This window comes from Gymnodraco acuticeps, unplaced genomic scaffold (genome assembly GCF_902827175.1).
Source record: "Gymnodraco acuticeps unplaced genomic scaffold, fGymAcu1.1, whole genome shotgun sequence".
NCBI lineage: Eukaryota > Metazoa > Chordata > Actinopteri > Perciformes > Bathydraconidae > Gymnodraco > Gymnodraco acuticeps.
Window position 1 is genome coordinate 1,967 of NW_022991428.1, and position 72,089 is coordinate 74,055.

General features: G+C 41.6%; 1 protein-coding gene across 1 annotated transcript; it reads right to left on the reverse strand.

Moving 5' to 3' along the window:
- Window positions 1-11,547: 11,547 nt before the first annotated feature.
- Window positions 11,548-51,787, reverse strand: LOC117532483 (carbonic anhydrase-related protein 10). The gene is made up of 6 exons (XM_034195832.1): window positions 51,602-51,787; window positions 42,761-42,856; window positions 23,575-23,647; window positions 16,458-16,612; window positions 15,693-15,867; window positions 11,548-12,520 (listed from the first exon to the last, which is right to left on the reverse strand). Exons 1-6 carry the CDS (start codon window positions 51,773-51,775, stop codon window positions 12,498-12,500), a joined length of 696 nt encoding a protein of 231 aa, XP_034051723.1. The 5' UTR covers window positions 51,776-51,787; the 3' UTR covers window positions 11,548-12,497.
- Between the last annotated feature and the right edge of the window lie 20,302 nt (window positions 51,788-72,089).

The window sequence follows — 72,089 nt, forward strand, 5'->3', positions numbered from 1 at the left end:
GAGGGCAGAGCCTGTAAGGTTCACTTGGAAATATATAAAGAGAGACTCTGCGTCTATAATCAGGAAATAAAAAAGGCACGACAATCGTTCTTCTCTGACATCATTACCAAAGATAAAAACAACACACGTGCCGTGTTTGCTACCGTCGACAGACTAACAAACCCCCCAGTGTCAGTAGCCTCTGAATTTCGCCACGTCGCCTCCACACACTGCCAGATGTCTGGCAAGGGGGGCGAAACGAAGGCCGGCGGCGTTGGACGAGCCGGCCGTAGAAGCGCTGACGGAGACGGCTCACTGGCCTCGGTGGCAGTGGTGGGGGGAGCGGTAAGCTTACACGCTCCGCCGCCATAGTCATCACCACTGGGAGGTCCTGCCGGGTAGACCTGTGCTGTGGACCCTCCTAGAGGCCGGGCCCAGAAGCATCAGACAACGAGGTGTCGTCGTCGTCCTCGACGAACGGGGCCGCCCGGCCCGCTGGCATGGCGAACACGAAGGGCACCCCGACATCCTGTTCCTCGAGGTCCCGGTCCTCCGCCTCTTCCGGCGAGACATACACTGGAAGTGCGCCAGGCGGCGGCGGCGGCTGAGCCGCAGGACCTGGGGCCTGACCATGCGGCGGCCGGCCTGATCCAGTCCCAGGCCTGCAACGCCTGCCGCCGCATGATCAGGCCCCAGGCACTCGAAGCAGTGGCGGTGGAGATTGGCACCTGCAATTAAGCCTGGGCACAAAGTGCAGGGTCGTTGCTCCAACAGTGGTGAGTCCATGATCTCAAACTTCTTCTTTCTGTATTTTCTCGTCTTAGCTCAGTTGTTTCCTTGCTCGCTGAAGAGAAAAGGATGACAGCCAGGAGGCGAGGCCGCCTTATATATGGTGGGCTTGCGCGCGCATTCAGGTAGGCCCACCCCAGGGGGCTGGCTACGGTTATAGACATCTCAGTTGATGAATGCTCGCATAGTATGGTTGAGAGGTAGTACCCATAGAGTCCAGTAGAGGGCGGAGCCTGTGTGAGATATAACTGGAATATCATCTTCTCGTTGATTGTTTCTAAACAACAGTGCCGTCTCAACAAGCCTTTTAGAAATATGGTTCTCCCAGCACAGAGTATATCACCTTGGTCTTGTTAAGTGTTGCTCTTATATAGCACTCGTGCATTTTGTAAAAGGACTGAAACATTTGCTTTTAAATTATGTTTACACTGAACCCAATCAATGTATCCTTTTTTATTCTTTATCTGTTAATCCTGTTACTATGGTTAGGCTCCTTTGTTTCCACCCATAATAGATGATGCTGATCCGTTATTGACATTTTTATGGAGCATGAGGACTGAGAGCCTTTGGTTGTACTGGTGAATGAGGGTTAGACAAAAGTCAGTGTAATGGATATAAGCCCCAACACTTCCAGGTATGGACTCCAGCATTCTCGTGATTAAATCAAAGAGGAAGTTTGACTCTGCAGCAGGGCGACTGAGAGCTCTGCTGAGACACATCTGGACAGGTGTCTCCAGAGTCCACACACACACACACACACACACACAGATGTGCACATTTTCGATTTGGCTCAGCAGCTGTTCAGCTCTACTCAACTCCCAGCGTACCATCGGTGTATCACGGCTTTTATGAGTATAATATTATTAAGTGTGCTGAACATCTGAGAGCAGCGTTTCATCCACACCTCATAACAACCATTCCTTTTGGCAGGGCCAGGGAGGGGCCGAGCCCGGAGAGATCTACAGCAGAGTCACAGGGGCCAAACTGATTATTTGTCGGGGTGAGATGATCATTGGAGTCGGTGGTTGGGGAGGGAGCATTGAATCATTTGTCGTTTATTTGTTCATCCACTAGCTATGGCACAATCCTGCCTCTCCTACTTCAGGTAGATTAATGGCCTCCGTAACCTTGGGCGCTGTAAACCCTCCCCTCAGCTCCCCCTTTTGCTATCTTTTCAATACAGATTGATAGAAAAAAAGGGCACAGATCAAATAGTAAACTGAAAATGTGAATGTGAACTCCCCCATGCTTTCATGCCGTATTTCTCTCAAAAGCAAAGTGAAGAGGCGTCCTGAATTCATTGGGAGATGAAGGAGTGCAGGGAGCGAGGGGTCGATCTGCCGAGCCAACACACAAGGCCAGACTGTGTATAAATCCATCAAGGTCTGGACGAGTTTTTGTGTTCATATGTTAGGCTTAACCGATGTAGTGAGCATTGTAATACAAGAAAGGCCACAAAGTCCAATAACTACTTCAGTATATTCTCCTCATACTTGGTCCATCCTATCAAAATACATTTACTGTACCATCTTGTAATGATACACTTTTCCAATCAAAAACAGAACAGTGAAGGGGCATTAAGCAGACCCTTATTATATGGAGGTTATTTGGCAGGTTAATTAGCTCCCAGCCATTTACAAATATTTTATACTTTATATTTTATTCCTGTAATACAAAATATTGCAATAGTAACACCTCTAGATACATCAGCTCCTTTGCACTATAACATTTAAGTATACTTACTATCATAAACGCCCACATTCATTTTTGGATGACAGAACTGTAACATTGAAATGGACCTCCAAACATCACACCATCATCACCACAGTGCAGTGGCGAGAAGTGACTTTTATCCCTAAGCCCTCTGACCCCCACCCCTTCCCTAAAAAAAAAAAAAAAAGAGTCATTACGTCATAGCGTATACTTCAGCGGAATATCAACAACGGCCCGGGGTGCAAAACGCATCAATGAAAGCGACCATCTACCACACAAAACAACACCTGTAAATAACCCAATTTGTATTCTTTGAAATTGAAAAGGATATTGCATTGTGTTTGTTACTTTTGTTGCAGTTGTTGCAGTTGTATGTCTTAAGTGTAATTTGGCATGCTTTTATTTTGAAGGCGAGTTTACGCTGGTGACAGGAAATTGTTGTTGCTATGGAAACAAGAAAAGCTTCACAGCGGGCAGAACTTGTCATAAAGTCCGCGATAATAAAACCCACCCATTTCGAGGGAAGATTTGATTGGTCAATTGTACTGTCATTTGACATTACTCTCTCGTTCAGTTACTGTAGCTGGCCCTCCGTGAATTTACAGCAGGACAACCAATCACCTCCTATCTTCAAAGTAACTCGCAGAGACGGGTAAAGGAGCTTCTTTCATTTAACCCTTCACATTCAAACAGAAACTGAATAGGCAGATTCGAAGGATTTATTTCTTTGGAAATGTTATTTTAAATACAATTAAATCAAGTTATTTTTGGTAAAACTAATGAAAAATATAACTAAAAAAATATATTTTTTAAATATATAAAAAAATATATATATTTTGTAATGTTTTTAAATATTATTTTGTAGAATATCTTAGGCCCTCAGAGAGGGCCTAGAGGGCCCTGACGGCTCGCCACTGCCACAGTGAAATCTGACACTCTAAAATCAACATGTGTTGTGGAATTTCCCTGCAAGGATTTTCTCCCATTCAGTTGTAAGATGTTTATTGAGGCCAGTGATGCTGGGCGAATAAGTATTCAGTATGTTTAAAAGGAAGTGTCTGAACAACTTTCTGAAAGTCAGACCAACGTGATGCAGCAATTTGCCACGTGTGCAGAGGGCCGAAAGTGTGGAGCTACTACTTTATCACTATTTGTGAGTTAATAATGGTAATAATAATGGTTCTTATAAAAAGCATTCAACCACCAAAACATGGGGTGGCCTTCTTTATTATGAAGCAGTTACAGTGAATGCAATATATTTATCACAACTGACATGTTCTTTCTTAAGTGTTTACCGCTAGAACAGTGCCATTATATGTATTATATATATATACAGTATATATATAACAACTTTACTCTAAGCCTCCAGCAGACATCCTGCTGAATAGAGTGGCAAAGTCCCTCCCTTTCCAGTGGAACTCCATGGGACCTTATTTCGGAAAATTATGTATGTCAATGGCGAGAGAAAAGTTATCATTCGATCCCGTTTGAATTGTGCCATGAATTACACATATGATGTTTGTCAATCTTAAAAAATAATTTCCAAGTAAAAAAAGTCACAGTTTGTCGTAAAACTGTAAAGTTACACTTATTTGTGTGTGAAATCGCTCAATTAACTACATCTCTGGTCTCGCACAATACAAGTCACGTTAGCTAGATGACATTAACGTTACACATTACACTAATTTAACACTCACCTCGGCTGTTACTCCCCTTTTGTATATATGCAGCTCTCAACACTCCCAGTCTTGTAGTGATTTTCTCCTCGTTTAATACTTTTCGCCGCATTGTGAAAGAAAGAGGTGAAACGTGCTAACGTGACGGCCGTCTTGGTGTTGGTGACGTGTATTTTGCAAGACCAGAGTTGTAGTTCATTGAGCGGTTTCAAACACAAAAAAGTGTTACTTCACAGTTTTACGACACATTTTAATTTTTTTGACTTGCACAATTATCTTTTAAATTGACAAACATCATATGCTATGTGTAATTTGTGGCACAATTCAAACGGGATCGAAAGATAATCTTTCTCTCGCCATTGACTTCAATAAATAATACAAGTCAAAAAAGTTTGTCGTAAAACTGCGAAGTAACACTTTATTTTGTGTGAAACCGCTCAATGAACTACATCTCTGGTCTCGCACAACACACGTCACCAACACCAAGATGGCCGTCACTACTACTACTTCACTACTGTCTTGCCAAAAAGGGATCGACTACCCTCACTATCACCAAAATGAAACACGTCCAGAAGAATGTCATGCAAAGCTGCCTGCCTGCCTTCGATTCTCCCTGAACTGCCTGATCTTTTTAATGTTCAATATTAACCATTTGTGCAGATAGCATGAAGTAGAAAAGATCGGCGATGCTAATGTAGCATTATTGTGTCGTCCTACGTGCACGTATCTCTTGTGCACTTTGACTGCCAGCTAAACACCTTCCACCATCAAGGACTAGAGACCGTAGATGTCGTTTAATCGCTTTTAATCTTGAAGAAAGGGTGAAACTAGGAAATAAACACAATACAAGAAGTACATAAATATGCGGAAGAATATTTACACACATTATACGTTGAATCAACACCAAAGAACATACACACACGTGGCTGTTGCTGTGTCTTGTAGATGGTACTTTCTTGAAGGACTGAGCCACGTGAACCAAACGAGCAATGGCGCAAATCAATGATTTCCAGCTGGAGAACCTCTCAAATCGCTGTGATCCAAGCTGTGGGTTTGAGGCAGTGGTGCTCAGTGTCGAGACTTGAGGCCGGACTTCTGGATCTAATCCTGGGTCAGCGATTTCAAACAAATCTTCACAATGAAGATTCTGCTCACGTTTTTTCAGAAATGTTGGCCCTGTCAGCCATGTTGTATCTTTGAGAAGAGCTGCAGGAACAGCTCTCGTCCCATGATCTGCAGGGTTGAGATGGGTAGGAACATAGTGCCACTGTTGAGGTTGTGATGATCTTCGAATGCGGTGAACTCTATTGCTGACGTGGACGTAGAACCGCCTAGTCTCGTTGTAGATGTAACCCAACACGACCTTGCTATCTGTATAGAAACTTGTAGTATTCAGCTCAACATCAATTTCTGATGTGACAAGCTCGGCTAACTCTACAGCCAGTACCGCAGCACACAGCTCCAATCTTGGTATTGTGTGTTCTGGTCGTGGTGCGAGTTTTGCCTTACCCAAAACAAAGCCTGTGTGTTGTTTTCCTTCGACATCAGTGACTTTGATATAGGCAACTGCAGCTATGGCTTTGGTTGATGCATCGCAGAAGATACAAAGCTCTCGTCGTTGAGCCCCAGAAGGAGACGCTGGTGCATATATTCAGGGGATTTGGAGGCTTTCGAGATCTTCCAGTGAGTCTCTCCATGCTGTCCAGAGTTTCATTTTGTCATGTGGTAGAGGAGATTCCCAGTCACCACTTTCCGTGGTGAGCTCACGGAGGATAGCTTTGCCCTGAATGGTAACAGGGGCTACGAATCCCAGAGGGTCGTATAAGCTGTTCACTGTAGATAGAACACCCCGACGTGTGAATGGTTTATCATCATCCGCAACCCGGAATGTGAACTTGTCCCTTTGCAGGTCCCAAATGATCCCGAGGCTACGTTGCATGGGCAACGTGTCTGTGCTGAGCTCTAGACCTTTTAGGTTGTTCGCATAGTCTTGTGAAGGGAAGGCTTTCATCACCTCACTGCAGTTCGAAGCAATATTGTGTAATCTGAGGTTTGAGCAGGCTAGAATGTCCTGTGTTCTTTTCAGTAAGCTGATGGCAGCTTCTTCGGAGGGCAGCGACTTCAAGCCGTCATCCACGTAGAAGTCTCGATCTATGAATTGCTTGACATCCGACTCGAAACCAGACTCGTCGTCCAGCGCTGAACGTTTAAGGCCGTAGATAGCAACAGCTGGAGACGGGCTGTTGCCGAAAACATGCACCTTCATACGGAACTCGATGATGTCCTTGTTAATGTCGATGTCCTTAAACCAAAGGAACCTCAAAAAGTTCCCGTCTTCCTCTCTGACCAGGAAAGAGTGGAACATTTGTTGAATGTCCGCTGTTATTGCGATGGCCTCTTTTCTGAAGCGAATCAGGACCCAGAGAAGGGTGTTGTTAAGGTCTGGGCCTGTTAGTAGAACATCATTAAGTGAAACTCCTTCGTACTGTGCGCTAGAGTCAAATACCACACGAATCTGTCCAGGTTTTTTCGGGTGGTACACACCAAAGGTAGGAAGGTAACAATGTTCTTCATTGTCCTTCAGAGGGGGAGCGATCTCTGCATGGTCATTTTCGAATATCTTTTACATGAAAAGGAAGAAATGGTCTCTCATCTCCGGTTTTCTGTCAAAGTTGCGTCTGAGTGCAGAGAGGCGTTTGATTGCCTGTGCTCGATTGTCTGGAAGACGTCGCCTCTGTGTCCTGAAGGGGAGAGGGGCAACCCAGTTGTTGGCGTCATCCTTTCGGAATCCTTGTTCCATGGTCTTTATGAACACCTTGTCTTCAATCGAGGGAGCTATTTTGTTATCTTCCTTAGTTCTTTGGAACACTGTACACCCAAGATGGTCTTCTCCTTTGTCACAGGCGGTCTCATCACTGAAGTAGCTCTTTGTGAGCTCAGTTGACCTAGAGTCGCTGTATCTTTCTTTGATGAGTAGGCGATTTGGACAAGGTTGAAACAGAGATGGACGACCGTTCTCTAGCATGTTTGTGAGGAAAATGTTCACGATGGATGGCTTGTGGACTTTTCCCAAACAGACCTCTCCCACAAGTACCCATCCGAGGTCGAGCCTCTGAGCATAAGGTGCATCGTGGGGACCATTAATCTGTTCCCGCACTTTGTGTAGTCTTATTATGTCTCTTCCAAGGAGAAGCAGTATTGGGGCTTGGTTGTCCATCTTAGGAATCTGAAGAGCTACAGATTTTAGGTGTGCATGGTGGAGAGCAGCTTCTGGAGTGGGAATTTCTGATCTGTTGTCAGGAATCTCGTTACACTCAATTAGCGTAGGGAGGGATACACGAACCTGTCCATCAAGAGATTCGATTTGGAAATCAGTCGCTCTTCTTCCAGCTGTCTCTACCACTCCTGCGCATGTCTTCAGTGAGTAAGGTGACTTGGGGCCTTGTATCTTGAAAAGATAAAAAAACTCTGGTCAAGCAAGTGACCTGTTACTTTGATCGTCGAGGATGGCATAAAGCTTTAGTGCTTTGTCTGGATAACTTGAATGGAAGACTTTGACGAGACAGATCTTGGAACATGACTTGCCGCTCAGGTCCCCACCGCAGACACTGGTACACAGGGCTGCAATGTTGGCAGGTGTACTTTCATCCTCCCCGCCATACTCTATGGCAGGGTCTGTGGCCTTCCAGGTTGGGGGTCCTGGATGTAGGGCTGTGTTGTGACTTTCACAATCTGACATAATCCTTGACGTTCCGTGCCTTTGGTCGCATTATTGTTTCACTGTGTCGTCCTACGTGCACGTATCTCTTGTGCACTTTGACTGCCAGCTAAACACCTTCCACCATCAAGGACTAGAGACCGTATATGTCGTTTAATCGCTTTTAATCTTGAAGAAAGGGTGAAACTAGGAAATAAACACAATACAAGAAGTACATAAATATGCGGAAGAATATTTACACACATTATACGTTGAATCAACACCAAAGAACATACACACACGTGGCTGTAGCACAAAATTATGGCTGTGGCTAACGGTAGTTCTACAGAGGAATTTACAACACACATTAACTATCATCTCAAACTATTCTCTATAAACATATTCATTGTAAATGAAAGAACACTACGTTTATATCAATTGTACATACCAATAATGCGACCAAAGGCACGGAACGTCAAGGATTAGGGCAGATTGTGGTCACCAAAAAAGCATGTGGCTGTCCTGTTCACATGCAGCTTCCTTATTCACTAGGTCACATGGTACATATTCTACACATTACGACTACCGCCAGCAGGGGGAGACAAATCCAACAAATGAACAACAATGTCCTGATGAGGACAGAACAATTATCGTTAGCATGTCTGCCCCGGGGACGGGGGCATCCAGGCTTAAATGGTGTATTACAGAATGATCACACCGGTGTGACAGTACTCTTCAAAGAGTTCACGAAATATTTCCCATCATGACTACTCTTACTGTTTAACATTTTGGGTTACTTAGTGTTTCTTCATGTTAAGGCTAACAAAAATGAAAAGGCTAAGGCTGTAATGCTAACTAACGGGCTTGCTACTAGCTAGGTAGCTAACTTGATCCAGCCACTCCTGGTCCTTTCATCAGACGGGAAGCGAAAGAACGAGCAAGACCCATTGCTGGTATGATTACAACCTGGTTCAAAGCACACAGGCATCTTGTTAAAGTTATCTTATTTGAGCTATCTCTTATATTTAGTGGAGCGAATAAATTATGACATCACTTACGCGACTCTTGGATTTGTAGTCTTTCTAGTTGCGTATTTTTCATAGTCTTATATTTCAACAGTTTTATGACAAACTGTGACTTTTTTTACATGGAAGTGATTTTTTAAGATTGACAAACATCATATGTGTAATTCGTGGCACAATTCAAACGGGATCGAAAGAGAATTTTTCTCTCGCCATTGACTTCAATACATAATTCTTCCGAAATAAGGTCCCATGGAATTCCACCAGAAAGGGAGGGACTTCGGCTCTCTATAAGTTGGGACGTGTCACGTGTGCCGGAGACGATAGGTTGGGACGTGTCACGTCGGCCGGATGTCGCAAATTCTGGATCTGCTTGTTAGACCCCCCCTTTTTCTTTTCTTTTTAGAGATGTGGGTACGGAGGAAAAGAGAAAGGGTTTTGTTTTCTGACACTTTGTGAGTTCCCTGACACACCGGGGACACATATTTATGTATAAAAGACATCAAAAAGTGCATTTTGCATGATAGGTCCCCTTTAAGATATTGTGAGGAGTAATTGAAAGAAATGTAGCTACAGTCAACTACAACTCTTAGTACTGTGCTGTTTCATGTACAATTACAATCATTTCAGGATGAAATCATATTGCAAGAGGTCCAGATGTTTGGCTCATAGACTGTGTATTATTCTATCAAATATATTTATTCATATACCGGACGTAGTCACCAATTGGTTTGTGGAATACAGTTTAGAAGCCATGAGTTTGGTTGTTGGCCATCACCATCTTTGGTGCCAGAAGAAACCATGTTTTGAGAGAGGATGGAGCTGGACAAAAGCAAAGTTAGCAGCCAATGCTAATGCTACCTAGCTCGCTTAGTTAACAAGGTGCATCCTAATTCACCTTTACTGTGAGAGTATTTGGCAGGTTAATTTTGGCTAGTGAAAATGGCTTGCTTTTTTTTATACGTACTTTCGAATAAAACTGAACAAAAGACACCTGTATTACTATGGTGAGTGCACACAAGGATACCTGTGACTGGACTCTTGTGGTTTTAATGAGCTCAATTATGGTCTCCATAGTCGCCATCTTATTGTAGTGACACCATATTTAAATACTTGACCTCATAATTAATAATTAATATAATAAAAATGTAATTAAAAATATTTAAAGCGTCTTTGGGTACAAGAAAAGCGCTATAGAAATAAAATGTATTATTATTATTATAATTGGAGAGACACAGCTGTAAGGGTGAGACAGAGGGGATGACATGCGTAAATGTTCCCTGGGTCAAAACAAACCCATGTGCTCCCAGTGGGGTCTGATCCAGTGATCGCTCCTCCAGCTCTACCAAAGTGAGCTACACAGCAGCCCACGTCCAGATACGAAATACGAAATATTGAAACATCATTTTTTGTATGATGTTCCTCAAGGTCTTGATGTCCTAGTGTTGTATGGTCCATCATTTTCGTAATGTCTATCTGCCTTTTATGACATCACCTCATATATTGGAATCATATTTGTTTATATATGTTAACATTTCTTTACAATCAACTGCTTTGTAAGAGTGCATGGGTTTCTTTAATATCCTTCTGTAAATCTTTTTAACCTGGAAAGCCCTTATTATTTTATTATTTATTATTATGGATAACTGTATTCCTTATTATAATTCAAACAGATGAGTAAAACTAAAAAAACATCCGGTTCACATAAACTACTCAAGATGAGCATTTAAACCTGGATGTGTTAGTGGGCATTGGAGGAAGTGCAGCTGTCATTGACCTGCTGAGAAAGTGAAAGATGTGTCTGGGGTTAACAATCCACATTCTACACAATCATTGATTTAATTTGATCTTTGATAACCACCTATCAAACCAGAAGTAGACTCCTGCCTGACTTCCTCTTCTTGTTGACAGTCAACATGGTACCTGTATTATAAAGCCTGCACCCTCATGAGCACAGCAGCGGAGGTTCCTCTCTTTTTGTCCCCCTAATGTGATTTGACAGATCTTCCTGTGCAGGCTGACAAGCTTCACCCGCGTCAGACCAACAATGGGAATAAAGGTGGACTGAGCTGCAGCAGTATGATCAGGAGACTCATGTCATTCACAAAGAGCTTCAGTGAGAAGATGCTGCCCTAATATATTCTATTTACCAGCTCATAGAGTCCTGTTGTGAACCCGGAAATGTTGAGTATACCCCAGAGTTTTATGATAGAAATGTTTAGTACGGGTCCCCAGCACATAGAAACTGCCGGATGCAGTTTCAAATGTGCACAGTTAGCGGTAAGTTGGGTTAGTTAGCATCAATTAGCATTGTAGCGTGGACAATAGTTAAAAAAAACATATTTTTGGATAATTTCTTCGTGGTTTTGAGGGTTATTAAGGATGCTGAATCTATATACAGTTTTAACCAGAAAGTGGAGGTTGGTGGACTGATTTTGATTAATGTCTTGATCATTTGAATTGTACAGAATGCTTATTTGAAAAAAATATGTAGAGGTAATAATTTCCATGTTGTGCTCTCTATCCAATGGTAGCAACACTGCTCGTGGTAATACTCAACATTTCTGGGTTCACAGTACTGACAACAGACTGATTGTGACCCCTCTGTAACCTTAGCGACGCTGGCTTGGTGAAGACAGTGTTATTGAGCATGCCTCTGAGGGAAACATTGACATATCAACACATTTAATATGGAACAGTACAAAACAGGTACAGGTACAATAAGTCAGATCCTCATATAGTGAAGCATTTTCCAAAGTGAACTGTCCAGACACATTTATTGGGCGGATAACATTACTCAAACACAGTGTATGACCATTGTAAACAATAAAACAGAAAAAGGCATCGGCTCGGGCTGAGAACTTCAGGAGGACTGCGCCAAGCTTTTTAAAATTCACAACTTTTTGTCTTTTTTTAAAATCCTCTTTATATATCTTTTGAATGTTAATTCATTACTTTTCTTTACATATTCATTTTTCTGAAGTATTGATAATAATAATATGTACAAACGAGGCAAAGACACCGGTTGTTCTGAGGCCGTAAGAAAGCCTGTAAATATTCGCTCGTCTCCATGACATGACTCTGGTTTTGGAAAATGGCAAGGTAAGGCTTGGTTCCCTCTGTTGGTTTTCTGATTGCATGCCTGGGTTGTGACTGTGATGCAGCAGCCGTGTGAGGCCGACCACTTCGGGGGGGAGGGGGGGGGGGGGGGGGGCAGTGACTTAGTCCTTGGATGTTCCCACTGATAGCAAAATGTTTATGTACAAAGGCTTTAAGTCCCATCATTCTCATATTAGTTGGGATGCTATCAATATTCTTTTTTGTTTCTTTCCAAGTGTCTTTTTTTTGGTTTTGTCCCAAAAAAGTATTGGTATCAAAATGTCTGTATAGATATAGTTGTACAGTGGGGACAGGGCTTGGTAACATGTGTTAGAGGGTTTAAACTGTTCAATGTGTGTCTTTTTGCTCGCAATACAAAGTTCCTTATAATGTCCTGTGCTGTTTGTCTTTATACAATGCCATGACATAATCTTAGATGAGATGCAGCACGGGCTCTTCCTCTCCTCCATCCTCTTCCTCTCTCCACGTCTGACACCCGTCTCCATGCTCAGCCAAGGGAGGCTACTTTAGCAACCACTCGTTCACTGGAAGAGAGGAGAAAGACAGGAGTTAGAATACTGATTTATATTTGCGAGCTCTCCACAGTTCAACTGTTCTCCGGCATTATTCTCCCTACACCATATTTCATCTTTAGCAATAGCATGTAGTTCAAAAGGAATGGCCCTGCAGTGGATGCCCTGGTGTGTGGGTGGAGTTGCAGCATTTAGTGAAATTCATATCCAAAACACAAGTAAACAAGGACATTTGATTGAAAAAGTGATTTTCTGAAACAAAGGAATTACAGGAGTGTTGTCATAATCTCAATTCCCTAAATCAGGTTTTAAACACACACCGTGCACACACACACACACACACACACACACACACACACACACACATACACAATCTCTCAACCATTGAATAAGCAGGTCTACTTTTGCATTTTTTTGGTTCCTCTCTGGTGTGTGCATTTGTTCCAAAACCAGAGCGATTTGAGGTGGATGGGGGGGGGGGGGGGTATCTCACCATAGTTGCTGCACAAAATAAAAATGTCCTTTATGGGGGTTCAGTGGGTCGAGTAGAGCATAACATTGAGAGAGAGAGAGATACGGACGGACAGAAAGACAATCATGACAATCACGATGTGTGTGTAGCAGCGACGTGCAGTCAGGGCAGGCAGGGGAGGCAGAGCCTCACCTGTCATACTCATAGACTGGCCATACTCCAATGTAACGGAAAAAACAACTAAAGAAAAACTAAATAGTAATAATAATAACATGTCTCCACTGATCTGTGTTGTAAATGTGATTTCTGTATGATTCCAATCGCTTTTTATAGTCAAAATCAGCAAATTGGCCGAGCTCCGCTACAACTACATGGGAGCGATGAGGAGTGAGGCAGGGACGAGCTCTGCCTCTCGTAAACCCACAGTAACTTGCTCGAGCGCGGGCACTAATGTAACGCGGGCACTTATTTTGTGAGCGCGCTCCAGCCAGTTACTGTGGGGTGAGGTGAGGCACAGATGAGCTCTGCCTCACCTCAAAATGCGTCACCTCACAGAAACTGGCTGGAAAAGCGGGCCCTAAGCGCATGCCTGCACCATCTCACTGTATGTCACCAATGTAATGTTTAGTAGATCCCTTTATTACATTTATCCTCGCCATCCATAGTCTCTAAATAACTTATTTCACGTATATATGATATTTAGGCTCGCTGGTCTCATCATACAACGACAATGAAAAAAGCACCAGGAGGAGGCAGCCATAACCTCTGCCGCACTGAAGGGGGCGCACAGTGAGCCCACAAGTTCTTGTTGCTACTGTTATTCTACGCAGAGACGGTAGCAAACAACAAACTAGACTTTTGAAACTAGAGGAAGATAAGGAGGACTTTTACAAAAAAGTAATGGAGATTGTTGTCCAGAAGGATAGCATGGACTTCATCTTCAAGTCAAGGTAAGACCACCATTGTAATGAAAATGGGATCTTACTAAGAAAGAACAATCCAATATTTAGATGTTGGGTATCCTTTTGTTGAACAGGTCTGTTTAAAATGAATCTGAAGCATCAGACTAAAAAAGCTTTTGAAAATAACCGAATATTTGATTAAGGTCAAAATATAATATTTGTAAATCTGACTCTGAAAGAGTCAGTGCCTCACCAGCCATGAACCTCACCGCACGTCACTGGTGTGTATGCGCGTGCATGTGTGTGTGTGTCAGCCACAGTACAGTAAATGTTGAACTTCAATGTAAAGACAATAATAAATAACACAGTGAATAGCAGGGACAGGGGCTACCTTTGGCCTTTAGTGTATCTATACTTCAGCAGTGAAATTCAACATGTGTTCAGCATTGCACAGTTGCCCAGATATATCGGCTGAAACAGAGGGGGGGGTTTGTCAAATAAGGTAAGTATTGTAGCGATCCTGATAGGCTACTCAGGGTGCCACTTAGGCATCCCCCGTCTCTCTGCCAATCATAGAGCTGCACCGTGATGGTGGCTGTGGTGTGGGCCTGTGGTTGGTGGGGGGGACGGGGAGTTGTGACGTAGACAGTGCTATATCTTGTGGTTGGTTTAGGAAATAAGTTAGTGTGCGGTAGAACCCACGAAGTGTACTTGACCTGTTATCATCTGTCTTCAAATACTAGTTATTAAAGCCTAATAACTACAAGCCTGTCTCCGACTCATCTTGGGAACGTTACAGTATGTATTGAAGTCAATGGAGAGAGAAAACTTATCTTTGGATCCCGTTTGAATTGTGCCACGAATTACACATATGATGTTTGTCAATCTTAAGAAATATTTTCCGTGTCAAAAAAGTCACAGTTTGTTGTAAAACTGTTGAAATATAAGACTATGAAAAATACGCAACTAGAAAGACTACAAATCCCAGAGTCCCGGTCCGCATGCTGGCTCTTACGGAACCGACTAACTCCCCTTGTGTGTATGTACAGCTCTCAACGTGCCCAGACTTGGAGTAATTTTTCACCTCTTAATACTTTCCGCCTCATTCTGAAAGAAAGAGGTGAAATGTGCTAACGTGACGGCCATCTTGGTGTTGGTGACGTATGTGAGACCAGAGATGTAGTTCATTGAGCGCTTCACACAAACAAATGTGTTACTTCACAGTTTTACGACACATTTGAAATGTTTTGACTTGCAAAATTATCTTTTAAATTGACAAATGTTTTGACCGGAAGGGGAGGGACTTTGCCTCTCTATTGAGCTTTGAGAGTTTTCATATGTCACTCAGAGCCAAACAGGTGTTCAGCGTCAGCATGCTTTATCCCAGACCTCAGCTCACACCAGCTCTTTACATGTCTTATTCATTCAGTACAATAGTGAGTGAAGTTCAAGCAATGATGTTTTGGAATCAATGTGAGTGTCAAATGTAAAATGACATCAGGAGCAATATTCCCCCTTAAAGATGATAGTATGTTGAGTTGTATTGATCGTGCTTATTTAACAGAAGATGAGGAAGTGAATATGTGATGTTAGCTGCCAGTATAGTTGATTTTCTGCATTTACACCTCTAAAAGAATAGAAGTGAGCTTCTTCATAGTCGCTTTTTGTTCTGAAAAAGTGTAGGTGTGCTAATGCTATGAACAGAGTGCACAGATGGGCCTGCATAATCAGCTGAGCGAGAGAAATAATGAAGACCAAAGGAATAGAGATGGTGCTGCATGGTGACAGGGGGACCTGATTGTGTTTGTACCTCGGTATTGGAGCTTCTGGGCCCGGTTGTTGGGGCAGTCTTTGCCCTGCATGCTGAAGTTGATGTTGGTGCGGATGCAGCGGTTGTTCAGCTCCTGGACCGGGCGCACATTGTCGCTCATGCTCAGGAAGATCTGAGACGGCTGGTTCTGGCTCAGCAGCCGCAAGGAGTGCATCTAACAGGGAGGGGAACGCACGTTAGAGAAAAAGGACAAGGCATCATTTGGGGGGAAGTGTCTTACTCAGGGACACAGTGACATGCTGACTGCAGTGGGGATGGAACCAGAGCTCTCCAGATCCCAAGTTAACCACGGCCCCTGGTAGAGCCCCCCACACACAACAACACAGACTATAACACCCCTTGTTGTTTAATACCAACTATGTGCAATATGTGCAATATATATATATATATATGCCGTTAATAACTACAATATATACCTGGCTGCTAAATCCTCACAACATTACAGGATGTGTATTTTATAAATTGTGTAATTTTTATCATAATTGTTTTATCTTTAATATTTTAATACTTGTTAGGTAACATTAAGCTGTCTGTGGCTCTTTTCTGCTGTAACAATGTACCTTTCCCCTCTGTGGGACTAATAAAGGTGTTCTGATTCTGAAGCTCAGCACACTAACCCACTGAGCCACAGCCTCATGTAAAATACTCCAAGTATGAAGGATTTGACAAAAGAAGCGTGTTGGAGTAAAAGCCTCACAGCGGTTAGCAGACAGAGAGAGATGTGTGTTTGCGGGGGGGGGTCACCTGCATGCGTGTGAGGTACACCGGCTTGTTCATCAACAGCCATGTGACGGTCTCAAAGCACGGAGGGGTGGTCATGGATCCATCGTAGGTGATGAAACTACTCGTCTCCGGGTAGATCTCCTCTATGTTCAGGCTGGTCAGTAGATACGCATCATCTGTGGGGAGAAAAGCTTTTAACGAGTCATCACAGGACAGTGCTGTGCTTTTACATTTTATGTGTATGTTCAAATAGAGCAACACAAAAAGAATCAAAATGGTGCCACCAGAGGACTCAAATCATTTCCCTCAACCAAATGTTCTATTTCCAAAGATTTCACAAGAATAATAAAACTGGTGAAAGTCAGAAAAGTGTTCTTGTTCTTCCTCTAATCATCTGCACCACTGCAGTAGAGGAGTGGTCCTGATCCGGTCTGTTGTCTCTGACGCAGATGGGGAATCGCTATGGGAACTGGAGGGTAACATCACTCATGTTCACAACTTAAAGGGATAGTGGAAATGGAACCTCAAATAGTTTCGTTTTAACTTATATACAAGCATAATTACGTACCAAAACAATCACACCTGATTAAAAAAATATAATAAATGCCTTACGCATGTTAGAAGCACTTTATTGGCAGCTTCCCCGAAGTTTTTTAGAAACGAAATGTTTCTCAGCCTAAACCGGAAGTGACGAAAACTCAGGAAGACGATACGATAACAAACCATGGCGTCTATGCAGAATGAACGTGGAAGGGCAAATATACCAGACAAAGAAGAAGGATTGTACGAGGTATCCAGTGATGATAGCGAGTCAGATACATCCTCTCGGCTTTCCTACGAAAATGTCGTTTTAGGAACTGAATCTGAATCCGGTTCAGTAAGCGACGATGGTGACAATATTGAGGCCAGACGATGAACCATTACGTCCTTATTTGTTCGAGCCCGAGCCCGAGGTGATGGTTCACGGCATGGGCAATGGCGAGGATGACCAGGACCAGGCGCCAGATGATGCACCCCCTACGCACAAATAATCTTGACTGGTAGGTCCCTAAGCATAGCTCACGCATCTTAAGATCACCTGTAGCCTTTACAAATATTAATCATTGTTAACCAGTTAGCCCGAAGGTCCCCCCAGTGGACCCCTCCCACAGTTTTTTTTCTCTCACATGTCTCAGGGCTCCTTAACATTTATGAAACTATTAATGTTTCATACCCTTTTAAAGGTAAGAAACTCCGCTAACTGACAATAAGAACAATTGTTAGCTAAAAAAAACACAAGAGTAATACCAAGCCTTTGAATTAGCATTGAGCGAAACAATGCTAACTAATGCTAACGCTTTTTTACACACAACACACGGTAGAAATGCCTTATTACTATCTTAACTGCACAAACAAGATATACGATTTAAAGCTGAGACTCCACAGATTCCACACATGTAATGTCATCACTGTAAGACCCTCGAATTCCTGGAGCTATCAGCCAGAAAAGAGAAAGTAAACAACATCCTAGGATAGCCAGGCTGCCTGTCAAGTGTAGGCTGTACTCACAGTACTGTTAGTCTATCATGTCTATATGATGACTGTAGTGTACACATTCGACACTGTGTACCGGATAAATGGCGTTGTACAAAATGGTACAGGCTAATGATGCATTAAATCAACAAGAAAACATAATAAAATACTCACTTCTTATGTATTCCACTTTCAATTTGAGCTAGAGACCGAGGAATCTCGAAACAATCGTCAGTAAAATGACGGGAGCACACGACTGCCGAATTACTCGTCAGCTTCGGCTCCGTGAAGTTTGCCTGTGTTATCTGAACAAATTTCACCCACTGACGACGAATGGCTGGGTTTCTTGGAAACGCATGCGTCGATACTGCCATTCTCTGCATTTGCTGTCGCACTACAGCCATACAAACACAATCTATTCACCATAATAAAGGTCGGCTATTCACATGCAAATGCTATTGAATGTCCGCCATTGTTTGTGCCCGTCTTCCTTTGCTCTCGTCATCACCCGAAGATTCCCGACGATTCCCGAAGTATTTCGTTTCATTGAGAGGGCGCAGTAAAATTGAAAATAAAATGAAACTAGGCGCATGAAATAAAAAAAATTGTTTATTATGCTTCTTTTTTATAAAAATACAAAAGTTAAACCCAAAATTCGCGGATTTCCACTATCCCTTTAAAGCACAGGAAGATACAAATATTAAATTAGCAAATGAACTCAAGCTGCCTGCAGATACACATTTAAGCTATTTCTACGGTACTTATTATGTTATATTTTTATATTCAAAAGTTGATGTTGATTGTGATGGCTGTAACTTCAAGCCTCCCAACCAACCACACATCCTAAAAGGTATGTTTATTTTTTGTTAAACATCACACATACACAGACACATTTTTAACCACCCTCTTTTACTTATTGAGTGCACGAGTGTGTTGTGTTAACCCCAGAGTCTTGCAGCCTGCAGGTTTGTGTTTATGAATGTATGCTGTAGAGTTTCAGCTGTTGCTATGCATAAAACTAAAATGTTATAGTCGTCCCGACATTTCTCTGTAAAAAAAAAAAGTATGAAGTGAAATGTTTTGATTCTGAAGGACACACAGTGTGTCTGTGTCTTCACTCACTTCCTGTTCCCTACACAATCAACTAGAAATACTAAGTGCCTAAAACTTGCGTAAAAAGTAGCAGAAAATGGAAATGCTCAAGTACAAATATCTAAAAATGGTACTTAAGTACCGTATTTGAGTAAATGTACTTAGTCACTTTGTTACTATCCTCCTCAGACAATAAGTCGTTTGGACATTATTCTCACGACTTCACTGAAAGGTTTATTAACATGTGGTTCATTTAGCAGGGAGCAGTGTGAGCTACTGTTGGTGCTATTGTTGGAAATGTATTAATACCACAGTTCTGCACACTCATCAGAACAGTGGAGTGCACTGTGTGTGGAACAGGGGGTGGGGGCTCTTGTTTTATGACAGTTCACCTCGTACCTCCTGCTCTGATGCGCGGGCTGTAGACCCCTCCCACTCATCAAACACTGAGCTCATCTTCCATTTCTCCTGCTTCTTCTTCCACCATCACTCAGTGTGCTGTGAATGACAGGCTGTTGGTGTTGCAGCACAGCCTCTTTTATCCAAAGTGTCTCCTCTGTCAGGACGCTAATTAGACAAACTGCACTTCCTCTTCACACTCCAGTGACACGCTCTCCATAACGTGTCATCTGCTGGGCCGCTGCTGACAAATGGACTGCCGGTTGTAATGAGGTTACTGCAGTACACCGCTGCAGCTTTAATGCTGATTTCACTTTGCTTCGCATGACTATTAAATACTGGGTCTTGTAAACAGAGCCCTGTGGTTCAAAATAAATGAATAACACAATAATAAGCACGATAGGGTTAATGTGAGAAAATCCTGGTGAAAATATGTTTCTGATCCTCTCTGCATGAGGAGAGGGATTTGATTTCACTATGCAGGCATTTCATTTGAACATTCTAGTCTATGTTATTCCTACTCTGTTTCTTCTTGCACTGGTTTATTGTTTTTTTATGTGGTGTATGTGTCAGTGGCCAGCCGTGACTTTTATACCTAGGCCCTCTGACCCCCCTTTCCTCGAGAAAAAAGAAGAGATATTACGTCCAGCCATAGACTGTATATGTCGGCAATCTGCAGAATCCTATGGTGACGTCACCGGACCCTACGTCCATTTATATACAGTCTATGGGGTGCAAAACGCATCAATGACAGCGAAGCGAACCCTCTAACCACACAGAACAACACCATTTATATAAAACACCTATCATGACAGGGCAACCCACAGACAAGTAGCAATTACAATGAATTAGTCGGCACGGCGGCCCTCCTGTCCTTTTGGATGAAGCACTTGATGGCGGGGTCATGCAGCTGATACGTTGCCACTCCAGTTTATCATTGTAAATCAATCTTGAAAAATGACTTCGTTAATAATTTCGCCAACGATGTCCTCACTATCACTGAAGTGAGCCATCATGAACGAACTTATGCTAATCTTAATCTATCGATCATAAATCTAATCGATAGATTTATGATTCGAAAATAATAAAAGTAGGATAGACATGTGGATATTATCCGACTGAACACAACGTGCATTTATCTAACAGGTTCGTTTTCCACACACCTTATTTCCAGCTATCTTCCAAAACCCTATGGAGAAATCCCATTGTTTTCTGTCGAGGGAATCCGAGTGAAGCTTACTTGCGTGTTTTAGGACGCGTCACTGCACCACTTGCATAGACCTCACAGCGGGCGGATCTTGTCATAAAGTCCGCGAAAATAAAGCCCGCCCATTTAGAGGGAAGATATGATTGGTCAATTGTACTGTCATTTGACATTACTCTCTCATTGAGTTACTATAGCTGGCCCTCTGTGAATGTAGAGAGGGACCAACAAGCTCCTCCCGTCTTCACATAACTCGCAGAGACGGCATTTAACCTTCACATTCCAATAGAAACTGAACAGGCAGATTCGAAGGATTTATTTCTTTGGAAATATTATTTGAAATACAATTAAATCAAGTTATTTTGGTAAAACTAATGAAAAATGTAACAACAAAAACATATAAAAAAAAATATTTTAAATTTTTAATGTTTTTTTTATGTTTTCAAATATTATTTCTTAGAATATCTTAGGCCCTCAGAGAGGGCCTAGAGGGCCCTGACGGCTCGCCACTGGTATGTGTTATATATTATAAATGTGCACTGTTGGAGGAGCCTGTGACTTCAGAGTTTCATTGAATCACCACACTGTAACGCCTTTGAACTTTGAACTCTGTTGCTGATCTTCCATCATGTGGCTGAAATATATTAGTCTCTCTGGAGTCACACACACACACACACACACACCACACACACACCAACACACACCACCCACACACACACACACACACACACACACACACACTCGTAAAAGTAGGGCTCCTGTGAGGCAAGCTGCTGTGTGGCGCTGCAAAGCCTCAGAGACAGAGGTAATAATGTGGCAGAGGTGGGTGCATATACATGCATATGTAGAGCGCAGATGTACCATCACAGTGTGTGTGTCTGTGTGTGTGTCTGTCTGTCTGTCTGTGTGTCTGTCTGTCTGTCTGTCTGTCTGTCTGTCTGTCTGTCTGTGTCTGTGCTGTGTGTGTGTGTGTGTGTGTGTGTGTGTGTGTGTGTGTGTGCGTGCGTGCGTGTGTGTGTTGTGTGGCACCCTCACTGGTGGAGGGTTATGCCTGTGGAGTCATAAGCGTGAGGGGGCGGTGTTGGACTGTATGTGTGTGTGAGACAGTGGTAATCGGAGGGAGTTTTGACAGCTGTCAGAGCCCCCCCCCCTGCCACAGCCTCCTGTCCCGCGTGGTGCCCTCAGAGACTCCTCCACCAGCCACCAGGGGTCAGTGTGTTTATCCCTCCTCTCTCTGCTCCCATTAATCCAATTACTTGTCTCTTTTTTTAAAGCTAGCCCCGGGCCATCTCCGTGCAGTGCTGCAGAGAGCAACCTCTGGAGAGCAGCTGTCGGCTTCTGCCTCACATGCTGCTTCACCCACAGTACACCCCCCCCCCCCCCCCAGCATAAGAGTTCCCATGCATCCCTATCCTGCAGCATCCTTCAACTGGCACTTTGACATTTCTGAGAGATCCGAAAGAAAAGCACTTATTAAGACAGATTTGATGAGAAACACAGATGTACCATAGGGAGTGGACACACACCGCTCCTCTGCAAGGGTCACTGTGGCTGCAGTTGCAAAGAAAATGAGTCTATTGTTCACAGTGTAAAAGCTCAACCGTTGACTTTAATTAAATGTATCATGTCAACAGATTTCACATAACTGTATTAGGTTAGTTGAAAGCAATAATATTAAGTTTGACCTAATAAACTTGATATTATTACTTTTTACTAATCTAATACATACAATACAATACATTTATAAATCTGTTGACATAATACATTTAATTAGAGTCAACGTTTCAGTTTGTTCAGTGCAGCTAGAGAAACACTGCAGAACGTTTTCTATGCACCAGGCGAGGAATACTGAACTGACTAGGCGCCATCTTTGCTCTGGTTTCCAGTTCTTATAATATATCAATTAGTGGTTCAAAGTAATTAAGTACATTTACTCAAGTATAGTACTTTGTTGAGGTTTTTGTACTTTACTTGAGTTGCTTCTTTATACTTCTACTTCTACACATACATACTTGTACTTTTACTAAGTACAATTTGGAAATCAGGACTTTTACTTGTAGTGGCGTATTTAAAGAGTATTTCTTCCAGCAGTGATACATATAGATCAGCAACCATGACCAGTCAAGGTCTCCACATGTTAAAGCAGATTGCCTGGCGTTTCAGTTAGAAATATACAAAGCCTATGAATCAAGAAAAGATATACCAGGGTGTCCGCGGGGTCTTAAAAAGTATTACAAGTTGATAAATCAATTTAGCGAAAATTAAGGCTATTAAAAGTATTAAACTGCATTTCCCAAGGTGTTACATGTTGTAGCTTGTTTTCAATAAGTATATAAATGGTCCAAAGAGATTGTATTCTACAGTGTGCCTGAATGTAATCATTGCGTAGGTGTGTAGTGTGATTCTGTGTACTTTATTTATGGCATCCCGTTGGATTGGACGTTATCTGAACAGGACATCGCGCGCTCACTGCTTGATAGCGCGAAGGTCAGTTTACGCCGGTTGTTAAACAACATCGTTATGGGGAAATGCAAGTCTGCGTCCAAATGGTTGGAAGATAAGGAGGAAGGACAATCAATACTGTATGTAGTCAATGTGAGGTAGAGTGTGTCGCCAAGGTAACCGGTTAGAACTCCAAGTGACGATGAGGTCTTAAAATGTACGGAAAGGGTCTTAAAAAAGGTCTTAAAAGGTCTTACTTTGACTTCAGGATTCCTGCATATACCCTGTATATATATGTGTATAAATAACCAGTACACTTGTAAAGATTTCTGGTCGCAATATTTGATAAAACAGAGTATTCTTCTTCCTAACGTAATCTACAATCTTTAGCATGTCTGTTTCAATAGCTCACCATCTGCAATAGTTAGCTAATTGGCTTTCATTAATAACAAATCTTAGGCATTGTAATGACTGCACACGGACACTTACTTTTATATGTTATTCTTGTGATGGTGTCTCTGTTCAGCATTCGATTTAGGAATGAGTTTGATGTCTCAGCAATCTGCAATAAAGGACAGACACAGGAAGAAGGGTGAGGTTACATTTTAGTCATAGCTTCATGTCATATCTATTCAGTAGTACAAACTATATAATAGTTGATTATACAAGTGTACTTTCTTTTATCTATCACCTTTAATGCCCATGAAATGTCAAAACCCACTGATGTATTTTGCACAGTCAGACTCATACACTGCTGCTTTGCCTTCTGGAGAAAAGGCTCCCACTGTGTTCAAGAAACCATTACAAAGTTTGACACAAACACCACGTTTTGCACCCATAGACTGTATATAAATGGACGTAGGGTCCGTGACGTCACCCATAGGATTCTGCAGAGTTGCCGACATATACAGTCTATGGCTGTGACGTAATATCTCTTCTTTTTTCTCGAGGAAAGGGGGGTCAGAGGGCCTAGGTATAAAAGTCACGGCTGGCCACTGACACATACACCACATAAAAAAACAATAAACACAGTGCAAGAAGAAGAAACAGAGTAGGAATAACATAGACTAGAATGTCAAATGAAATGCTGCATAGTGAAATCAAATCCCTCTCCTCATGCAGAGAGGATCAGAACATATTTTCACCAGGATTTTCTCACATTAACCCTATCGTGCTTATTATGTGTTATTCATTTATTTTGAACCACAGGGCTCTGTTTACAAGACCCAGTATTTAATAGTCATGCGAAGCAAAGTGAAATCAGCATTAAAGCTGCAGCGGTGTACTGCAGTAACCTCATTACAACCGGCAGTCCATTTGTCAACAGCGGCCCAGCAGATGACACGTGCATTTTTGCTTTATTGGGGGGGTCTGGGGGGGGTCCGAAAACCAGTCAGTATCTGGTGTGAGGGGTAGGGTTAGGGTTAGGGTAATGTTGTGAATCGAGTGGCCCATGGTGGTGGTGGGGTTATGGTATGGGCAGGCGTATGTTATGGACAACGAACACAGGCCACTCGATTCACAACATTACCCTAACCCTAATCCTACCCCTCACACCAGATACTGCCTGGTTTTCGGACCCCCCACAGACCCCCCCCCAATAAAGCAAAAATGCACGTTTCAGAGTGGCCTTTTATTGTGGCCAGCCTAAGGCACACCTGTGCAATAATCATGCTGTCTAATCAGCATCTTGATATGCCACACCTGTGAGGTGGGATGGATTATCTCGGCAAAGGAGAAGTGCTCACTATCACAGATTTTTTCAGATTTGTGAACAATATGAGAGAAATTGTTATTTTGTGTATAAAGAAAATGTTTTAGATCTTTGAGTTCATCTCATGAAAAATGGGAGCAAAAACAAAAGTGTTGCGTTTATATTTTTGTTCAGTGTATGTGTTCATAAAATAGTGTGTGTGAGCTTAACTGTGTGTATTAAACAAACAGAGCATTTCCTGTCAGCTTGTTTAAACTGTAGTATGTGCTCATGTGTTTCAGTGTTGGTGTACAGGCTGCTGCTGGATCTGCTGAGTGAAAGGCACCTTTTCCTAAAATCATTTCTGATGCTAAATATCCTGCTTTCTTCTTTCTAAGGTCACACTGTTCTGTTGTGTGACCTCATACACATCAGTAAAAACATCTTGTTGATATTTATTTTCTCTTGGATTTATTTGCATTGCATTTGACATTGAGGTAATCCAATAGTAATGGAAAGTAATCAGGTTACATTACTTTTATATTTTGATACTCTTATGTTACTGATTACTTGTTCTTGCACGTAACTAGATATTAAATGGGATCTATTTTTAAAGTGACGCTCCCAAATCTGCAGATATACATATTCTACAATTCCATAACACATAGCGAGTCAAACTGGTTTATTCCACTAATATAAACATCTTCCATGTGTTGGAGACGCCTGACCTGCCTCCTTTTCTCCTCTAGTCCATGCCTGTCCTGTGTTCCCGCCCACAGACACCAGCTGCTCTCTCTCCTACCAGATTGTTGCTGTTGTCCCACTGTCATTGTGCTCCAGCTGTTCCCTGTCTGTCCTCTGCTCTCTGTCCTGTATGCACACTGTTTTAGCCCACTCCTCCTCTGCAGACTACACAATGCTCAGTTGTACACTTGATTCTGACCCTAGGTAACAGGAAGTGAATGATCATCCCTCTGATTCCGTTCTTTCCTTTACCTCTGTCTCCTGGGAATGACATTTACATACTAAGTTTCTTCCCATCTTCTTCCGGCCTCATTAAGGCCCAGTGGGCCTTACAGGGCTAAGGCCCGGGACCCCCGCTGACAGTGACGATTATCCACCCCATTAATGAACATCATGGGAACAATCTCTTGTTCTTTTGAATACTGTAAATCCTGAACAACCCTTTGAACCATTGTTACACATTTCTGCTCCACACCTCTAAATCTGCACAGCTCTCCAATTTGAATATAGCATTTTATTTGACTGTACTCTGTGTAAATGTTTTCTTTCTTTATTATTTAAATGTCTTTAAAATAGTTTCTGAACTAGCTTTGATAATAGTGCTATTTTTGCTCATTTAACCCTTGTGCCCTCCTCGAATTTTCAACCTTTTGACCCCTTCGTGGCAAAAATGTACATGCCCATAATAACTGCTATTAAATCATACATCAATATTTTTTTCCACTTTTTTTTTCATGAATCACTTAAACAACTTCTAATGTACTCAAAACTACCAAACATTCAACAATGTTCTGGATTTTAACCCTTTAAATGCCTGTTTCATTATTTGAATGATTTCATTTCTCTCAAAAATGCCTCATTGACTTCCATTCAGACCACATTTTTTGATCTCACTGCCATTGCAGTATAAAACCATGCATTTTGTAATGTCAGCATTTCATTTAGAAGAAAAGTAGTGATATTTGATATTTCTACTCAGATTAAACCTGTAGGCCGATGCATGACATTCTTACATTTTTGCCAGTTATATTATGGAGCCGTGTGACTACCAGGGGGCCCAGAGAGTGGTGTGTGTGTGCGTGTGTGTGTGCGTGTGTGTGTGTGTGTGTGTGTGTGTGTGCGTCATTTCCAGCAGCAGACCAGCAGGTCCTGCAGCATGTAACCTGGCGCTCTCTCAGGTGATGGGACAACTATTTTTTAGGCCTGTGCACAACCAGCACACACCTCTCCTCCCTCTCCGTGTGTGAATTTGATTATACTTATTTAAATATAGGGAGGTGGATGGTGGGCCTAATGAATGGCTGGATTTCATTTGTATTACAGGAGTTTTGTTTGATGTGTCCTCTTTTGTGCGAGGCATGGTTCACATCTGGCAATGCTTCTTAAGAATAGCAAATTGAAAACTGGTGTGTATTTTTTATAGGGCAGGGCAGCTTTAACCAACACCTCCAATCTCGTCTCATTGATTGGACTCCAGGTTGGCTGACTGCTGACTCCAATTAGCTCTTGAAGAAGTCTTTAGCCTAGGGGTTCACATTCCACCCTGCACTGTGAATGTTTTCATGGTGTGTTCAATAAAAACATGAAAACATATCATTGTTTGTGTGGTATTTGTTTAAGCAGACTGTGTTTGTCTATTGTTGTGACTTAGATGAAGATCAGAACACATTTTATGACCAACTTATGCAGAAATCCAGGTCATTCCAAAGGGTTCACATACTTTTTCTTGCAACTGTAAGTTCCTACATTTTGACACACAGATACTCGCCACCCTAACTTGCACAGCTTACTACAGAAAGAACAAACTACTTCCTGTATTGGCCCTGAATGTGAATCATGAGCTGCATCCCAAGTCTCTTATGGCGCTTTTCCACTGCAGGACCTAGCACGGCTTAGTACGGGATGGTTAGGCCTTGGTAGGCCAGGCTCACTTGATGTAGTGTTTTCATTACAGTTTAGTAACAGGGGTAGTAACTATAGTAACGCAGTGTAGGCGGGGTGATCGGCTGTTTGGCAGGCGGAGAGATGCTGCATAAAACTGCAGTGACGTCATCTTCAATGCGAACCACAAAACCATAACATCAGCCGTTAGCTCTTAGCACTCAGAGCTCACAGCTCCTCATATCTGTTCAGAAACTAGACAAAAGTTAAACAAGTACAAACCACAGACTGTCTGTGTCATGGCGAATACAGTCGCTGGTTTATGTCTGTAGGCCGTTGTTGTGAGTGTGGACGGAGCATATACAACGTTAGCTTAGCCTGGTCGATCCGATCTCCATTCAGACAACACGCATTTTAAAAGGTTTTTCGCCTGCCGTCTTGTCTGCAGACCGGTATCAGTATGTTGTTACTTCGGCATCATTTTGAAACGTGTATTACAATTAAATCACGGTCAAATATGTTCATGTTGTTGTTGTTGTTGTAGCCCCCTTGCCAGCGATTCTCTCCACCATTCGGCAGTCGAGAGTATTTACGTCACTAGTTTAGCATATTCAGCCCGGTTGTTGGCCCGGTAAGAACCTCGATTTTGGAGGGCCAGAAAAAAGGTGAAAAGGTAGCCCTGGGCCGGAACTACTCCTAGTGGAAAAGCAAAAAAAAGCGTGCCTGGTTTGGCCCGGCATGCTTAAACCGTGCTACGTGCTGCAGTGGAAAAGCGCCATTAGATTACACCATGTTTCCCTCACTTGCTTCTTAGTTGTATGTTGTCAGTTTTGTATACTGACCACATACTTAGGAGTGATTCACCGGAGTGTAATCTGATGCATTGCACTGATGTTAAGTAGCATTAGTGACAGATACACATTAAGGGTGTGGTCGGCCGGCTGAGGTTTTTCCCCTAAGGATGGTCTGGTTTTTTCCTCGGTTATCAATCGAATCAAGATAGGAGCCAGGAAATGACAAATAAGAGACTTGGGATGCACCTGCTGTGTCTTCCAATATGGCCATAATTCCTAGGAGATCGGGTTGGAAGAAATACAGCAGACATTTCAAACCTTGCCACCACGACATTTTGTTGAAATGTCTGAAAAATCACATACTTTAGTGACAATGCTGGAAACGGATCACATTAACTTCCCCCATTAGCCGTTAGATCCTCACTCTCACTCTGCCTCACTGGCTCCTGTGTTCAGTTCTTCTCTCACTCGATACTGAGACATGCTTGCTAATAGCTATGGGAAGCACCACACCCTTGATGTCCTCCCCCGCGCTCCTCTCGGACTCCTCTCTGATTTCCTCTCCAGTCCGTCTATCCCTCACTCATGCACGGTGGACTCTACAGCACTAATTGTGGAGATGTCTTTGAGCGAAGTGATTAAAAAGAGATGTGCTTGTCCTCCCCCTTTTCTCACTGCAGCTGAAGTGACTTAGTGTCTGACCTGTTCCCTGTGCTTCTCATGCATGCATAATGCTTTTACCAGACACTCATGCTGCATTTCATTTCAACCATTTTCCTTGAAAAGCTCCTCAGGGAATTATTCATCTATGTCTTCTTTTCCAGGAATATCAATACAGTAGATGTAAGAAAAGTACAGGTTTAACACAAATACAGTTGATCGGAAACATGATAACCTCAATCAGAGGTGGGAAGTAACTAAGTACATTTGCTCAAGTACTGTACTTAAGTACAATTTTTAGATATTTGTACTTTACTTGAGTAATTCCATTTTCTGCTACTTTTTACTTCTACTCCACTACAATTCAGAGGTAAATTGTGTACTTTTACTCCATCTCTGAGGGCCTAAGATATTCTACAAAATAATATTTTAAAACATTGAAAAATATATTATATTTTTTAAATATTTCTTTAGTTATATTTTTCATTAGTTTTACCTAAATAACTTGATTTAATTGTATTTAAAATAACATTTCCAAAGAAATAAATCCTTCGAATCGGCCTGTTCAGTTTCTGTTGGAATGTGAAGGGTTAAATGAGCTTCAGGGTTAAGGAGCTGGATGAGCAGGAACCTCCTGAAGCTTAACGGTAGCAAAACTGAGGCCCTGCTCATCGGCTCCAAATCCACCCTCACCAATTCACATATCACCCCAGCATCAAACATCATCATCGACGGCTTCCCCATACCATTCGCTGCCCAAGTGAAAAGCCTCGGTGTCATTCTGGACGGCTCCCTCTCATTCGCACCACACATAAAAAACATCACCCGCACCGCCTTCTTTCATCTTCGGAACATCTCCAGACTCCGCTCATCTCTGTCCCAACCCAGCACTGAAATCCTGGTCCACTCATTCGTCACATCCCGGATTGATTACTGCAATGCACTTCTGACTGGCCTTCCCGTCAAGCTCCTCAATAGACTGCAAATAATCCAGAACTCTGCTGCCCGGATCATCACCCGCACGAACTCATCCGACCACATCACCCCCATTCTCACTCAGCTACACTGGCTTCCTGTACGCTACCGTATTGACTACAAAAACATTCTACTCATATACAAAGCTGTCCATAACCTTGCCCCCATCTACATCTCTGACCTCCTTCAGGAGTACACCCCCTCCCGCACCCTCCGCTCTTCGTCCGTAGGACTTCTCACCGTCCCAAGCTATCGCCTCAAAACCATGGGTGCTCGAGCTTTCAGCTGCTCCGCTCCCAGACTCTGGAACACCCTGCCACTACACATCCGACAGTCTGATTCCATAACAACATTCAAAACCCAACTCAAAACCCACCTGTTCAAACTGGCATTTTCTTTATAATCTGTACCCTGTGTCCCTTTGTGTCCTTTTGTTGTCAATTTCCTGTTGTTTGTCTTGTTTTACCCCGGCTGATACTTCACTAAATCCACTGTTTTAATTTGTAAGGTAAAATTGTAAATGTAAATTGTAAATCTGTAACCCTGTAAGGTGTCCTTGGGTGTTATGAAAGGCGCCCCCCCAAAATAAATGTATTATTATTATTATTATTAAATGAAAGAAGCTCGCGGATACAAGCGGCCGAGATGGGTTTTCTCCGCAGGGTGGCTGGTGTCTCCCTTAGGGATAAGGTGAGAAGTTCGGTCATCAGGGAGGGACTCGGAGTTGAGCCGCTCCTCCTTCGCGTCGAAAGGAGCCAGTTGAGGTGGTTCGGGCACCTAGTTAGGATGCCACCTGGGCGCCTCCCTAGGGAGGTGTTCCAGGCACGTCCAGCTGGGAAGAGACCAAGGGGTAGACCTAGGACCAGGTGGAGGGATTATATCTCTTCGCTGGCCTGGGAGCGCCTTGGGATCCCCCAGTCAGAGCTGGTTGATGTCGCCAGGGAAAAGAAAGTTTGGGGCTCTCTGCTGGAACTGCTACCCCCGCGACCCGACCACGGATAAGCGGGAGAAGATGGATGGAGAAGCTCCTTTGGCGGTCTCTGCGAGTTACAGTGAAGAGAGGAGCTGATTGGTGGTCCAGCTATAAATTCACAAAGGGCCAGCTATAGTAACTCAATGAGAGAGTAATGTCAAATGACAGTACAATTGACCAATCATATCTTCTCTCTAAATGGGTGGGTTTTATTATCGCAGACTTTATGACAAGTTCCGCCCGCTGTGAAGTTTATGCATTTGTTATAACAACGGCGGAAGTAGCTAATTAGCATACGTTCATTCATGATGGCTCACGTCAGTGATAGTGATGACATCGTTTTCGAAAATGTTAACCGAGTCATTTTCAAGATTGAGTTACAATGATAAACTGGAGTGGCAAAGGATCAGCTGCATGACCCTGCCATCAAGTGCTTCATCCAAAAGGACAGGAGGATGGACTTTGTGTTTGAGTGATTTGATCATCAAAGGTAGGCCTGAGTAATTTTCAATGCGGGCCGCCGTGCCGACTTAATTCATTTGCAATTGTTACTTGGCTGTGGGTGCCCTGTCATGATGGGTGTTTATATAAATCAGAATAATGGTCGAAGTCTTGACTGATGATATCCATGTATATCTTCGACCATTATTCGGAGGGAAATGCTACAGTAAGAGCTTGTGCCTCTTCGGGGGGTGCTAACACGTACACATAAACTTTATCCTTTACTTTCTCCGTCGTTATATGTAGATATTACTTTTCTCCGTCACGTTGTTTCCATAGCAACAGCAACTTCCTCTCAACAGCGTTAACTTGCCTTCAAAATAAAAGCATGTCCATACAAAATAGGAAGCCAAGCCAAATTACACTTAACTGCAACGAAAGTAACAAACACAATGCAATATCCTTTTCAATTTCAAAGAACACAAATTGGGTTATTTACAGGTGTTGCTTCGTGTGGTAGAGGGTCGCTGTCATTGATGCGTTTTGCACCCCGGTGTTGCAGTATAACTTGAGTCATGACAACTGGCGACATTCTATTATTTTCGTCATAGGAATCCGGGGCGTGTACATTGAGGACCCATTGTTGATTTACCATGTCGATCGCCTCGTTTGTCATTTACGTTAATCTTTTGCTATATCTGCCTTCCTAAGATCACTTTGATGCACATTCAGTACTCGTATGTGAGGTTGTGGGTGAGAGGTGGATATCGTGACGCTTACAGGGAGGTATCGAACATTACAAAGTAGGTGACTGTGTGGATGCCTGTTCAAAATATTGCAAACTTGAATAAATCATTTAAATTATATATTTGTGTCCGACTTTCATTTGTACATCGTTCTTAATGTGATGTATAGTAGCTCTGATAGCTGTCCATACCTTCAGACAGCCTAAAAGTAAAACACAAGTTGTTTATTCACAGCCCGAACGCTCATCGAGATGACTGGATCACTCATGACAAGTTGTGATCAGCTCCGATTAAATTGTGATATAAATCTTCCGTGGCTATACTGATATGTCACAGTAACGGTCAACCACAGAAACGTAAGTCCAGTGGGGCACACGTTGAATACATATATAACATTTGTACATTGTTCTTAATGTCACCTGTATAGTAGCTCTGATAGCTGTCCATACCTTCAGACAGCCTAAAAGTAAAACACAAGTTGTTTATTTACAGCCCGAAAGCAGCATCGAGATGACTGGATCATCTGCAGTGTTGGGCAAGTTACTCCCAAAATGTAATACAGTACATTACTTATTACTGTCTTTTTTAAGTAATAGGCTACGTTACATTACAATATTACTGTCTCTGAAATGTAATGAGTTACACTACTTTTATATTAGCCTACTTTTGATCACAAATACATGGATCCTGAGATTGAAGCTCAAGCCGGTGATCAGTGAGATTGTTCTAACAATTTCCAATAAATGTTATTCTGAAACATAACTATCACTGTTGTCTTTCCTTCTATAAATGAAGCCAAAAATATGTCAAGCTGGCGCTTAGCCCTCCAAAAAAGTGCATGGTTGCAACTTAGACAGTTAAGCATTTTATATCAGTGGGTCCTCATGGTGCAGACAGAATTGCTTAGACACAGGTGTCACATGAACTTTAAATGTTCTGGAAAGTTCCTTATACAGCTTTAGCCTTTTTTATCTCATGAAGTCCCTAAGTGACACACCCTGAACAGTCTGGTGGGTCATGGTCCTTGTCATTTGCTTTTGTGTTCCCATAACAACATGTCCAAGATGTCCATGTGCCAGGCTAACACATGTGACAGAACTAGCTACATTTGGAAAGGTTTTTTGTTGCTAAAGTTAACATTCAAGCCATTTAAGAATAACAATGCTTACATGACATGTCATTTGTTAAACATTAAGCTGTCTTCGGCTCTTTTCTGATTCTGATTACATATAACCTGTTGTAGAAACATTTATTGATGAAATTGATATGAAACAAATGCCATAAATATTGCTGTGACACTGATGTCACATCGGGACATCAACCCTAAACATTCACAGTAAACCCGGAGTGACATATATGCACAATTACAAATATGATTATGATCTGCTCAGTTAATTTAGCTGATTCAATTATATTTAGTTAACATATTCTTTATTATTCAATTCAAGTATGTTCAAACAAATGTAAACCAAAACATCATCCTCATTAATGAAGTTATAAATAAGAGTTACTTTACCATTAAAGCCCAATGTGACACATATGTCACATTTCAGATATTTGACACTAGGGGGGGTTACTTGTCAGAAATGTGGTCTATTTAGTCTAAATGACGTTCCCCTTAATTTCCCCAAAAGTAGAAATGGGTCCGGGTTCTTTTGGGTTAAACGTATAGGCTTAAAGGCATAATAGAACTACTGTATTATATGTATTCAACGTGTGCCCCGCTGGACTTACTTTTCTGTAGTTTACCGTTACTGTGACATATCAGTATAGCCACGGAAGATAGTTTGTGTGTTTCATTCCCATGCATCAAGGTTATTTTCATGTATGTAATTGTTTTTCCTGCACAGTGTAGAGTCTTGTTGTGATGAGAGGGATACAGGTATTTCATTAAAAAAACGTGCTCCCTGGAGAATAGTGTAGAGTTATATTTGTATTTATTCATGTTAGCAAACTATGGATAAGCTTAAAATGAGAATAATTTGGGTAAAACTGTGAGCTGCATTTGGGGCCTGTTGACATGTGTTTTTGAGGACAAAGGAAGATGGGGGAAGGGGGAGAGCATGTCCTGATTTGCATTCAACTTAGATCTAGCTGCAGTGTTTTGTGAGGTTAAGAGAGGTCCCTTGGGTTTCTCTGGTGGTTATCAATAGTAGCAGTTAAGTGAATACTGTTCAGACAATACCTGTGTTTGTGTTTTATATTGATTTCTCTGTTTTATCCTTTCATAAATGTAAGGACTACAAATGGCTATAAACATTCTGGGCTGGTTGGAGTAAACAGGGTTTTATGGCTCTGTGGGGGAGGTTGTAGGTATGCAGGCCTTGAGACCTTTTGTTGGAAAGTGAGCCTGTTTGGTTTCCTGCTGCGTTTCCTGCTGCGTGCGTCTCCCAATGAGATGACCTGAAAAGATGACCAGCTGACCTAACACCAACCCCTCCTTCATTACTCTGGTATATATCCGGTGGATCCCTGGCGTTCGGCCTCTTCTTCACATGCTGCCCTCGGGTGAAAGTAGCTCTGTAGTATGCGGACTAGAGCAGGAGTAAGCCGGCATTACTCCTTAAGCATTGCAATATAACTGTAATATATCATGTTGTATTGTAATGATTGTATTGCATTGTCATATTGCCATTAAAGTAGATTATTGTTAACGGTTACTTTGTAGCTATGGATTCCTTCCTGTATTATAACCAGCTTCATAGGAACGCGCGGAGATTTGAAAAGCGGACCAGTTATCCCTCCAAATCTCCAACAATAGCTACAGCATTTATATCACAATTTAATCGGAGCTGATCACAACTTGTCATGAGTGATCCAGTCATGACGATGAGCGTTCGGGCTGTGAATAAACAACTTGTGTTTTACTTTTAGGCTGTCTGAAGGTATGGACAGCTATCAGAGCTACTATACATCACATTAAGAACGATGTACAAATGAAAGTCGGACACAAATATATAATTTAAATGATTTATTCAAGTTTGCAATATTTTGAACAGGCATCCACACAGTCACCTACTTTGTAATGTTTGATACCTCCCTGTAAGCGTCACGATATCCACCTCTCACCCACAACCTCACATACGAGTACTGAATGTGCATCAAAGTGATCTTAGGAAGGCAGATATAGCAAAAGATGAACGTAAATGACAAACGAGGCGATCGACATGGTAAATCAACAATGGGTCCTCAATGTACACGCCCCGGATTCCTATGACGAAAATAATAGAATGTCGCCAGTTGTCATGACTCAAGTTATACTGCAACACCGGGCTAGTGTTGCATGGTGTACCGATACTTGAAAGGTACCGCGATACCCTGCCGTTAAAAACGTTACGATTCCTCCGTTTCATTAGTATCGGTACTTTAAGAATGACGGGGAAAAGTACTCCGGTGAGAAAGCGCCGTTTTAATAAGAGCCGTGTGTGTTCAGCGCTCTGCTTCCACTCCCTGCACTGCAGCCGTGCCTGCAGTCCCTCCCCTCTCAAGCACGCTCTAAGTGCCTCCCCTCTCTCGTGCACGCGCTAGCTGCCAGAGCATGTGAGAAAACGGGGAGCAAGTGGCTGCAAGTGGGAGTGCAAGTGGCTGCAAGTGGGAGTGCAACTGCCGCTGCGCCTCGGCTTGTTGACAAAAAAGACGGCAGAAGCGAAATGTGGAAGTATTTGAGCTATATCTCTGACAGTGAGGGCAAGCATACGGACACCACGAGGCCTGTCTGTAAGACATGTTTTAGATCCCTGCAAACCAAGGGAGCCAACACATCAGACTTGGCTAAGCACCTCGCCGACCGGCATCCAGAGCTGTTTAAAGAATTTAAAAACAGACAGGTTAGCGAATGTGATAGATAACATAATTACATCATGCTCAAGCCCATGACCTCAAATCTAAGTCAAACTAGTGTAATTTATTTTGTGACAAACGAACGTTTTAGTAGTTTGACGAGGCAATTAATGGCAATGATAACTGTCTAATATGGCTATCTTTTTAGCTAACCTAACAATGTGGCTAACATCTGCAATGTACATTTTGTCAATGATTATTTATATTACTGTAGCCTACTATTACATGTTAATAAAATATAAAGTTAACTATCAAAGAAATCACATAAACTCAAGTATAAAGAAGAGACCATGTTGTAAGAAAACACTTAACAGATAAACTACAATTTTATTGATCATGAAAATAATAAAAGAAAAGTATCGAAAAAGAATCGGAATCGCAATTCTTGACTTGGTGTCGAAACCAAAATGTTGGTATCGTGACAACTCTACTCCGGGCCGTTGTTTTGATATTCCGCTGAAGTATACGCTGTGACGTAATAACTCTTTCTTTTTCTTTTTTTATAGGGAAGGGGGGGTCAGAGGGCTTAGGTATACAAGTCACGGCTCGCCACTGTACTCCACTACATGTATTTAATCCCTTCAGTTACTTCACAGATGTGGATGAATGATGGTAAATCTAATCAAGTGTTAAATCAGACTTTAGTTCCACCTGGAGTAAATCCACAAGCTACCCTGCAGTATACAAAGTCATTCAGACTAGCTGCACCTTTACCAGCTCTGAGAACACTTTCATGATCAATCATTATAAAACATATCATATATATTATTCTGAAATGGACCAATCTGCACAACGACTACTTTTACTGTCGCTACTTTCACTATATTTTGATGAGAATACTTTTCTACTTTTACTTGAGTAACATTTTGAATGCAAGATGTTTTACTTGTAACAGAGTATTCCTACACTCTGGTACTTCTACTTTACTCAAGTAAACTTCTCTCACCTCTGACCACTCCTCTAGAAGATTCACATGTTCTTACTTTAAATGAATGCACTTTCTAATGAGTCAGTGAGTGGATTTGTCTTGAAAATTAAAAAAAGGCCTCTCCGTTGGCCCCACGTAGCTGCACCACCACTGCTGTCCTTAACGGTGTCTCACGACTCCACGCCCAGAACGGGCCCTTCCTGCACGGCTCTGAGTCAAAGCAGCGGCATCGGAAATCTGACTAGGCCTAAGAAAGCATGAGTCACTGAAAAGGGTGTGTGTGAACAACATTTTTTAACACGCTGGTTTTAACAAAAGTTTTCTTGCACTTCACTGCTTCTGGATGTGTTTTTTAGGAAGTGGTGCTGGAGTATTTAGCGAAAAGAACAAAAAGGATGTGTATTCAGTGGAAATTGTTTCAAACCCTTTTTAGTATAATGGAGAACTCTTACAAAGGTTTAATCTTAAAGCTGTGTTGGGTTCCTTTGCATGTCAGTGATCACATGCATTAGAACTGCTTAAACACAACTGTAGATCACACAGCATGATATGGGCTCTAAAACAGAGATGTATGTTATATTATACTTTGTATTAAGTAACTTGAACTAATGTTGACAGGTAAATGTAGTGGCATCAAAGTATACAGTTGCATTAAAATAAAGTAAAGTATCTCAAATGAGTCAATACTTCTGACTGTTGATACTACACTACATTTACATTTGTAAAAACAAGAAATATTTAGCTTGTATCCAGGGGCGCCTAACCCCTGTCAGTCACGGGCCCTTAGAGTCGTCCTAACTTTTCACCCCCTTACCCCCCTGCCTGTATCAGACGTTTATAAATAATATTTTGGATTTAGAAAATGTTGAGGATTAAAGCTTCTGTAGTAGAACTTTAAAAACAGATATTATGAATGTGACTATGTTGTATGTAGGGAGGCTCCGATCGCCAATTTCGGGGCCGATCGCCGATTGCCGATCGCCGGAATCAGTATCGGCCGATACCGATCGCCAATCCGATCGAGTGGGCGGGGCCTAAATGGAAGATTTAAACATCACTTTAAATCTTCCATTTAAAGTGATGTTTAAACTCAGTTAATGGGGCTTATTCACTGGAGCTTCCACAAACAACAATCAACTTAATTATTACATTCAAATGATGTACATTATTCAAGTTTACATTCACTTTGGATAATAACACGGTAGAAATTAGCGGAAGCGCTCTCTTTTCCTCTCTCCCTCTCTCTCTCCCCCCACTCTCTCTCTCCTGACAGCCTGTCAGTATCTCATGCAGCTCACTGATCCAGTAATAGTGACCCGACAATGAAGAATACATATATTTATAATAACTAGTTTAGCTTGTTCCAGAGGTAGATAAAATAGCTAAGGTGTAACTCTTACGGTACGTCCACACAGCAGCTTTTCAAAAATCTTGAAAATCTTGGAGCTGGGCGTGTCTGAAAGCTTGGGGATTTTTTGCGAGCAACGCGACCAACAACCAATCACATGAATCTCCCGCCCCCGACATACAAAGCAAAAAACCCCGGGGATTTTTTGCGAGCAATATATATATATATATAAATAAACTCCCCAAACAGGCGAAAACCTACCAGTTTCACCCACTGTCTCTGCCACCTCCCTCCATGCCTGCTTCCTCCGGTTTGTATCCCGTTAATAGTTCTGGTCGTAAAGAACCGGGTGATTTGCTACCGTAATTTCTCGTTTGGAATATGAGGAAATGAACTGCGGTCTGGTTCTCCCTGTGTGTGTGTTTCGCTGCGTTTACCGGTCCGGCGGGCGGAGCTGCAGGATTTCTGCTTCACACACGTTGCATACCGCTATTTTACTGTCTTTTTCGGACACCTTAAAATAATGCCAGACCGGAGAAGCCATTTTGGCGAGCTTGTTTTGCCGCACACAGAGAAAAGTGTCATGTATTTTACGTCATGCGATCGGCTTTCGCGATCGGCATGTTTAGAGAGCACCGATCGATCGGTAGAGAGTGAGTATCGGCCGATCTCGATCGGTAACCGATCGATCGGAGCATCCCTAGTTGTATGGATCCCCTGCTCTGGGCACCCCTCCTTTAGGACAGTGGTAGCAGCTTTTTGAGTCTCTGGTTCTGGAAGTACATTACATTCTGAATAGACAATGTAGGGTGGAGCTCTCTCTATACTCAACACCACATACTGTATAAACAGGCTTGTAAGATACAAGTGTCCATGAACACACCAGTTAAGGAGTTAACTATGGCTCGTGAGGTGCATGCTGCTACAGAACATCCAATCACTGAGCTCAACATGTACAGCTTCCCACTAAATGGATCCATGAATCTGACTTCCTTTATTTGGCAGCAAAGTCTTTATAGTCATCTGCATAGCCAAAAAAGATCATACTTTCTCCAAAATAAATCTGTAATCAGAACTGTTATACATTCTTTTAATACAATTAATAATGTAACGTTTCTGGACATAGAGGCTATCAGCAAAAGGAATCTTTGGTCAAGGACAGGAAGTTATTTACAGGGGAAATGCTTTAGGATTCTACAACACGCTGCTCGTTCCTCACATTATTTTCACAACATAATATTTTCTTTTAGGGAGAACCTCAATGTTCCAACATGGAACACTGGAATCTCTAACTGCTTTCAGATAGTTCAAATGATTTCGACAGCAGTTGTTGTGAGTTGTAATTGAATTCTCTCCATGAAGGCTTTTCACTGGCTTTTACCTTTGGATTTTTATCAAACAACCAGAAAAGTTCAGTTTCTAATTTTCTGTTGTGATGATTCAGTATGAGTTTAACCTGTTAACCCCTGAGCCTGTTTTTCAGGCCTCAGGCTCGAAAGTGACATTCCCAGAACAAAAGACCATAACTTCTAAAAGTGTTAAATTAATAATCTTTTTTCTCAAAGCAATGATAAACCTGTGAGTTGGATGTAAAGAAGTCAGAATCAATATAGATGCTTTTTATTTGAAAGTAAATGCAGATTGAACATGGTAAAATGTAAATTATGGTGTCCGTCCAAAAATAAAACATTACTTACAGTGCAAACCACCCTTGAATGATGGGATAGTAAACTAAAAGCTTTAGGAATCCAAAGTACAACATATAATAAGTACCCTGTATCAAGATTGATGCAAAACAAGTGACATTTGACCTTTTTAGAGAGATTTAGAAAAAAGAAAAACACTTCTGGGGTCATTTGGGTGGATTTTCCATATCTCTGGAACCCATCAGTCGATTTTGATGATTGACGTCTCTTTTTAACCGTTAGAGCCAATATAATCGAGGGGAAGTTCCTAAATCCATCTAAACATTACCCATTGGTGAATAGAGTGATGCGCAGCCAGAATGCCCAAAACCGGAAGCTCTCATAATAGCTTTATATGAAAACTCAGTGTTTGCCATAAATATGACGATGGATTATCAGTAATCCTTTCAAAGTGACACAGACACATTGGATTAACCAACTTTTGATCAGAACAACAGCAAAGATAAGACAATGTCCCGTTTTTGCTCCGTAAAACTACGTCGTGTGATGTCTGTGTTTGTTTTGATCGCACAGTGATGATAGTAATACCCCTAGAATCTGTGGAATCTCAGCTATATAGCTGATATCTTGTTTGTGCTGATCCGATAAGTAATAAAGTATTTCTACCGTGAGTTCTGTGCTAAGTGCGTTAGAATTGTTCCGCTCAGGACTCATTTAGATGCTTCTTGTGAGACTTGTGTTTTGTTTCGGTAAAAATGGTGCGTATCGTCAGGTAGCTGAGTTTCTTCCCGTTAAGTGGGTTTGACACAATAATAGGTTTTTAAATGTTAAGAAGCCCTGAGACCTGTCTCAGGCGGGGGCTGCCGGGCTTAACAGGTGCATGTCTGGTAAAGACTTCCAACTGTCCAAAAATGAATGACTTTCTCCAACAACAGACACTGAAATTAACTGACTTCACTTCTCCATTGTGCTCATTGATGGAAATACTTGGTTAGTGTTGTAATATTAAAATGATGTCTTTGCAAGCAGAGTAACTACTTATTCAGGCTGTTAATTCACCAACCACACCTACAGCTCTTCACACACCTCCCACACACTCCTGCTGCTGGGGGGGGTTGACCCAGGTCAGCCTTTTCTGTCTCTACGATATGATGGTCCCATTGACATTGGAGAGCTAATTAGCAGTTAGCAGCTGAACTTGGCACTCAGAGCGCTGAGGATGTCGGCTGCTTCTCTGATCCCTGAGCCTCTCACTGAAGATGGAGACCTCTCACACACAACAAAGAGGGTGGGGGCACTGCCACCGCTGACAAGGAGCCAAGCACATTGTTTGGCTCTGCAGGATAATTGGAATATTAATTGTTTGGGATTTGTGGGTTCTTGAGTTTAACATTTAGAAGATTTCATGTGAAGACACCCAGGGAGCGGGAGAGTGAGGAGGAGGGGGGGGACTGCAGGGATTATAGTTGATTCCTGACGGGCAAACACTACCTTGTCTCTTAGAGGTAAACAGAGATCGTACAAAGTATTATCAACTAAAACCCAACATGAACTAGAACACTGGTTGATACTTGAAATCCTGAACAAATATTCAAAATCACCACTAAATCTATACAGGACATCATAGGACATAGGATGGAACTTCTGGGTTTTATTCAAAGAAATCCCTCCACAACGTTCAAAGTGTTTCTGCCTGCTTGTTGTAGGACTAGGTGGATTATTATTGGATTGAGCAAATACACGGAAAAAACTGAAACGTTGACTTTGATTAAATATGTCAACAGATTTCACATAACTGTATTAGGTTAGTTGAAAGCAATAATATTAAGTTAAAATAAAATATATTAGGTTCAACTTAATACTATTGCTTTCAACAACAAAAAAACAGTTATGTGACATGCGTTGACATAATACATTTAATGAAAGTAAATGTTTCAGTGTAGCGGCTTTGCATTTTAGTGATCCTGTGGGCTATTTGTTTTCAAATGAATCAACCCCAGTCCTCGTCTCAGCCAACCCAGTCTCACAACAAAATGTGAAATAGCTACGTTGGTCCACAGGGCAAAACGTAGTATATTCACAAATAACCCTCTCAAGAAGAAGAAATGTGTCTCTCAGAATCGAAACGGTAAAACACAAAAGCATTGTACACAATTTAAAACAATTAATGTTGTGTAATTAACAAGGACAAACTGGTGTTTTTTCGTTGATCAGTACTGCAGATCAGGGTTTCCGTTGGCCGGTTTTTAGCTGGTAAAATTGATTAAAAACCGATAAATTAAAAACCTGCCGGTCAAAATGTCCGGTGACAAAAAACATTCTTACGCTTGTAAAGTTTACAATCACGTGACATGGACACTGATCATTAGAAATGAACAGGAAAACATATTGTATCCATTTCACGTCTTGAGAGGGTTATTTGTGAACATACTTGTTGCCCTGTGGACCAACGTAGCTATTTCACATTTCTTTGTGAGACTTGTCTCAGCACCAAGCACAAGAAGCTCCACATGCTCTTAGTGATCTCAAAGCCAAAACAAATAACATATTGTTTTAAAACAACTAAGCTGAAACGTACTAGTTTCTTTTATGATTAATGTTAAAAAGCAAAAAGTTAAAGTAACCTAAAAAGACTCAATCAATCAATCAGAGCTCTATGATTGATTGTCTGACACCCCATGAATTAGTTTGGTTACATACATGTACTGATGTGTGAAGCACCTGCACTATTGTGAAATGTGTAACTTCTCCGTCAGAAATATTTTTGACATGTTACAGTAGGAAAAAACGATTTATGTAAATAATAAAACAAGGATTTCTGAACTCGAATAGGATAATAGCCTAATCATGGAAAGAGGCATTTCATTAGTAACGCTAAGAAATATTTTCCACCACTTAATTAGGTCAGCGAGTGTTGAAAACTCCAAGCTCAAATCCATTGCAAATGATGGGTCATGACATGTCAAAAGAGAAAATGAAAGGCAGCTGTAAACACATGAGACTTACCTTCATGAATATTGACACGATGACCAGTCCATTGGGGCTTTTAGCAGCTTCTGTGTAATTTGTGTACAGCTCATGGTTGTAGTGGATCAGTTGAACCTGGAACATGAGGAAAGTCAAATCATCAACAACATTTTGATGGTGGGCACAAGTTGACCCCCACAGTGAGTACAGAATAGTGGAAACCTTGGAGTTCTATGTAGGGAATCTATATTATCTCATTCACATAATCTTTCCCCTCTGCGACATCATGTCAGATGATTTAAAAGGAAAAATCAATACAGGATCAGAAGTCTCCTGTGGATTCACGGAGACACTAATGGAAGGAGGTGGTGAGCCGAACATTTGTGTACTCGGAGCAGATGTGGACAGAAATAATAAGAGGGACATAAAGAAGCGAGGATACTTTCATCGGTGGATCCAAGGCCAGCCTGCTCTCACAGCATGAGCAACATGTCTCACTGAGGCAGATTCATCCTCCGCTGTAACACTCAGCCTTTCATGACGCTGGAAACGGCTGAAAGAGGAACCTAGCTTTTAAAGGCTGTTTTGACAAAGAGTACATGTAGCTCAAAGCCAGCAAGAGGAATCTGTACATATGCATTTTTGAAGTATTTTATATTTGTGTGGACATTTGACACCTGGAATAGTAGATCAACAGGAAAGGGAGGAAGATTTAACACATTTAACGTGACACAACATTCACAACCGATCGTGACCGAGGAATGCATATCATGAAAGTTACGGTGCTTATTAAGCATTTTGGAACTTATGTGGTAACTTGCCAAAGTGCTTTGTTTTGTACGTTCATCAGTATAATAATCAAAAGTAGAAATATGAACGTTACTTATCAAATAAAGTCTCACAGTGTTTCTTAAACTTTGAATGGTGATATACACATGATAGTTTAAGGCCTCACAAGTTTATAATAAAGACATTTGTATTTATTTTAAACTCTTTTCATACAATCATACTAGAGATGTTAAGATTCACCGATTCGCATCGGTGCACCGGCATAAACGTTCAAGATGCGAGTGCACCGGTTGAAAGAGTGCACATCGGCTACAGTTTGGGTTGAACCGGGTTGAACTCGCGATGCATCGATTGCGTAGCGTCTTTGCATCGGTAAAAAACCGATTCATTCATATAAAATCCCCTCATCTTGTCAACGCTCAGCAGAGACGATCTTTGATATTTGCTTTGCCACTACGGAGGCCGAGAGTCTCAGTTATCAACACACACGGAAGTTGAGGAGAAAGAGAAACACAGCGCACCGAAAATACCTACAAATCAAACGTTTGGCAACACTTCGGATTGTTCAAGAAAGACGGTGTAATAGTCCTTTATGCTATATAGTTGACCGCAGGTCATGGAGAGTAATAAGGTATCCGTAGACCTTTGTATGAGGTATCTTTATTACTTAACAGGTCTACAGCCATGATACATAGATCCGTCCTAGATGCGGGCTTGCATACACACAGTATCACTCCGCAGCCGCACCCCATCAGTAACGTCCTGATGGTATATGTGCGCGGCACTATATACTACAGACGGTCAACTTGAAAAATCGCTCGCAAATTGTTAACGATGCCGAGCCGCTTTAAAGTACACAAGTAGTACGAGGAACTTAGCGACGCACATAAAGAGTCGACATGGGGTCTGCGGCTGAAAAGAGAAACATGAAAGTTAGACATACGAGTTAAATCACTCAGTGAGGTGTTCTGTCAGAGAGAGTGGTGTTTAGTTTACAGCAGCCTGTGACGGCCAATAATAGTTTAAATGTATTCCTCACTGTAAGCAGTTATGAAATACCTGTTTGTGAAAGGTTATTTGTATTCTTTATTGTTCATATAGAACCCACTGCTTTCTGCTCACTGGTGAGTTAGCCTATGAATGAGTGTTAAGCACATCAGGCTGGCAGCTGTATGGGCATTGCACTATGGTAGCTGTTATTTGCACATTGTTAATCATGAGCAATGCATCCTTACATTGTTTAACTGTGAGGTGTTATACAATTGTACTCTGGAGAGCTTTTAAAGGTAAAAAAAATAAACGGCATGATGGGATGTGCGGTACCAAATATGTAAAGCACTTTTTTGTTAATGTATGATTTGCTGCATATAAGGAATAAAACAAAAATCCTCTGTCATACCATATTGAAGTATCATTGTTTTTGCATCGTGTTGAATCGCATCGTATCGCACCAAATCACATAATGTTGAATCAAATCGTATCGAACTGTATCGCAACAGGGGTGAATCGCATCGTATCGCATCGCCTGGTGTTTCAAATGTATCGTTAATGTATCGTATCGTGGCAACGTATCGAGATGCGCATCGCATCGGCCTCAGTGATGGAGATGCACATCCCTAAATCATACGGATCATGTGGATTAATATGTGCGGACCGGTGGGGGGGGGGACATTTTATTTCAATCCCAACCATGGTCATGAAGAATATATGTGTTCCCTCCAGAGGGAGGTTCTTTAAAACAAACATGATTATAGTTTAAGGTTATTGTCATATAACATGTTTTGATAACCCATGCTGTCGACACTGACTGAATATGAAGGCAGTAAATACTGTACTTCAAGCACAAAGGGCTGGTAATGATTTCAGATGTTTCCCAAAGGCTCTCACGCTTTCTCTCCCTGCATCCATAAGTGCCTCATCTTCACTCATCGGCAAAGGGCTTGGCATGCACTGTACTGAAGGATATACATAAACAAATGTAAGAGGAGAGTAATTATGAAAAGCTCGATTGGGGAAGCACAGAGCGACAGAACGTCTATAAATGCAATCAAGGCGAGAGAGGAAGTGATTAGAGCCCCGCGCTGATCTGATTAGATTTTTAGGTGAGAGCGTCAGAGGCAGCCAATGTAACTCATCCACACTCCCTCTATGACACATTGCACAAAGTTAGCTGCTAGTGGGCAATACAAGGCTAGAGTGGGCCATAATAAAATGAGTGTCTGCCAAATGGAGAAGAAAGAAGGACGAGATGCAGAACAGAAGATGGAGAAAATAGAGGTGGTAATTAGCTCCAGGAAGAGATGAAACAGAGGCCTGCAGCAGCACATCGTTCATCACACACACACACACACACACACACACACACACACACACACACACACACACACACACACACACACACACACACACACACACACACACACACACACACACACACACACACACACACACACACCTCCACCCATCTGAGGCTACACTAACACTCTGAGCAGACTGCATGAAGACAGAGATACAGTTATATAATAGGGTGTGACAGATATTACAGTTACTACAAATTAGGGTCTGGGTCCAATCGCACTTCATCTAATCAGAATGCTCTGTAGAATCTACTTATCACATCCAATGGCAGGCTGCGGCAGTAGCTGGATCAGCAGTGCATAACTGGGATAGAACATATATATACAGTTAAAGGGACTCACTGACAAAACTAAATAACGTTTGCAATAACTAGGCTAAACGTACTAACTGCTCTTAAGATTCATTTGATGAAAACCATGTAAAAGCTTCCATCTGTTTATTTAAGAGAACATTTAATGCTTATTTATAAGTATCCTAAAAAGACTCGAGTAATATATCGCTCAGAGCTCCACGACTCATTGTGAGACATGCCTTTATCTATATGCAGTGTCTGATGCTCCATGAATGGCTTTGGTTAAATAAATGAACCGATGTGTAAAACACCTGCATTTTGTGACATTTTCACAAATATTTTGACATGTTACTGTAGGAAAAAACCATTTATGTATACAATAAAATAATGATGTCTGAACTCTGCTCCAGTAGATAGACAGAGCCATACATTTGATTATTAATGTTACCAAATGTATTTGTTCCTACTTGCCATTGGAATGAATATGATCTGCTGCATACCAATCATACTTTGGGTCATGTTAGCACGGGCTAGCTAAGTTCCAAACCTTAGCTCCACTTTTTATTTGTATTTCCCTCCTAAGCTGTGTGAAAGAAGGACGAGATGCAGAACAGTGGAAGGAGAAACCACTGATGGAATGCTCTTCAGAGTTTGCTTATCAAATCTAATGAAGGCTGCACTTCGGGATCAGCAGTACGTAGAACACAAAGAAACGATTCAACAAAAGGCAGACTCATTTAGCAGATAACAGCTGTCCATCAGGAAAGGGTTTCAAAATCCACTTCTTTTCCAACCAGGGATCCAAAATGCTTTTTCAAACTGGAGTGTGCTCATGTGTTTCAGCGTTGGTGTAAACATTGCTCTTGTAACGTATAAAGGCCTGTATTATGTAAGACTTCTTTATTTTTAAGTCTTACATAATACACTGAAGTAAACAATATTTTATTGCTAATTAATTTTCTCTTTTAGTTATTTGCATTGACTTTGATATTTAGGTGATTCAAAATTAAGGAAAGTGATCAGGTTACATTACTGATTATTGATTTTGATAGGTTTAAGTAATTGTACCAGAATACATTTTTAAGGTAACCATCCCAACCCTGATGTCTATTCATTTGACTTCAGATATATCTGAAGTCAAATGAATAGACATCATTATGGTCAATTAGGTTAGTTGAACGCAGTAATATTAAGTTGAACCTAATATTTTTTATTTAAACTTAATATTATTGCTTTCAACTAACCTAACACAGCTTTGTGACATCTGTTGATAAAGTACAAGTCAAAGTTTGAGTTTCCAGTGACGTGAGGTGGAGGTCTAAAGCCACACTAATGGCTCTTCACTGTGATGCTGATCTTTGGGCAGCACCACGTTTCTCACACTGGCTTTAGGACAACACTGCATGGGATAAGAAAGGGTCACTTTTCTCACTCTGGACTGTGTGTGTGGGAGGGGGGGGGGTCATGACAGCCTCTTTATGGCATGATGGCTGGCCTGGCCCGGGTGGGCAGGGAAATAGGAAGACAGCAAGTCGATAGCGTTCAGCGCTAACGGGGAGAGGGGCTTTAAATGCGCTGGGCTGGAAATGATGCTCTTCATCTCCACCCCCCCCTTCAGATGAACTGGAGCGTAGATCCATAAACAAACGGGCCAGGCCTGCTCCCCCCCACACCACACTGTGATAGAGACACCTGGCTCTTTATGTGTTGCTGGTCAGAGCTCTGTGCTAATGCTCAGACATGTTACATTTGGAATGATCATAATCAGAACACGAGTTCTTCATTCGTTTATTCCAGCATGTTTGTTCACTCCAGGACGTACAGAGATGTTCTGATGTGATTTCAACCGTGCCACAATTAGCACTCGACATCGCTTTGAAAAAACGTGCACTTTATTAAAGATGAATGGTAATTATGGGAAACAAAACACATCTAAAGCTCTGTGACCAATATTCTGTGATATTAGCTTTCCTTGTTTGAATAGGGATTCATGTGATTGGTGGGATTTGAAATGTGTGGAAATCTGTCTAATGTGTGAATCTTTTCACACTATATCATTTGTATTTTATTTGTATTGCATCATTTACATGTATTTTTGTCCATAATCATGTGGTTTCATCATGATGAGCTCTAAATGTGGCTCAGGGAGAACAACGTGTTGATTATCTACGTGTTGAAGTCAGCTTACTGTGATGTCCTTTAATGAACCAAAATTAAAATAAAACACGTTGGTGTTAGAAGTTGATCAGATTGTATAGGGGTCGGAGGATCAGACTGTATAATCAGAGGATAACTCGATGTGGTTTTATCAGTGCATAAAAACAACCCGCTGAAGGAGTGAATAAGGAATAAGGAATGATATCTGGAATATTTTAGCACTTATTAGAAGACCAAGGTGTTTCATTTTCAGATTAGACTGAGAAGTAGCTGCAGCTCTATTTACTGCTTCACTGCCAGGTCTCCTGCCTCCCCACAGTGGGGGGGGGGCTTTGCTTTGGGTCCGCTCTCTGCATTTAGTGACTTGTCCATTTGGTTAGCTTAACAGCGGCTTTTTGCAGCCTGTGCACATTTTGTTTGGTTTGTTTCACAAATTCTTTGAAGGAAAATGTCCGTATTTTTTCTACGTCGTGGAATTAATTGTGGCAACCTTACCTTGAATTACTATAAAGCATTGCTTTGACCATATGTGTTCCTTTACATATAAAGGGTGATTCTTATTCAGGATTCATTCAAAGTGGGTCGTTAGTTTGGCCGTGATTCCGATCAGCAATCATTAGCCACATTTCAAACTGATCTGAGAAGTGAAAGGCGTCAGCTTGGACACACAGCGGGAGAGAGAGAGGAGAGTTGTGATGATCACTGATCATGAGGATGAGTTAATACCTCTAAATGTTAAACATATATCACAGACTTCCTTCAACTGCATACGCTCAACTGATAAGAACATCCGTCTGTTCCATGTGCCTGTGTAGAGATCTCATGTTGCCATGACGATGTGATTGTGTGAGCACTTCTACCTATATGTCAGGGACGGATAATAAATCATATGAATACCAATGGAGGTGTGTATTGGATAACATCAATGCACTGCTTCATCCAACAAAGTCTGTTTTGATGCTGACTTATTATTCTTCCCCTGAGGCGCGCTTAATGTGATATGTGTGCATGTGATATGTGTGCATGTGATATGTGTGCATGTGATATGTCTGCATGTGTGTGTGTTTGTAATGTCAATGTGTGTGATTTATTTAGTTTGATGGCTGTATTTTAAAATATGCATTTTGATCTGTTACTATGGTGGCAAGGGGAGTGACACACACACACACACCCACCCACACCCACACACACACACACACACACCCACCCACGCACACGCACACCCACACACACACACACACACACACACACACACACACACACACACACACACACACACACACACCACAGCATGACACAAGATGTAGGAAAGGGTGAATTGAAGATGTGCGCGTTGGAGAGCTAATCCCCCCCCCCCCCTCCCCCCACAGGCTGCTGTTTCATCAGGATACTTTGCTTACAAAAGTTGTAATATGTTTCTCTTTGTTCACGTTTCAAGGACAGGCAGAGCCACCGCTCATCAGCAGGCGGGGGCGGAGGAAGAGGGAGATATTCAGCCTTTTCATTATGAAGCATCTTATTGGACCTTGAAGCCTCAGAGAGGTGGGGGAGGGCTATCGGGGGAGTCGGCGGGGGAGGAGGGGGATGTTTTCTCGTTGCCGTTTCACTCAGAAACAGTGGTTTCAGTGAGGAGGAACAGGCAGAAGGGAATTGGATGTTAAAAAGAACAGCGTGTCCCACCTTTCAGCCTTTCCTGAGGCTCATCAGCTCAGAGACTCACCTGTCTGTGGAGACAGTGTTTCCTCTAAAGGTAAGGTAAGATGAGATAAGATAAGATGGTACTTTATTGATCCCAATTTGGGAAATAGTTTTTGTTGCAGCAGCATAAAAGACAAGGCATTTTACAATAAAGAAAGCAAATACTGTCAGTCCATCAATTTATAATTGTGCGGAAACCGAACATAATACATTGTGTCAGTCTTTGCCATATTATTATTATACTCCAATAATTGATACAGAATGTTGGTGCATCTATGGATATTTAATTGTAAACTAAAAAATATAAAAAATAAACTATAAAGACTGCAACGTTTTTTTTATTTGATTAGAAATGGAAATGAAGAAAATGTATTGGCATTAGGTCATTTCAATATGGCAAATAGTTACCTGTAAATGGACATATTTATTTCAGGAGTTTTCCTAAACACTTTGACCAAAGAGATTTCGGTCAGGCTGCGGTCAGGCTGTAACAGCCTGAGAGGCCGAACCCAGGGCAAAGTACCTATATAAAGATGTCCTGTCTTCTGTTTTTTGTCTTATATATATTAAATAAATAAAAAATACACCCTAAAACGAAATACAATAAAGTAAATTAGAAAATCACTTAACTGTTTGAAGCTTCCAATGAATAATCTCTCAATTGATTCATTGAATGTTCTCGTAAGATAAAAAATATCAGACATCACCTCTTGTGTTTCTATGCAAAACAATACATTTATAAAGTAACTGAAGCTGCAAAACAAAAGGAGCCAAGTACCTCAAGTATCACGTAAGTACAACCATTGAGTAAATGTACTTCATTATATTCCCCGCCTGGATTTAAGTTTTCAGTCTACAGTTAAAGACATACACCCCCCCTGTGGAAATGACTCCACGACCTTTCCCTCCTGCTGCCTGAGGGATGCAGAGTGCAATGCAGCAACAGTGTGACATCACATTTCCAATCTCAGCTGCTAATCTTCAGAGCTCCTCTGCTCCAACACAGGGTTAACCTGCAAACAGCACATCCGTGAAGGCAAGGGAGGAATACAAAATAAAACCCCTGAGGGAGCCTCAACACACTGGAGTGTGTGTGTGTGTGTGTGTCTTGCAGGCTTGTGTTACAGCTCTATTCACCCCAAAGCACAGTAAACATTTGTTTTATTATGATATGAATATCAGCTCTCAGACCGAGGGGGAATAAATGATTAGCATTAATTATAATACATTTGCCTGTCAAGACTGCAATTACTTTGTTGACACACAAATTGGTTATTCATGTAATGGTGACTCATGATTCTGTTGGAACAATCAAAGCCGGGGAAGCTAATTGTTCTACTCGTCAACATTTAAAATGGCAGAGTGTGTGTTCAGCCACCATCATGTGTGTGTGTGTGTGAGAGTTGAATGTTTAACTGTCATCTCCAAGACAAGTTAGTTCCTGCTGAAAGCGCTGATGCAGATCTTGTGAAAACTCCTTCAGAGCGTCACATGGTTCTCTGCAGATCTCATAAGGAGTCAAATGTTCCATCAAAGGATCCATGAGGTCTGACCACAGTGTGTGTTACTGCAGGTGTGAGGCTCACCTCTCCGGAGAAGCCCTGTCCGTTCAGCAGGTGTTCAGAACCCTGGCCGTCCTCGCTGCCAAAGTGTAGCCGGATCTCTTCCAGACGATGGCTGTACGTCATCGGGCCCCCGGAGATGTTCACCAGATGCTCCTTGTCCAATCGCAGAGAGACGTGGCGGCCCGTGTTGTACATCGTCCCTCCCACCTGCACAAGAAGAGAGGAGGAGACATTGATCATACGAGAATATACACATATTTAATCAGAATCAGGAGAAACACATATGAACAAACACTTCTTTATAAAACCTTACAGTCCAAGACAAATATTTATGAAAGAGCAAACATGAGGCCATGTGACAGGAAACGCAGCACATTCACAGGAAGGTACGTTAACTCACTGTGTTTGTTTAACTCAAGTAGCACACAGACTGCTACCGGGTCTCACATGATGTTTTACTGACCAACAGACAGAGAGTTAAGGGTAACTGTACAGTCTGTGTAACAGTGGCCGAGTTGAGTCAGTCATTTTGTTTCAAACTGACTCTAGTCCGTCTGTAACACAGTATTCTTTAAAGGCTCTAGCATATGTTGAGTGTGCTACACTTAAATAGGATCCCTTATATTGCTCATTCATCGGTTTTTTCTCCAGTTTTTAACAGAATGGACTTTTGATTTCTTCTTCCAGATTTCATCTCCAGGTTAATGATGAGTCTGAAGTTGGACTCTCCCACAAGCACAAACATATGCAGCATAATAGTTACCAATACTTCATGACAAAAAAGTAAAGAAAAATATAATAAAATGAAGCTCTGCCAGCTTAATCAACTCTTCCTTTTTTATACTTAAAGCTTTCAATGCAATAAAGCATGAGGTCCGTCTCTACGGGGGCCGACAGGTGCAAACGCTCTACAACGGTTCAAAACATTCCCATTAGGACAAACGCTCTGCAGTTACAAAAAGGATGCAAATATAAAAACTCAAATGTGCAAAAACACATGAAAATGAAGAAACTTCTCCACAACCTGACAACACATGCAGCTTTTGGAAAACATTCACCAACTTGAAGAAACATGCGCAGAGTTTAATGAAAGCTGCAGAAACCAAACGCTGCAAGACATTCAAAACACAATGGAGACCAGGGGACACTAAAGAGTGACGCACACAGCTGGGAGACCAGGGGACACTAAACAGTGACGCACACAGCTGGGAGACCAGGGGACACTAAAGAGTGACGCACACAGCTGGGAGACCAGGGGACACTAAACGGTGACGCACACAGCTGGGAGACCAGGGGACACTAAAAGTGATGCACACAGCTGGGAGACCAGGGGACACTAAAGAGTGACGCACACAGCTGGGAGACCAGGGGACACTAAAGAGTGACGCACACAGCTGGGAGACCAGGGGACACTAAACAGTGACGCACACAGCTGGGAGACCAGGGGACACTAAAAAGTGACGCACACAGCTGGGAGACCAGGGGACACTAAACAGTGACGCACACAGCTGGGAGACCAGGGGACACTAAAGAGTGACGCACACAGCTGGGAGACCAGGGGACACTAAAAAGTGACGCACACAGCTGGGAGACCAGGGGACACTAAACAGTGACGCACACAGCTGGGAGACCAGGGGACACTAAAAAGTGACGCACACAGCTGGGAGACCAGGGGACACTAAACAGTGACACACACAGCTGGGAGACCAGGGGACACTAAAAAGTGACGCACACAGCTGGGAGACCAGGGGACACTAAAAAGTGACGCACACAGCTGGGAGACCAGGGGACACTAAAAAGTGACGCACACAGCTGGGACCAGAGCGCTTTGTGGGATAATGTGGTTGGCCTACTGTCAATGTTGTTGGAAACTTTCCTAAAATGTATGTTTTATTGGGTTATTTTAACAATGTTCTGCTCTAAGCTAGCTAGCTAACGTAGCTAACCAATACACTGATAAACACTTACAGTTATGAGACACACTAACTCAACAACAAACACAGCTTTATGATACTGGACGAACAGAACTGCAGCCTGAAAATCACCATAACATTTTAAACCATGCCTAAGTCGCAATGATTTGATATTTTAAAAAACAATAATAATAATTGTTTGGGGTTTTTATTTTCCTTTCTATGTTTTGTTATTATAGACACACGCATTTCCAAACATTTGATCTATCTCTTCAATTTACACACGGCATCTATTGCACGTCTGTCCGTCCTGGGAGAGGGATCCCTCCTCTGTTGCTCTCCCTGAGGTTTCTCCCATTTTTCCCTTTAAACTGTGGGTTTTCTCTGGAAGTGTTTCCTTGTACGATGTGAGGGTCTAAGGACAGAGGGTGTCGTATTGTCATACTGATATTCTGTACACACTGTGAAGTCCACTGAGACAAATGTAACATTTGTGATATTGGGCTATATAAATAAACATTGATTGATTGATGTTTCTTTTCATGGCTCTGTTGTTTAAGTTATCTTGATAAGCATTTTTTGGTTTTGCCTGTGTGGGCATGTGCGGGTGGAGGGAGGGAGTGGGGAGCGTAGAGAGTGTACTGTGATATTACAATGTAAATGAAATGGCATCGATTATTGTACACTATCATTAAATAAAAAGACTGAAAACAAAAAACAAAAACAATAATAACCAAACTTTCTACCTGTTAATAATTTGTTGGTAAACGGGTTTGTTGGAACACAAACAAATTGCTCAGACATTTTTACTGTAGGCTTATTTCTTGTCAAAAACAAGATCTCACACAAATGTTTGCCACATAAAAGGATGTTTACTATTTTGTGAAATATTGAACAACTATGATTTAAAACGTTTCGGAACCAATATTAATGAATGCTATTGGAGTATCTCTGTCATCAGTTTTCAGGTTGATGGAGCAGTGAATCATATGGTAGTAAGAGCTTTAAAACCAAGTGAGGAAGTCTCTTCAGCTACATGAGCGTTGGTTTAAATAATAAGGAGATGCTGCTGTCTCACAGTTTTGACAGATTCAGAATATGAGTTTTTGCTAAAGCTCGTGTAATCACAGAACTCCTACAGGAACAGTCCTTGGGGTTTTATTTAATTAGGCAGCAATCTGCGCAGGAAGAAGAAAAGTGTAACAACTCTTCATCAGACAGAGAGGAAACAGAGAGGACAGGTAGGATGAGAAGGTGTTGGAATCATCAGAATCATCTGACAATCGATATGTTGTGAGTGTTTAGGGGAAAGGCGGTTTTACAAAATCCTTGAATAACGATCTTTATCTGAAGCTCGGTTTGTTTATTTATGATGTGGAGTTGTTTCAAAGGAAGTATTGATATTCATGCCACGACTGGACTGGACTTCCATTGCTCTTATCTGACTCTGTCTCTCCTCTCCTCTCACACTCCCTTAGCTTTCCCTCCTCTCCCACTCCTATTCATTTCACCACACGCTCTCACAATGATCACCCCCACCCACCCCCTCCTCTAAATTCCCACAGAGAGAAGTCTGCCCACACATTGTAAATATTTTATAGAAGCTCTGAAAAATCAATGATTTCAAAGGAGAAATAGAGTTAAAAAGAGCGATGGAAAAAAGAGATAAGTATGTGGAGCAGAGGGAGAGACGTGTCGAAAGAGGAAAGGTAAAGAGGGAAAGGAGGTCGACAGTGAGGAGAGAACCCTGGAAAGGCCAGTTTCTCCCCCAAGACCCCGGCTATTATTCATGAGGTAGAAGTGAGGAGAAACATTAGAAAATGAGGAATGTTCAGCAATAAAAAACACATACAAGCCATAATATGCAGCAGTGCAAAGACACCAACAAATGAATATTCGAGAAGTTTACACGTATTTTTTAGTTTCCAGAAAAGCGCTCTATAAATAAAACACATTATTATTATTATTATATTTATTAAATCATGCAGTCCTCAGTCGTCAATTGGCATAACCAGTATAACCTCACCTGGTTTAAATCTCTCCAACTGTCATCAATTCATCTCCACCAACAACTGCAAATCCATAGCCTTCACGTATGGTGTCCCCCAGAGCTCTGTACTTGGTCCTCTGTTCTTCATCACCTACATTGTCTCACTTGGATCCTCAACCCCCATGACCTCCGGTTTCACTTTTACGCTGAAGTACTCTACTAAAACTATTTCTGCAGCCACACAATGCCAGCTCTCTCACAACCTTCAAAAAAAGCCCTACAAACTCACCTGTTCTCTCTTGTTTTCAATTTATAATCCTCAACCCCACCCCCTTCTTCTACTTAGCTCAGGACTGTTTTATTATATATTTGATTTCCTTATATTTTCTTGTAATGCATCTTTGAGCTCTGGGAAAAGCACATCTCCAGAATGTCGGAAATAACATAACGCTACAACAGTACTCTAAACCTCCAAATTGCACACTAAACAAACCATATGAGCCACATGTGATTGGTCAAGGTGAATGAGTGGGTGGAGACTAAAGCAGAGCTAGAAGCAGAGTGCATCATGTGGACAGAAGGATAACTCACTGTGAAGTGAAGAGTGTTGCTCTCTCTTCTGGCTCTTTAAACAGGACACATGGTTGATAGAACAACTTCATATGTCAGACTGTGTGACCTTTAGAAATAAATATGAATTATTAATGCAGCTTTAAGGTTAGGAAATCATTGTGCTTGGTTAGCAGTCATCTCCCAATGCAGTCTCCAAGTCACTTTGTTATCCCATCCACCTGACCTCCACCATGAGACAGTTTGCTGTACGGAAATATAATATTACATATATAAGGGCTGTCTACACTTTAACGGCCCGTCCACACAGCGGCGTGCGTTGAAAGCTTCACCATTCACTTTGAATGGGGTGACGTCACTTTTCGCCGAACTGCATTGTGTGAAGCGACGCGGAGCTTTGCTGGCGTGGCTCGCTGCAAAAGTTGAGCAATGTTCAACTTTTGACGCCTCGGCAGAAGCGTCAGCCAATCGAATCATATGCCAGTACAAATTCTAGCCAATCAAACCACTGCTTGTTTGTCAGGGGCGGGAGATTCATGTGATTGGTTGTTGGTCGAGTTTCAGACACACCCGCCGGCAAGCTTCAACGCACGCCACTGTGTGGACGGGCCGTAACACTTTAATCTGGAAACTTTGACCAGCCACAACCAAATGAGACCCACACTTCCTCCTGTCATTTCATGGTGTTTACCATGTTTTGCATGGCAGTGGTAAGGCAGAGAAAGTGGTAAGTAAATAAAGTATTCACTGACTGGAGACCACTGGACATCAGTGAGACACATCACTACTTGAAAAACCCCCTTGAAAACAAGATGGTGCATCTCAAGGGGTTTATCCCAATGAATGAAATGTCTATATATATAGTTCACTGTAACGGCACACATGCAATTTAAGTGTCCATAGAGGAAAGTGAATTGTCCAACTTCATGCCAATAATTCAGAAATCAGGTTATAATAAAGTAAAATCCCTCTGATTTATTTACCAGTTTGACTTGTCTCATGCACTTATGTAATGCTCTGTCACACATGGATTTGGTAAAAGACAATAAAGAAACCACTGTTTATGAACCACTGTGAAAGATTGATGGACAGCGATTCCCCAGTGAGAACTGAGGAAGGCTTTTGGATGAGAGATACATCCAGATACACTTTTAGGTCAAATAACATCACACTACTTCCTCTGTGTTTCTCACAGACTTGTCAGGTAAACTTGGATACACTGTAGGTTGTGTTAGACATGTGAAAGAATGTTTTGAGATCACGGTCTCTACTGTCTTTCAGGCTTCCTGCAGGGATTTGCTCGTATCTATAGCATCAGTGAGGTCCAGCACGATGATTCAAAGATTCAAAAGTTTTATTGTCATATGCACAATAGCAACAGTGTAGATATGGAAACAAGACTCTGAAGTCCCAGGCTTCTCCAACAATGCAACATCAAAACAATAAAAAGGTAGGATCAAATAGTGCAGATTATGTTGGAAGACCATGAGCAAGATGCGGATGAAGTGAACTATATACATGTCAAATAAAACACAATAAGCTAAATGTTGCAGAGAATGTTGTCAGTGACCAAGTAAATGCAGGATTCTATACATGTAAAATAGAATAAGATAAACAAGAACAGAATTTTAAATGTAATACTGTACAGTGAAACATGATCTATCCCCATCGTTGTTCTAGACAACAGGTAGGGGCCTCGTTTGGATCAAAACAGAGCAAATACAACAGTTTGGAAAATAGTTCCACTTATGCCATGCAGCACAATTATGAAGCTCTGAAAAGAGAAGATCAGCTCCACTGGCTGCTGCAGCCAATATCTGCCGTTTCAGGGTAAATGGCTGGAGGCGAGGGGGGTTGGGTGGCACTTGTTTGAATGACAGAGGAGAGGGGAGTAATGGTGTTCGTCTTACAGTGAAAGCTAGACACAGAGGTCATGTCCAGTAAAGAGCAGCTCTTTCTTTGATCTCCCAGGATGGATACGTGAAGTGATGTTCTCCCAACAACAACAGGATGAACATCAGGGAGGAGACTCTGCTGAGATACAGGGCGACAATAACGAGCTGCATGTATTTAGCCTTAGATCAAAACTTCAAAATATGGTAAAACAACACTTCAAAGCTCTGCAGGAGCACAGGATCTCTGACTGATGAGAATGGAAAGGTTAGAATGATTCATATTTTAAGTGAATGTACAAGGTGGGGTTGAAAGAGATTACATTAAACCCTGTTCAGCCAGCAGGGGGGAGTCAGACTTGAAGAATACATAAATACAACAATTACCAGACGAGTCAGTGCACTGGAGAGGCTGTAACATAAGCAAAGGCACTATACTCCAATCTGCATCCTCATTACTCTGCAATCTGCACTGAAGTCATTATTACAGCCAGTGTGTATTTACATCTTCAGCGCTGAGTGTACTTCTCCCTGACTCTCCGGTACAAATACATAAGGACTGTGCATTCCCAAGAGGCTGTGATACATCTGAATCAAGTAGATTAACATTGGAAATGAGAGAAGATGTTGAAAGAATTGAGAAATATTATGAAAAACTATTGTAAAACTATTACAAAATAAAAAGAATTTGTGCAAGAATACATTTAAATAAAAACAATAGAGAAGATGACAAATGACTATGAATTGTGAAAGAGCTGTTCAGATGTAAATGAAATGGTGTTAGGAATGTGCTGGTCCACCAGGATTCAATGTTTGTGCCCTAAAGACTGCTTTTTCGCTGTAAAGATTATCATTTTTCAAAAGACAACAGTTGATCAAGTGTGACAGATAAATGTGCATAAAAAGGATTGAAAACCACAGAACAATATACTTTGTATATCTTTGTCACTTAAGAATCAGTGTGCTTCAGTGCTCAGGTGTTGCACTGTGTACTCCTGACTCATTTAGCTAATTCACTTTTAATGGTGCCAATCTGCTTAAATGCAAACAAATATCCATCGTCATTGTACCCGAGTGAAATGTCAATAAAGATCATTCTGATATTGGGAAAGAAGGGAGAAACTCACTGAGTGAGGAAGTGTTTGCAGAGTCAATATGAAGCTCAGCGCAAGTTCTTTCAGGAAGAATGGGTGTATATACACCCATATAATCAGCTCATCACAGGCGTTCTCTTTAACCCATTACATTCACCTCAGTCTCCAGCAGCCAATCACTGAGCTGCAGCCACACTTAACAAGACCTCATCACACCTCCTCTTCATCCCATCTCCTCATCAAATCCAAATCTTCATCATCATCACCATGTGTCTAGACCCCGGGGGGTTCCCTATATGCTCACGGCTGCATTTCCCCCTTTAGATATACCATTTCAGGATCGGGGTCTAATCGCCAAAGACTTAACATTTATCGTATGATATGTGTCAATAAATGTTCTTTAAACAAAATGAAGCCTCTCCTGATTTAAGTGATTATTAGGCTGATTGTTGGAAGGTGAACAACGACCCAATGACAAACATGTTTGGTTCCTCTACCTCTGTATACAGTTTATTCTGGAGTCAAATCCTTTCTAACAGCGCATGTCCAAGTTGTAGAGATGGAATAATGACACACAGCTCCTGAAGCTCGTTTCACTTGTGTTCAGATCACAGGTTCATTGTGACGGAGTGAGACGAACACCATGTCACTGCTAAACTCGGAGGCTTCAAACATCACTGCTGCAGGACACTTCAGAATGAACATATAAATTCTTTACATTTAATTTGAAGAGTAACTGAGGAACACATTGATTGACAGAAAGTACTAATATAATACCATTTATAAAGCTTATATACTAGAGCCAAATATAATGAATACAAAGACTTTCAGGTTTGCTGGATAATGCATTCAGTCACTGCTTTATTGTATTTTGGATCAAAGGCACAACAGATGTAAAACTAATGATATGAACATAAGGAACTTCTGTTGGATATGAGAGTGAAATGATTAAAATGAGTGCGGTTCTACAAACCATTTGGTTTCTCTTTAAAGCCCACGCAGACAAAGAGAAAGCCCCAAAGCTTCATATAGCTTCAAACAGCTCTTACTAACTGGCAGCTTCTGCATCTGATCATATGTATCACAAACACATCAGAAAGACAGGAGGGCTGCCAACAGATATCAAGCATCAATGCTGAGCCTGACAGCTCTCTCACACACACACACACACACACACACACACACACACACACACACACACACACACACAAACACACACACACACACACACACACACACACACACACACACACACACACACACACACACACACACACACACACACACAATTAGGCGCATTCACACCGCAATCTTTAGTTCACCGAACTCTTTAGTTCGCATGAACTAAGTACAGATCGCGTTCACACCGGAATAAGTCCCTGGGGGAGGATTAGGCAAATGAAGCCGCTGACGTCACTTCTTCTTCTTCTGCTTTGGGTTTACTGGCAGGCCGCAAACCACTTCACGGCGTATACTGCCGCCCAAAGTCCCCGGTCGGAAGTCCCCGGAGTTGGGGACTGGCTTCAGTAGAAGCTGCTGGGACTCTCTCACAAGAGAGTCGCACGAAAGTCCCTGCTCTCTAGCAGGGACTTTCGTGGGGGTAAAAAGGTTCTCATGAACTAATTTTAGTACCGGCTCTTTTTGGTGTGAACGCGACAAAAGAGTTCTCATGAACCTTTGTGGGAAAAGTACTGCGGTGTGAATGCGCCTAAGGGCCCTTTCTCATTTCATCAAATCCCCCTCCTCGACTCCTCGGTCCTCCGGTAGTGACCCGGAAATACATTTTAGCGCGCCATGTTGAAGGACATCTCATTTCTCTAAATGCACCTCGAGGACCGAGCATCGAGCGTCGAGGAGGCTCTCTGGAGGAGCTCTAACCGAGGAGACACTGATGGGTCCTCCACGGCTCCTTCGCGGATGCATTTCCGGCAACAGAGATGTTTCAAAGAGTCGTGACGCACGGCCGGACTTATCTCAGCCAATGACAGCTCTACATGCATCCCCTGGATATTATTTTATTAACTGCTCTCATCGCGACGCGATGTTTCCAGAGAGAACAGCTGTGAGGTCCGTGCAGAAAGCAGAGCAGTGTGTTTAATATATATCACTCAGTATAACAGGCCTACTCTCTTTATTTGCTTTAGTTTAGTAGATATCTACAAACAAAGAGTGGATATTTTTCTAAAACCATTTAGTGCTTCACATAATAAAATACACAACGGCTGTAGCCTGATTATGCTTTAGGCAGCGACGTGCTGCCTCCCCTGTCATACTCATAGACTGGTCATACTACAATGTAACGAAAAAACAACTAAATAAAACAACTAAATAGTAATAATAATAAAATGTCTCCACTGATGTTGTGTTGTAAATGTGATTTATGTATGATTCCAATCGCTTTTTATAGTCAAAATCAGCAAATTTGCTGAGCTCCGCTACAACTACGGGTAGTGATGAGGAGTGAGGCAGGGACGAGCTCTGCCTCACGTAAACCCACAGTAACTTGCTCGAGCGCGGGCACTAATTTAGCGCGGCACTTATTTTGTGAGCGCGCTCCAGCCAGTTACTGTGGGGTAAGGTGAGGCACAGATGAGCTCTGCCTCACCTCAAAATGCGTCACCCCACAGAAACTGGCCGGAAAGCGGGCCCTAAGCGCATGCCTGCACCATCTCACTGTAGGTCACCAATGTAATGTTTGTAGATCCCTTTATTACATTTATCCTCGCCATCCATAGTCTCTAAATAACTTATTTCACGTATATATGATATTTAGGCTCGCTGGGCTCATCATACAACGGCAATGAAAAAAGCACCGGGGGAGGCAGCCATAACCTCTGCCGCACTGAAGGGGGCGCAAGTGAGCCCACAGGTTCTTGTTGCTACTGTTATTCTACGCAGAGACGGTAGACGCGACACAAACAACAAACTAGACTTTTGAAACTACAGGAAGATAAGGAGGACTTTTACAAAAAAGTAATAGAGATTGTTGTCCAGAAGGAGAGCATGGACTTCATCTTCAAGTCAAGGTAAGACCACCATTGTAATGAAAATGGGATCTTACTAAGAAAGAACAATCCAATATTTAGATTGTGGGTATCCTTTTGTTGAACGGTCTGTTTAAAATGAATTGAAACATCAGACCAAAAAAGCTTTTGAAAATAACAGAATATTTCGATTAAGGTCAGAATATAATATTTGTAAATCTGACTCTGAAAGAGTCAGTGCCTCACCAGCCATGAACCTCACCGCACGTCACTGGCTTTAGGAGCTGTAGGTGTGTGTGGTACAGTGTGTGCGTAGATGCAGTGGACAGACAGGTCTCAGTTGGTTTGGTGTCCTCTGCTTACTTTTAATACTTGTAAATACAACTTTTGGCCCGTAATTTATTTTCGTCATTGTAGCGACCAGAGAGGGTCCAGTCTCTGATAGTGTGATTGATTGATTGATTGAAAAGTTTATGAACAGCTTGTATATTGGGTACAGTACAGTACAGCTCAAAACATACAATTGTTAAGGGGATGCAGACCAGAGAAAGACTTTCGTCTTGTTTACATCAGGGTCCCCCATTTCCAATTCATCATGTCATTTAAGACATATAAGACATATTTGACATACAGATGGTTTATTTACAATTTACATACAGGTGGTTTTTTACATACAGATTGCTTATTTACAATTTTCATTTTAGATTTCGTTCTAATACATCCTAACCGGACATTTAAGACATACCAAGTCTACAGATATACAGTTAGTAACAGAGTCTAAAATGCGAGTATATACATAGATGGGGGGGGAAGCTGTCCATTGAACGACAGGTTGAGATTTGTACCATTACCGGGGCCAGTTTTGCAATGCTCTCCCCCGAAGGTGCTCTTTAAGAGAGGTTTTGAAGGTAAGTATAGTTTTACTTTCCTTTACAGTTGTGGGAAGAGCGTTCCACCTTGATGTGGCATAATTGCGAAACGTGTATTCCCCCTTTTTTGTGCCAAATCTGGGTTTCACATGATTTGTGGAGCTCCCTCTGGTGTTATGATCATGGTATTCCTTGACCTTTGGGAAGAATTTTGACATGTACATGGGTACCATAGAGGTGTAGTGGATCTTGTAGACCAGGCCCATTGCAAGTAGCTGTACTCTGTCGTCTACTCTAAGCCATCCTAGGTTGTCAAAGTGGGCAGAGGTGAGGTGGGTTCTAGATGAAAGGTCAAGCAGTAGTCTGACCAGTTTATTTTGCGATGTTTGAAGTTTTATTTTTAGCGCCTTGGAGGTGCTATGGTACCATGACGTGCAAGCATAGTCATAGTACCCTTGAATGAGTGCTCCTGCCAGAGTTTTCAGGGTGTTTTTGTTTACCAGAGAGGAGATCCGGTATAGGAATCTAGTTCTTTGATTGACTTTTTTTATTACATTGGATGCCATTTTGTCACAGGAGAGGTTTGCCTCAAGAATAGATCCTAGGTATGTAATTTCCTTCTTACTTGTGACAATAATGTCGCCCACTGCAACTGAGAAGTCGTCGGATTTGCTGAGATTATGTTTCGAACCGAAGAGAATGGACTCTGTTTTACCCAGGTGTAATGATAATTTATTATCGGCGAGCCAGGTGCAGATTCTGCCGAGCTCGGAGCTGAGGGTTTTTTCAACCTGCAACCCGTTCCTGTCAGAGACCAGCAGGGCTGAGTCGTCCGCGAACAGGAACAAGTTGCAGTCACATGCTGACGACATGTCATTTACATAAATTAGGAACAGTAACGGACCTAATATGCTTCCTTGTGGAACACCACAGCTCACTGGGAGGGGGGGGGACAGAGTACCGTTTACCTCCACCATCTGTTCTATCCCCTCCAGGTAGGATTGCATCCAGCTCACCGATAGTTTATCAAAACCAATTGCTTTTAGCTTGTCAATCAGAATGGAGTGATTGACAGTGTCGAAAGCCTTTTGTAGGTCCAGCATCACCATGCCGCAGTACATGCCCTCGTCCACCTCTTGTTTGATGTGGTCGCTCAAATAAAGAAGGCATGTGTCAGTGGAGTGGGATGTTCTAAAGCCAGATTGAAATTCATAGATTAGTTTCTTTTCCGCGAGGTACTTTTCGACCTGTTCACATACTATTTTTTCCATGACTTTCGAGATGGAGGTAAGTATAGAAACAGGTCGGTAGTTGCCTGGGTCCAATTTGCTGCCCTTTTTGTGCAGGGGGGTTACTCTTGCAATTTTGAAGTCTTTGGGTACTTTTCCCTGTTTTATGGAGAGGTTAATTATGTGAGCTATGACTGGTGAGATGGCGGTTGCTGTGTCTCTGAGGAATTTGGAGGGGATATTGTCGTGGCCAGTGGCCTTGTTAGGTTGGAGGGCGCTCAGTTTAATGAGTACCGCTGCTGTTGTTACCCTTGCTAGACTGAAATCATCTTTGCGTACCCCTAGGTTTTTGTAGTAGGTCCTGATGTGATCTACTCCAAAAAGCCCTGAGTGGGAGGGTAATTTATTTACAAGAGTTGTGGCTATGTTTGTGAAAAAAATGTTCAAGTACTTGGCCACATCCAGTTTGTCTGTGATGAGCCTGTTATCTGTCTTTATGTTTAAGTTAGAAAATCTAGTTTTGAGTTTTTTACTGCAGCCAAGCTGGTTATTGAGTAATTTCCAAAGTTCACAGGGTTTATTTTTGTTTTCCTCAGTTTTGACATTGATGAAATTCTTTTTGGCAGTTTTGATCATGGAGCTTACGTCATTTCTTAGTCTGTTTCTTTCAATTTTGAGTTCAGTCACGTGGGCCTGGAGTTCACTGCTCGTGCTTTTGGAAAGCATTGACTGACTTTTATGAAACTCAGAGCATTTTTTGTCTCTGGTTTTCATGGCGGTCAGTATGCCGGAGTGCATCCACGGCTCAGCGCGATTTTTTACCCTGGTGGTTCTTAGGGGGGCCAAATCATTGAGTATTGCAGAGAATTTGTTTTTGAAACCAAGCCATGTTTCTTCAACTTGTGTACCACTGAGCTCATCTGACCAGTCCAGGCTCTCCAGTTCTAGGTTAAAGGCCTCGCTAGAGTAGTTTTTGAGGTCTCTAGGTATGACTGTTTTGTGACAGCCGGCCCTTTGTTTTAGCTTTTTGCGGGTACAGAATATCATATAATGATCACTTAAACCGCATGCTATAACCCCTTTACTGGAGATCCTGGACTTGTCAGAGGTCAGAATGAGATCAATGGTAGTTTGTGTTGTTTCACATACCCGGGTGGGTTGGGTGATTAGCTGGCTGAAGCCGTGCAGATCACAAATCCTACTGAAGGACTTGAAGACGGACGTGTCTTTACGTTGCATATCCGTGTTCCAGTCTCCAATAAGAATTGTCTCTACATCCCCCACATCAGCCAAACACCCATCTAATGTATCATAAAAGCCACTCTGTTACGTTATTATGAGTGCTCTGTTTGATTCTGAAATTGTATATATTTATATACATATATGTGTGTGTGTGTGTGTGTGTGTGTGTGTGTGTGTGTGTGTGTGTGTGTGTGGGTGTGTGTGTGTGTGTGTGTGTGTGTGTATCCGCATCTGCAGCCTGTTATTGTCTCATTATACCGCACTGTGAATGAATTAAAAGTAAATATATAAGTGGTCATGAACACATCTGTCCATCACACAGAGGGCTGCTGTGCCTCCTGTCATCATTAATGGGCGTCTCTTTAAAATGACCGTTCAGAGGGGAGGAGTTCTCATTTCTCTAACCGCCTGCTGCTTCCCCTCCTCTCTCCTCGGTTCCCCTCCTCGACTCCTTAGAGAAATGAGAAAGGGCCAAGATGTAGGAAAGGGTGAATTGAAGATGTACGCGTTGGAGAGCTAATCCCCTCCCCCACCCACAGGCTGCTGTTTCATCAGGATACTTTGCTTACAAAAGTTGTAATATGTTTCTCTTTGTTCACGTTTCAAGGACGTGTGTAATGTGCTTTTTCTAGTCATTACAGAAAATGACAAACCCCCTTTAAGGTATCGCATGTAACATGTCACTGCCGTGCCTCTCCTGTAACCCCCATAATGCACCTTGTTTTGTTCAGTAGTCTAAGCATGCCGTTATCTGTTCCTAGAAGCTTCCAGGATCATTGGAGCTGAAAAGGACGACTGCACTCCCCTAGCAGAAAGCAATGATCACAACGCAGCACACATTAGAGCTAATAGCTGAGAGAACGTAAACAGGTCATAAAGGAGAGTGTTGCCTGTCTGGGGTAGACTTATAGTAGCAGGCAGGTAATGAGAAAGCACAAGGAACATCATCGTTATCAGAGCAAATGACCCCTTGTTACTAGAAGAAGCCTTCACTAACCACTGTATGTGTCCCGCTGTTAGGCTGCTGCACTGCCACATACTTTAAATATCAAAGCCAACATCACCTAATGAAAAAGGCTTTCAGCTAAAAGAACATTTATAGCCACGAAAATAAAAAGTTTTAATATATTATAGTATGTGCCGTACATTTACTCAAGTACTGTACTTAAGTAACATTTTGAGGGACTTGTACTTTACTTGAGTATTTCAATTTCTTCCACTCAGGTACAATTCAGAGGTACATCTTGTACTTTTACTCCACTACATTTATGTAGTACCTTTCGTTACTTTGCAGATATAGATTAATGATACACAATATGATCAACACTTAAATGTTAAAACAAATACTTTAGATACACCTGGATTAAATTCACAATTAATTTAAATGAGTTCCACCTTTGCCAGCTTTGATAAACACATCCAAACTTCAATAATTATAATCAAAATATATGGTATATATTATTCTGGAATTGGCCAATCTGCATAATGAGTACTTTATATTTTGGTACTTTAAGCACATTTTGATGCTAATACTTTTGTACTTTTACTTGAAACAGAGTATTCCTACACTCTGGTATTTATACTTTTACTTAAAAACAAGTAGTGAGTACTTCTCCCACCTCTGGCCCCACACAGGGTCAAATGGTAAAGAAGTAGAAATGGTGATGTCACGAACTTGGATACACAGAGGGCCAGAGGTAAAGTATAAGTGATAGGGGTGTAACGGTATCCCTATTCGTCCCGTACCGTCACGGTTCAGACGTCACGGTTCGGCACACGCAGTCACACGACGAATATGTATGGAAGCAAACAAGAGACAGAAGTATTTGAATTTTATTAGTCACCGAATTTATAGCATTGAAAATAATTACTTTGAAAATCATGAATCTGAATTTTTTTTGCTCCGAATTTATCTATGTGAAATAAAAATGTAAAAATTCAAGTTAAAAAAATTCGAATGTTCAAATTCAGATCCCAAAAATTCAAGTGAAAAAAATTCGACGTCAAATATTTCGGTGTTTAAAATTCGATGTAAAAAAATTCGGTGTGTAAAATTCGACGTCAAAAATTGCGATGCAGCCTCATCCGGGCTACTCAGACAGGATAAGCAATCGAGCCCTAATGCAATCAAACCGACTTCTGGCCTATCAGAGCACGGCTTTGTCAGTCATGTGATCACAACAACCCGGGAGGAAAATGACGGAGAACAGCGGGGCTCGCCGCTCGGTAAGTAGTCAGTTTGTGCTCTTTATTTTTACTTGCTCGGGAGGATTTGTATCTTACATTAGCTAGCTAAATGAGTGAAGTAGCCTTGTGCCTTGCTGTTAGCAAGCTCCGTAGTTATCATTAATTGAAGTGAATCACGTTACCGTGTGTGTGTGTGGGGGGTGACGGTTTGCAAAGTAACGTAACGATCACTTCGGTTAGATAAGTCAAGTAGACCATGCTACACTATACGAAATACACTCTTACAAAAGCCCTGCATTTAAACATGTTAATGTTACTTTAGTAAAAGTATGCTAGTATAATTAGGAAAGTGTTGTTAAAGTATTTAAAGTAGACACAAGTTATACTATTATATGATATCATTTGATTTATTGTTATTACCGATGCACGAGTTGACTTAACTGTTGTAGTTGGAGCTCATTTTGAACAATGAGCTAACTAATTATTAATTTCATAATGGTTTAATGTGCTGACTATTTTCTACATTAATAGATTAAGGTCTGGTTTGTTCAAAGTCTCAAAATAGTAGGACATGCTGTCATAATTACCCAGAGTCCGAAGTGACACCTTTACAATGTTAAAGCTGTTAGATAAATGTAGTGACGTAAAAACTAAAGTATTCAAGATAGTGTAGTGGAAAATAGATAATGTTTTTTTTTTAAAAATGTTACCAAAACAAAATCTCTTGTTTTGGACTGACAGTAATGATTCAAGAAATAGTAGATAAATAAATACACACATCAATTTGTTGTGGATGGAACACAACAAATGGTGCTCTTACCTGTGATGCCTCCTCCAAACATGATAACCAGACTGTATCATTCAAACTATAAGTAACAGTTCTAGCTACTTGACTTCAGACAAACAATTCAAAAGACAAAATCAACACAATTTATTGAAAGACCAATCTTTATTTCTCTCCTTTTGTTTGTGTTATTAAACCCTGTCAATCTAAAAAACTGAGCAACTCAACAGTTAACTTTATATTTCTTATCCTCCAAAGCATCTATTACACTATTTGTTCCCCTCTCATATTCACAGAATGGATGATTAGAGACTTTGGGGGAGACCTCAGCTTTATGAACGTCCTGTCTGTTGGTTTGGCCGGAGAGGGCTGAGGGTCTTTCCCTGCGAGGAGGACCAGGCCTGAGGGAGGAGGACCTGCACCAGCTGCACCTACAGAATTTAGCCCATGCTGGACATAGCTGTTACCACCTGCACAGGCCTGTCAATTAACAGATTAACATTGAGTGTAACTTATGTATATTATTTCGTTGTTATTTAAAAAAAAAATGGTGATGGTTCATGCTTGATAACTTTTAGTTCACATTTCAATAAATTGTATTTGCACTCCTTTTGTCCATTATTCTTACTGAAAATGTTAAATTACACATTCACATCTGACTGAAGATTGGCACCATTTATTTATGACGTTGCAAACTCGGCGGTACAAGGCACAAGTATTGTGAAGCTCATATAGTGAGGCAAATGCATTTGATCAGCTGACTTTTATCACATCAGCTTCTCCTTTCCCTCTTGGATGTTCTTCTGGACCCTCAGAGAAAGAGAAAATGGTGAAGCAGTCCTGTCTCTCAGGCGTGTCCTTTCCTAACAGAAATATCAAGAAACATATTATTGCAGAGCAAGTGTGTTATTTAAGAAAGAGGTGTGTTTGTTTGTTCATAAATATAATGATTTTGTTATTTGAATGTGTTTTTTAAATCCAACAGTGTACTACAAAGATAATCAGTTTATGAATAAACCGTTCTAAATTCATCAACATTGAAATAAATGTATTATTCAAATAATATTTAACTGTTATCAAAACTTAGTGCAACTGTAGAAGCTTGCTCTGTCCGGTTGTCTCACTGAAAGACAAAGGGTCGCAGCTCTCACTATGTTCAATAATATTTGCCTTAAATACATTGAAATGTGAAAGTTGAACAAAAAAGTGATGTTGCTTGGTAAAATGTAACCTTTAGCTAAGAAAGTGCTCTCAACATCACTGATGTGTAGGTGATCTAGTATTCAGTCATGTTTAATGGCATGTCTCTCAGTGTATTAGAGTAATTACTTTATGCATTCTTTGTAAAGTATGAAAAAGGTATATGCACCTTGTAATCCGTGCTGAAGTTCTCTGCTGTGATGAGTCCAGATCTGTCTCTCCTCCTCTGGTCCAGCCTGTCTGGATCACCTTGAGGACACTTTGAACAAACAGATGTAAAGTTACATGCGTGGCTTACAGACTTCTTTACATGCAAACTACTTTTTTATCTTCTTTTAAAAACAGGTCATAATCTTATTGTTATACTTAAGAAATTGCTGGATATCACAGTCCTTATACTGTATCAGTTTGATTGAGTATTATTGTGTAGGTCCTATTTATTTTACTGTTACTTTGGATGAGGTTTTCATGAGTCAGTCAAATTAATTTGTTTTCATGCCATATTCATATGTATCACACACCTAAGGGTAAGACACAAACCTATTGAACAAATGCAATGGATAAGCTTCATTTCCACTGAAGTCACAGATAACGTCATATCTACTATTTAAACATAATTTCCTTGTCACTAAAGCATTGACTACGCTATTCATCGTCCTTAAATGCAGGCATTAAGTTACATGTTCCGTTGTACAGCCACGATAAGGCTGTTTCTCAAGTGTGATGATAATACAATTAAAAGAGGCATTGGTAATAATATTAAAAACAACAATGTTTGGGTCGGATAGGCGGTTAGCTGCAATAAATAACTCCAGTTCAACAAACCATATTATAATATCTAAGGGAGCGTTATTTCTGGACCATCTTGAAATGTGACGTTCATATTTTAAAGATACACACATTTCATTGTGAGGTTGATTTAATATACACTAAGCCTCTCTTCAACAATACGTTGACGTTAGCTAGTCTATTTTATGCTATAGTAGAGCATAGCGAATTTAAATGAACCTTAACAATGCGTACAGTAACCTAACTAGCAAACTAACTATCTAACGTACAAGGATGACCTTATTTTAGCAACCTCGCACAGAAGCCTTTTGGTATACAGTAGCATCCCACTTAATGTTTTACACTCTTGGATGCTACGCATAGCATCGTTAGCACAGATGGAGCTACGATTGCTCAAATGCTAACCCAACTCTAAACATTCATTAACGTTAGCTTAATAAAAACACCAGTAACATAACATAAAGTACGCAGGGTTGACTTACCGAAGAAACTGCATTCATGGACGGTCTGTTTCAACCGCAGATAAATCCTATATTTGCAGGACGAATAGTCCACCAGGAGCCAACACAACAAACACGGCCGAGTTCAAGTAGTGTTCTCCTCATGCGCTGAGCCGCTGTAGCATCACGGAGCTAACAGTGAGACAGAGGAGCTAGGAGCAGCAGTCCCGTTGTCATGAAGGGGGAATCTAACTATATACAGAATATGTTTTTGTGGATCCAGGCTAGAAACATGTTCATTTTCTGATGTTAAGTTGGACATTTTAACATAGGGTCTACGGGAATTGCTCCCATCTGCATCCATCGCCTACAGTTTGCAGCATTGGGCTTCACCGCACTGTCCCGGGGTTTGCCGCTTGGCTCTGATAGGCCAGAAGTCGGTTTGATTGCATTCGGACTCGATTGCTTATCCTGTCTGAGTAGCCCGGATGAGGCTGCATCGCAATTTTTGACGTCGAATTTTATACACCGAAATATTTAACATCGAATTTTAAACACCGAAATATTTGACGTCGAATTTTTTTCACTTGAATTTTTGGGATCTGAAGTTGAACATTCGAATTTTTTTAACTTGAATTTTTACATTTTTATTTCACATAGGTAAATTCGGAGCAAAAACATTCGTATACATGATTTTCAAAGTAATTATTTTCAATGCTATAAATTCGGTGTCTAATAAAATTCAAATACTTCTGTCTCTTGTTTGCTTCCATAAATACGCCTTTTTTTTTATGAGTGGGAAAAAAGTGTCATTCAGGGCAGTATCCACTACACTATATATAATCCAGGTGGCGGTATTGCGCCTAAAAGCTGTTTGCCAGCCGCCCTTAAACAACAAATGAAGAAGAAGAAGAAACACAACAACAAAACGAACAAAATACAAGAAGAAGAAAAGTTAGTATGGCGATTTCAGATAACACAGGAGCTAGAACCCACCTGCTTCTTTTAAATCAGCTGTGTGGGAACATTTCGGGTTCCCTGTGGACTACAATAACGATTAAGTGTGCGAGTGGTGGATCGGACGAGGACGGTGTGGCGCCGTTGTTCTACAGCGGTGCGGTATGCTAATGGTAACACACGCCAAACATGCTAAATCATATCAGAAGGCATCACCCAGATTTGCCAATCACCGGAGCCCGGCAAAAGACAACAGCCGTTCAGCAGCTTTTCCTCGCTGTTTTTATAAACCAATAGAAATGAAAGCCGTGAGACCAAAATAAATAACGGAAGCTTTTGGCATATGTTTTTCAACGACTTTGCGCTCTT

Excerpts from the sequence above, each read along its gene's own strand:
- LOC117532483 (XM_034195832.1), bottom strand. The coding sequence starts at position 51,775 with ATGTACAACACGGGCCGCCACGTCTCTCTGCGATTGGACAAGGAGCAT. Across the intron at positions 42,857-51,601 it reads GACAGGGCTTCTCCGGAGAG|GTTCAACTGATCCACTACAA; the intron begins GTGAGCCTCACA and ends CTCATGTTCCAG. Across the intron at positions 23,648-42,760 it reads TCGTGTCAATATTCATGAAG|ATTGCTGAGACATCAAACTC; the intron begins GTAAGTCTCATG and ends CCTTTATTGCAG.